This window comes from Heteronotia binoei, chromosome 1, assembly GCF_032191835.1.
Source record: "Heteronotia binoei isolate CCM8104 ecotype False Entrance Well chromosome 1, APGP_CSIRO_Hbin_v1, whole genome shotgun sequence".
Taxonomy (NCBI): domain Eukaryota; kingdom Metazoa; phylum Chordata; class Lepidosauria; order Squamata; family Gekkonidae; genus Heteronotia; species Heteronotia binoei.
In genome coordinates this window covers 187,601,408-187,673,496 of record NC_083223.1, presented here as the reverse complement: position 1 = coordinate 187,673,496, position 72,089 = coordinate 187,601,408, and the positions used below count along the sequence as shown (strand labels likewise).

At 42.4% G+C, this 72,089-nt stretch overlaps 1 protein-coding gene across 2 annotated transcripts; it reads right to left on the bottom strand.

The window, feature by feature from the left end:
- Positions 1-14,798: 14,798 nt before the first annotated feature.
- Positions 14,799-42,792, bottom strand: FOSL2 (FOS like 2, AP-1 transcription factor subunit). Of its 2 annotated transcripts, none has more exons than XM_060245246.1 (4): positions 42,600-42,792; positions 30,970-31,224; positions 22,487-22,594; positions 14,799-21,816 (listed from the first exon to the last, which is right to left on the bottom strand). In XM_060245246.1, the coding sequence occupies exons 1-4, from the start codon at positions 42,696-42,698 to the stop codon at positions 21,307-21,309; spliced, it is 972 nt and encodes a 323-aa protein (XP_060101229.1). In that variant the 5' UTR covers positions 42,699-42,792; the 3' UTR covers positions 14,799-21,306. The 2 variants fall into 2 exon arrangements, with proteins under 2 accessions (XP_060101229.1, XP_060101238.1); XM_060245255.1 differs by lacking the exon at positions 42,600-42,792 and adding an exon at positions 41,944-42,034.
- Positions 42,793-72,089: the final 29,297 nt, after the last annotated feature.

The following is a 72,089-nucleotide window of genomic DNA, read 5'->3' as shown; positions in this document are numbered from 1 at the left end:
AGGCAGCTAGCAACACTGTCTAAGCTCTTTGGTAACAATGTAGGGATGCACACTATACAGGGGCCACATGCAGTCCACCAAAATCTATGATGCGGTCTCCTACCACCAGTTTGCTGACTCAGCAGGCTTTGCTGGACTCCAAACCCCCAACTGGATGCGGCTCTAATCAGTGGCCAGCTCAGCAGTGCCAACATCCAGGTGAGACCTGGAAATTTCCCAAAATTGCAACAAATCTCTGAACACTGAGATCAGTCTCCTTGGAGAAAACAGCAGCTTTGGAGGGTAGACTCAATTGCATTATACCTTGTTGAGGTCTCTCCCATCTCCAAACTCTGCCCTCCCCATGTTCCATCCCCAAATCTCCAGGAGTTTCCAAACCCAGAGTTGGCAGCCTAGCAGCTATAAGCATGCAAAACTCTGAGAGTCATGGAGCACAATTTGATATCATGGGGTGGGGCCTAGTGATATCATACTTTTATAATGCATCCTACTTAGTTCCAGTTAAGGTATATTCTGGCCAATGCAATTGTTTAAGTTGTGCACCCCAATACTATGTGTGCATGTGCATGGGCAGGGATGCAGGCAATGTTATCCTTGTTTCTTCTAAAGGACAAGTATATGACTGCAAGCAGTGATGTGTTGGCTTTCTAATTTTTTAAAGCATTCAACAGCTAAACTAATAAACCTCAACCCATAATTGCAACACCAGCTGCTGTACCAGACTCATCTCTCCGGTATCACATAGACCAGCCAACGCGCAGTGGTTTCCCCCAAATTGCAACATTTCCTGCTGCTCTGGTACTGCTTTTGTTACATTTTCATCCCCAAGCTTTATCCCATGTATAACACCTAGCTGCCTATACTGTGCAACTTGCCTATATTTGAGATGGCCTTTTGCAACTGCACAGAGTATATGTCACGTTTAGCTGCAAGAGGCCTCCCATTAAATAATCACAAAGACAAGAGTTAAAAAGATGGTGCTTCTGCATGGGTTTTATGCACTAAAGGATTTTCTTATGGTCCTGCAGACTGTGCCCTTGGGCAAGTCCAAGAACTGAAGTAAACAGGCTGTTGAGAAAGATTTGGGGAAAATGTATTTCATTGTTTAATATCAAAAGCAGGGAAGCACATGATTAACACATGTTTAGACTGACAACACAGAATCCCCCTGTGAAATCCTGTGGCAATATCAACTTCTGCAAATAAATTTACAATAGTTCTTGAGGTCCTTTACCCTATGCAGAATCGCAACCGGTTATGGCTGCTTCCTATTTAACTTTTTAAAAATAGTATATAGCTCTGGTTTGAGATGGTTGACAACCATCGTTTGGGAAGTATAATACACAGGTTGTGCCAGGTTTCAGGCCCTGGACCTTAGAATAGTGGAGGGGAGAGTGCCTCTGAGGATATACAGATTACATTTCCTTAATCACTGAATAACCACAGCCTGCCTCCTACATATCTTGTGTTAAGAGGAAGGGCTTTCAGTTCAAAGGCTGTAAATTCCAGGCATGCCTGAGTCATCTCTCGTTTTGGGCATCTATTTCCTAAGGAAATTCATTTTCCTGTTCCTGAATGCTAGGAAATTCAGGACATTTTTTACACTTTCCTTTGGGGGAACAAACACTGGCAATGTACAGTTGTAATCTATCACATGTTGTTAGATCTCTAACCTGGGTAATAGAGGGTTTATTTGTTGAACATGCATTTATCTCAGATTTCTTCTAAAATAATCTGGAGAGGAATCCTAACCAGGTCTAAATTGGCATGCTACTCGAGCTCTTCAACTGGGCTTAGTCCCAGGAGCACAGTCAAAACTTAAAAGCCAGTGTAGTACAGTGGTTAGAACACTAGACTAGGTTCTGAGAGACCCAATCTGAACCCCCACTTTGCCATGGAAGCTTGTTGAGTGACATCAGGCTTAACCTACCTGAGGACTGCTGTGAGAATAAAACTAAGAAGTGCCCCTGGGGAGAAAGATGGGGTATAAATTAAGTGAGAAAATGATGGAAGACAGACAGACAGACAGACAGACTAGGCCAATGTAAGGAAAACTAAGCTTTGGTTCAAAATACGTAACCTCAATTTGCAATATACGGGTTGAGCAGGTATTTGAAGGGTTTGGTTGTAAGAACAGCCAGTGCTAGTTCCCAAGGAAATCCAACTTGTTCTCAGAACAGGAAAAGCCAAGCTCTTTCTCAAGCAGGTTTCTTGGCAATTCCGTTACCAATTCTCGGCCAGATCAGGCAACTGCTCTTATCCCCCACCCCTCCAGGATGGGTGTGCTCCTCCATGGACATTCCAGGACTTTGGGACTCAAAGGGTTTCCTGCTAATTGCTATTTCATCAGCTTTCATTGTCCTCATGGTTAGCAAGTTCCATCATGTCCCAGACAGAAGGAAATGTCTTAACTGCATGATAGATCCCTATTTATATATGTAGGGCACATAACTTGCATGTAAAATAGTCCAAAGGGCATTCAGGGTCTCTGGGAAAAAAACACACATGTTAGTTTTCCTGTGCTACATTTTCAAACATGTACACACAGCTACATTTTCTAAGGACATTTCTGTGTGACTGCTGCTTACTGCACACATGCACAGTCAGCAGTTTCTATTACCCGGATAAGTGCTTTAACACACAAGCATTTATGCTTCTGCTACCTGGATAAGTGCCACACATAACCATGCATGTTCAAAAATGAGTGATTATGGTGACTCCATAAATATTCAGTGTTCAAAGCAAACTGTGCCAAAAATGACCTGAATTTTCCACTATTCAGCATAAGGAAAATAAATATTATTTGGGAAATAAAGACGGGGGCTATGACTCAGACCTGCCTGGAACTTGTGCTCTCTGAATTGAAAGCTGTCCTTCTTAATAGAATAGTTAGTGGTGAGAGATATGCAACCTGCATATGTATGCTTAGAGGCATTCAATTTCTATGCTATAGGGCTGAGCCCTGGAACTGAAAAGCCTGGCTCAAATGAAGCTCTGGATTACTCCAGACTGAAAAGCCTGGTTCAAATGAAGCTCTGGATTACTCTTCCTATGTTCTGTTATGTCTCAAGACAAAACTCCACAATCCCCCCCCCCCCCCAAAATAGTTCAAGATCTTTATTCCAGCATCATAGGCAGATACAGGCGTTGTCGGAACTGGCTCTCCTGCCAGTTCCTTGCTCTTATAAACCCTTGCCCTGACCGCTATAATTCAAGCAAAGTGTGCCAAGTTAAAGCGGGGATTTTGCGCGGGTTCCCTATTATTCTCTCATCACCCCAGGTGCTTGTTATCACCCCTTCGGTTGTATCTCCTCCAGCTCCTTTGACCTTGGTTGCATAGTAACTAGCCAGTTCCCAGACATGCCACCCTCCCTCCACATAAGCAGTGAAAATGTTTCAAGTCAGCATAGCAAAGCACAGCATTGTATGGCTTATATACATATGGCAAGAGGAACAAAGATGGAGTGACAGTTATATTTTCAGATGTACACACTGTATTTTCTATTGATGTTTCTGCATGACTACTTTCTGCACTTTTCTTTCTACCACAACAGAAAGGAATGAAATGGCCACAAATGGGAGCATATACTTCTAACTTATTGTTAGTTTTGTGTATATCCTGGGGAAGTTTTTGGTCTGCATACGTGGTGTATTCTGAGAATAGCAATGTGGACTAAAATTTTGGGCCAATCTATACATACCAAAGAAATTATGTAGCACAAAGTTTCTGGAACTAGGGTTGTCAGATCTGAGTTGGAAAATACCTGGAGACTTTGGAGGTGGATCTGGGAGAGTGCAAAGTTTGCAGAAGGGAGGGGAGGGGAGGGGCCTCAGCATGGTACAATGCCATACAGTCCACCCTTCAAAGCAGCCATTTTCTCCGGGAGAGCTGATCTCTGCCAACTGGAGATTCTGTTGTAAAAGTGGGAGATCTGGGACTGTGCTTTGTCAGACTGCAGGTTTAGAATATGCATATCTGAATGCTCTCATATTTGAGAAGAAATTATACACCCTGCCTTTGCTCCTCTGTTGCTGGTTATCCATATATGGAGAGTTTTAAGACGTGTGTGCGGAAGCCAAACAAGGTTATCCCTCACTTGTATTTGAGTGGTATAGCCCAGCAACAGCAGAACCACAATCATGAAGTTCAACTAATAAAACTCTTAGAGTTAACATCAAGAAGAGTATGTATTGCCATTTGAAGGAAAGAAATAGAGCCTTTTGTGAGAGCACTGTAGGAATGGAATCTTCCTGAAAGAGGGAAATGCTACATCCACATGGTAATTATTCTCCACATTGTTTTTCTTGTTGCTTCATCTACATGCATCCCTCACCCATTCTTTTCTAGGTAATCTGGAAAAAAATCTTTCTGCACCTTTCTCCTTCTGTCTCCATAACAAATGACTGATATTGATTTCGGACAGATATTGTCTTGCCTAGGATGGGCTGGTCAAGAGTTAAGTGGATAATGCTTCTCTATGGGAGGGTTTAGATCTGACCTCTTTGAAATAAGCAGTGGTGAGACCCACCTCCCTGGACCCAAATATGCAGAAAACATCCAGCTCTATTTTCCCTTAACAGCTGGGTCCTAAACAAATTCCGGGAGATGGAAATGGGATGGGTGAGGGCCAATACACTGAAGCTAAATCCAGATAAGATTGTGGCCTAGTCTAAATTATGTACTTGCTACATTCCTAACTGGCGATGTGATGTCTGACAAGAATTCTTGCCATGAATGTTGATTGTTGCAAATGTTAATCTGCATTCCATGGTGCGAAGGACTAGGGATGGGCATGAACCAGGAAAATGTGGTTCAGTTTGTGGTTCATGGAACTCCTCACAACTAAACCATGGACCATCATGGACAAAAACCCATTCCTACCAGCACTCTGTATATGAACAGAGGAACAGTTGTTGAAGCACAGTTTTATCATTTCCCTTTTCCCCACTCAGCAGACAGCAGATCAAGCAAACAGAAAGCAAAGCAATGGAATCAGCTCTGCTATCTCCATGTCTCTTTCACTTCACTGGTCAACAAAAGAGAGGGAGGAGAGCTCACTCAACACATAGCCTTCTGAGGCCATACACCACAATGGGAACTCTGTTATTGGCAGGCAGCCAGCTTCGGAAGGCTGCTATTGGTGGTTCCAAGGCTGGAGAATTCTGCCTCCGCTGTTGCCTTGGGGTTTGGTAAACAGTTTAATTGATCAGTGCTAGTCTGTCTCTGCTCATGAGCCACCAAAACATATTTAAAATGTTGTAAAAATTTTTATAGTAGAACCTCCATGGACATTGCTTCATGGACCATAAACCAGCCAAAGTTTGTCCCAAATTTTAATTTGTGAGTTGGATTGTATCATACCTATAAAGGACTAAAAACCACCTTTTCCTATAGCTCCAGAGATTTCTTATTTCATAAATCATTGTAAGCTTCCTAAAGGAAGTTGTAGATGCTAGTATTTCAGGTAGTTTGGAATCTTAATTCTATTGCTACTAGCTAGGATTACCAGTCTCTTAAGTGGGGCCCCAAGATCCCCCAAAATTATGACTGATCACCAGACTACATAAATCAGTTCCCTTGTGGGAAATGGTTGCTTCAGAGGGTGGACTCTATGGAAGTAGAAATGCAAACCCTAGAGTAACGTTATATCACGAATGAGCTGTCTCCTTTTCTCAAGCTCTACCTGCCTAGGCACCACTCCTAAATCTCCAGGAATTTTCCAAGCTGGAGTTGGCAGCCTTACTAACACCAACTCACCATGCCAAATACTCATGATAAGTATTATAAACTAACAAACATGTAATGTGAAACAAATGTTCCTTGATGCCTGTTGGCTAGAGTCCATGGGTGCTTCTGACCAATCCAGGGCCAGATCTAGAGGGGGCAGAGGGGGGGCGCTTGCCCTGGGCGCTGACAGAGGGGGGGCACCAAATTGGGTATGGAGTCCATTGTATTCTATGGGACCATAACATAGAATGGCCCATAAGGGGGTGCCATTTTTTGATTTTGCCCTCCCTCAAAAAACATGTAGATCCGGTCCTGGACCAATCATAAAGTTTCTCAAGGTTTTTGGAGTTTGTATGTCCTGGAAGGAATTGTAGCTTGGAGTACTTCTCACGCTTAGCCTACAGTTGGCACAAAGCTCCTCTGTGGCATGAAGCTTTGGCTGATTTTTCCTTTATTCGGGCTTTTAATTGAAGTGCTCCAATCACTGCATCTTTAGATGCCTTACGGAAAACTTCATGAGAATCAGCAGCTTGGAATTCACCACTCCAGTTCTCTGTGTCCCCGAGGCATAGTCTTCCTCAAGGCCTTTAACCTACAAAAGAAAAAGTGACTGGTGGTGTTGTGGGATATATATCAGGTTAGAACGCAAACTGCTACTGCTACTGAAACCAACAGAGAACTGAATCAGGTTTCTAGAACTCATGTAATCTCCTCTCACGTGGAATACATGCAAACCTTCTTTCTCTGATTAGGTAGGGGAGCTAGGGAGTGTGAAACATGAAATAGGTGACCTCAGTCTCGTTCTCTGACAGTACAGCTTCTTTCTCATAGAGACTCCTTTCAGTTTAGTCTAACCTTCTACAAAACTGCCACCAGACAAGTTTCTTAGATCTTCAAGTTGGAATAAAAACAGGCGAGAGCAATAGGGCCATCTGTTTCAGGAAGTTACTGGTTGGAATTCTTGACCTAGGGACCTTCCAATCCAACTGTGAGGAACCATCTACAGGAATGCTATGGAGGTGTCCCCTGAGGTTTATGTATTCATTGATTCATTTATTCAGTGCTTCTAGATCATCCAAAGTACATGAATGTTGAATATATGGTGGCATGGACAGATTGTGCCTACTCTTTTTTACAGTAAGGGCCATCAAGCAAGTTGTTTTGCCTTTTGCAGTACCAAGGAAAGTGACACCATCAGAAATAACACTTTAAAGGTAGCATGGCCAACCTTTTTGTTCCTTAATGTCCAGTTTTAAAACTACTCTTTTCTCATTTGTGTAAATTCTTGTTTGTGGCAGATTTTGCAAACTCAAAGGATTTGGTGCCAGATTCCCATGTTCAGGGTTGGCTGAGAGACCAGCCAGCAAGCCCTATCATCTGATCTGTGTTTGGGGCCTTAATTTGACTGCAGCATATCTATCACTTCACAGGTCTTTCAGAGACAGAGCCCAAGAGTACTCACTGTTCTTCTGGGCCAAGGGTGGTGGCTTAATTCAGATCACTTATTTTAGGCAGCTTGATTGTAAAGAGCAAAGTGGTTTTTCCAGGTAAAACCCCTGTATCTGTTGAATGTCAACACAGAGTAAAAAGATAAATAAACCTGGCTAAGCAAGGAGACTGCCAGATGACATGACATGCTTACATTAATCTTCACTGACTGACATGTTATGACACGATTGCATGGGAGGAAGGGTGGCAATTACAGTCTTTCTGCATTGCCACTTAGAAGGAGGAGACTCAGGTACCTTCCAAAACAGGAAATTAGGCCAACTGGGCATGGCACCTTCTCTGGCTTTGGTGTCCTATTTCCAACTGTGAAAAAACACAATTCAGAAAAGGCCGTGTCTTCAGATTCTCCCTCCCTGCAATCATGCCATTTGTTTTTGACCCTAAGTTCCAAAATTTGCTATCTTCAAACAAATGCTCTACTGTCTGACCCAGCAACCATATTCATTGCCCCTTCAAAGCAGCGAGTGTTCCTTGTGATGTAATCAAAACTACTTCAAGCATTCAGTTCACTGGAAAGCAAATGGTATGATGGTGAGACATGCTGTGGAAGGAAACAAATGATAGGCCACACCAGCTCTATAGATTTAAACTGGCCATTCTCTGTTTAAGGTGTAATAGGGTTGCCAGCCTCCATGTGGGGCCTGGAGATCTCCCGCTTTTACAACTGATCTCCAGAGATCAGCTCCTTTGGAGAGAATGGCTGCGCTGCTTTGAAGGGTGGGCTCTATGGCATTGTACCCTGCTGAGGCCCCTCCCTTTCCCAAACCCCACCCTCTCCCAGATTCACCCCCCAAAGTCTCCAGGTGTTTTCCAGCCCAGACCTGGCAACCTTATGAGGGAATTCTGGCAACTGTAGTTCTGTTGGATTGGGAGTTAGAGATTTGTGACAGGTGAATTTCAGCATTTCACCAGGGTAGAATTCCCAGCCGTTGGGTTTTTTTTTTATTTTGAGTTTTGGGTACAAAACTACTATAGATTTTAAAATATAGATAGGGCCATCAAAACAATGCCAAACAGAGGAGCAAGATTTTATATTTGAGCCACAGTCTTTTGCATCCATGGAGCACCATAGTCCATTTCTTCTATCTTAAAATGTGTGATAAAGCCTCTTATAGCTTGTTTGCTTCCAGCAAAGGTATTTTTTAGCCATGATTTTACACTGTGCACAACGACAGTTTTTTTCTTTATGAGCCTCAGAAGGGTTCATAGAACACAATCCTATGCATGTTTAGTCAGAAACAAGTCTCACTGTGTTCAGTAAGGCTTACTCCTGGGCAAGCACATATAGGATTGCAGCCTGAATAGCTGGTCTTGGTGTCATAACACCACACTAATGTCTGATAGGAATACAGCTGACTGTATCTCTGGCCACATCACAAGGTCTGCTTGACCCATACAGCCACCCCTGGGTACTGCAGCCTTGCTCCAGATGGATCCTCCAAACTTCTAAGCATGATTAAGCTGGGTACCTGGACTGGTCAGAGCTCATGGGACAAGAAGGGTAGCTGATGGAAGTCAAAGGTTCTCCCACTACCACTGTGCAGCCTGGACTGCAGCAGCCCACTTGGATGCAGGTGACAATAACGGGTACTTCTTGTGTGTGCACAGACCCTGACGTGTGTGTGTTGCTACAAAAATAGCTCTGAGTGTATTTATTCACTGAACTGAGTAGGGTCAGCCATAGATGACAGACACCACTACTTTATCCCAGCCCTGTTGTGAGCTTGTGATGCCTGACCCTATTGCATTCTAAAGTCATGAGAAGACAAAGCTATTCATGCCTGTCAAGTTCCAAAACTGACATGCAGGTGGAGGCATCCATTGTGTTTACCCTTCAGTTATATCTGTGCTGGAACCCCTCTGATGTTGTTGTACAGTTGTTTTTAAGTGGCACGCTTTCATTGTTTCATGCTGATGTTTCTACTGTCAGAGGAAAGCATTGCTCCTTTATGCCACTGTGTAACCTAAGGCCTTTGCCTATGGCATGTCCCTAACCTAATTAAATCTGCACAGACTTCCTCCATCTCCAGGATAAAATTGGAAAATGTTGCGGAAAAGGAGAAGCAGGGCTTAATACTAAGCTCTTGTTCAGAAACATTAAATTATTAATTTTTAAAAAATTAACCTGCAGAAGAACTCTGCACACCTTTAAAAAGTTGCGTATTGCAGTGCAAATGGTGGTTAGTCTTAATAAAATGTATTTTAATTCCATCACAGGAAGCTCTCTACAGCAGACTTATCCTGCAATTCTGCTTGCAAACTTCCATACTGAACCAAAGTTTTTAAGTGCACCTCTCAAAGATCACTCTAGCTCAGGGGTGGACAAACTTGCTTAACATAAGAGCCAAGTAGAATGAACATCAGATGTTTGAGAGCCACAAGACATGAACTCAGATGTGTGAGAGGTGCAAGGAAGGAAAGAAGGAAGGAAAGCAAATAGATGGGAGGGAGGGAGGGAGGGAGAGGTGGAAAGAAAGCAACTTTAACTTTAAATTCATTTTAAGAACATAAGAGAAACCATGTTGGATCAGGTCAATGGCCCATCCAGTCCAACACTCTGTGTCACACAGTGGCCAAATACACACACAAACACACACACACACACATATATATGCATGCACTGTGGCTAATAGCCACTGATGGACCTCTGCTCCATATTTTTTCCCAGCCACCAGCTGTCTTGGCTTGGAAAAGTGATTTAAAGACAGAAAGGCTTTCTCCAAGCCAGCCAATGGGGGGTGGTCTTTGAGAGCCACACAATATGTGTGAAAGAGCCACATGTGGCTCCCGAGCCACAGTTTGGCTACCTCTGCTCTAGCTGCTTTTCTCCAACTCCCCAATTCACTTTATGAAAAACCTGCTGCAGGCTTTGATTTGTATAATATCGAATAAGCTTCCCAAGAGGAATTGTACAATGTATGGATCCTTAGAGGAAACATCCTCTACTGCTTATTGGAAATGCAAAGATGAGCAAGCAGCATGCATCCAAGGAGCAACACACACACACAGAAACAACTCAGCAAGAAAACACAGGAACTGGGGAAGGAAGGACGGAAGGAAGGAAAGAAGGAAGGAAGCCAACAAAGGTTAGCGCTTCTGTAGGAAGGAAAACTGTGGCTGACCATAGCTTCCCACAGAAAGGGGATTGAAATACTCCTGTGGTTAACGCTGCCATATAATTTCATCCTTCAGATCCAAATTACAGTAGCTATGTAGAGATTCCACAGTCTGTGGGCTGTTGAAGCTGAATGACAATCTAGCCAGGAATTGCTAAGCAAATGTTTACAGTCTTGAGAAAAAAGTAGCCTGACTCTTTTTGCAAAGCACACTGTGGATAAAAGGGTAGGGCTAAGTACAGCACATGGTGTGGGCTTAAAGGCAGAAAATAGTTGGTGGAAGTTTGGAGATACGGTGATGATAGAAACTATCACCTACAGTAGACTTTACTGATCAGAGGACTTGGACAAGAGAGACTGTGCAACTGTAGTTCAGCTTTTGTGCAATTTGGTGTCATGTCCAGCCCAATGTGTGCTGTCTGAAGTACATCAGTTGTCATCCTCACTAGCACAGGACAATATAATCTACAAACAAGGCCAAATCAAGCACTAACTGGAAAGGCTAAAGAACTATTGCTTTAGTGATGCCACCAGGGCTGGCCCTAGACTGCCTGGCACCCTAGGCAAAGCTAACTTCTTGCCCCCCCCCCCACATGGGGGTGCCCAGTTTGGTGCTCCTAGAAGGCTGGCACCCCAGGCAATTGCCTAGTTTGCCTAGTGGCAGGGTTGGCTCTGGATGCCACCACCTAAACACCAGGTGAATCCATGTTTTATCAGACTGAATGGGGCGGCTTTTAAACTGGGAGCAGGGCACTATTTATTTATTTATTTATTACTTTCCATTTATATCCCGCCCTCTCTGCAAGCGGACTCAGGGCGGCTAGATGTAAGCAGCAAATCGGAAGGCATGAAAACATCTTTCCTGCCTTCAGGAGTTTCCAGCAAACAGTGCCAAGTCTGCAGCTGCAAATGGGAAGAATCCAGGAAGACAGATGACTGAAGTTTTTCTCTTCCCTGTTACTAAATTCGCCTCTCCAAACAGATCAGAAATGTATCACAATCCAATGCACAAATGGCAGATGGGCACAATTTTAGGCAGAAATATAGTGCTTTCTGGCCACTTGAAAACACAAAAACTGCTTTATACTGATTCAGACCATTGGTCCATCAAGGTCAATATTGTTCCTGCAGACTTGCAGTTCTTTCTGGAGTCTTAGGCAGAAGTCTTTCACACCTTCTATTACCTGATCTTTTCAGGGGAATCCAGGAGCTCCTGCATGCAAAGCAGATGCTCTACCAATAAGCCACAACTCCTCTCCTTGCTTAACTTTCAGAAATATTTCCCTATGCTGTGCTTTATCATAGGGTGGGATCACACTGGGAATTTGGTGTGGCAGTATCCCAGCTTTGAAAGAGCCTTTGGAAGAGCCTCTTTGATGCATGCTCTAGCAATCACACAGCCCCCACCCTGCTGCCAGGAGAGGCATGAGCTACACACACACAAGAGCAGCATTCACACTGCTCCTGAGCATGCATTGCTCATCCTGGCCATTCAGACATCCAGGAAATACACCCTGAATGTGCTTTAGAGATTTGCTACTGGGAAGTTCCCAGCAGCTATTTAATCCAGTCCCAGCCTGTCCTAAGGATGGGTGAGACTTGGGGGCAGATGTGTGCATGTGATCACACACATTAAATCTAGAGGGAAGGTGTAGCTAGGTTGGGCCAAATTTCTCCTGCAATCGCACCCATAGTCTTTTTTTTTTGGAGATTTAGGTGGTTTAAAGCAGCATTCCCCAACCTTTTTGGCACCAAGGATTGGTTTTGTGGAAGACAATTTTTCCATGAACTGGCGGGGAGGTGTGGGTGATGGTTTTGGGATGATACAGTTGTGCCTTTATTTTGGTGTGGTGGTTAAGTGTGCAGACTCTTATCTGGAAGAACCAGGTTTGATTCCCCACTCCTCCACTTGCACCTGCTGGAATGGCCTTGGGTCAGCCATAGCTCTGGCAGAGGTTGTCCTTGAAAGGGCAGCTTCTGTCAGAGCTCTCTCAGCCCCACTTACCTTACAAGGTGTCTGTTGTGATGGAGGAAGATAAAGGAGATTGTAAGCCACTCTGAGATTTGGAGTGGAGGGCAGGATATAAATCCAATGTCATCTTATTATTGCTGTATTGTAATATATAATGAAATAATTATACAACTCATGGCCCGGTTGCTAACAGACAATGGACTGGTACCAGTCCACAGACTGGGGGTTGGGGACCCCTGGTTTAAAGTACAATCCTATGCAAAGTTTTAAAAGGTAAAGGTAGTCCCCTGTGCAAGCACCAGTCATTTGGGGTGACGTCATTTTCATGACATTTCATGGCAGACTTTTTATGGGGTGGTTTGCCATTGCCTTCCCCAGTCATTTACACTTTACTCCCAGCAAGCTGGGTACTCATTTTCCCAACCTTGGAATGATGGAAGACTAAGTCAACTTTGAGCCAGCTACCTAAACCCAGCTTCCACCGGGATCAAATGCAGGTCATGAGCAGAGCTTGGACTGCAGTACTGCAGCTTACCACTCTGCACCACAGGGCTCTTTCCTATGCAAAGTTACACTAGCCTAAATTGGAGCTCCATTGAAAAACTGCCAGCAGTTCCTGGTAGTGGGTGATGTGAAAGATTTTTGCCTGATGCTCTGGAGACCCACTGCCAGTCTGAGTGGACAAGACTGATTTTGGATGACCAACGGTTTTGAGTCCGTATAAGATTTATTCTTTTATCGAATTTATATCCCGCCCTCCCCTAACGGGCTCAATCTGTTAGCTTCATGGGTTCACTGTGACTCTAATAGCAGCGCCAGCAATTCCCACCCCAGACTGTAGATCTCTTTGAGGCTCAGCCATTTTAAATGTTCAGCAGACATGAACAAATATACAGCAGCAATGCTACCTGCTCTGTACCTCTGCCCTTCCACCTCCTTTATCTTGCCTTTTCAGAGGATGCAACTAGAGTCCTGCATTTTACAGCAGGCTAGAGAAAAGGGTAGACCAAGAGACCACTAGAGCAACAGTGGCACCAGCTTCTGCATGCTCTTTTGCAACAGGAAAATGCTAGGACGCGGCAATGCTACCAGCCCTGCTTATGTTTTACAAAGAGCAGTGGCTTTGTCCCTGGCTGGAAATGTTTGTTCTGATGCGAACGCAGTGGGTAGCCTTTGGAAAGCTGCTATCAGCCTCCATCTCCTTTTCTCCTCTGTATATTGGGAATGCATAGTGACCCCCTGCCTTGTGTGGTTGTCACCAGCAGTGATCAAGACAAAGACTGTAAGGTGCTTTTTACTCTAGGAAGTGCCACAGACAAATAAGCATTAGTCATTAGAGTGATGGTGATGATGCAATGCTGTGGCATTCATAAACCTATGCAAGCACATGAAAAGTGTTGGGCTAGCATAAACACACTATGTGCAGCATTTGTAAATCCATGAGCACCTATGGTTAAATATATACACCTGTATTTGCAAGGAGTTTATTTGTTTGCACCACTGACTTTTTCAAGGAGAGAGCAGCTGCCATTACTAGTCAGGCTTACTGGGTCTAGGGGCTGAAGAGGTTCCTGCATATTTAAGAGCTGTAGATGATTTGCCATGTGCAGCTTTCAGTGGTAAAACACTAGAGTGACTAGACACAAGATGTTTCTTTCTCATGATGAAATGGAAAAGATCCTGTACAAATTCTGCTCTGATGTATATGTATTCTGCTGTCATTGGTCTTCTTGGCCATCAGATGCACACCTCATTCTTTGGCAAAGGAGCTCTATCCTCTACGTTACCTGGCCAAACCCAAATGAGAGTCATTTCCCCAGTCTGAGGCTTAACAGTGGCCAGAACAGCCCCACTTGTTGATTAATGACTGTGTGGCTGAAAGACAAAAGCACAAGCCCGTCTGTCAAGCGAGGAACATAAGCTATATAAAGAGGCTTAGATACAGACCCAGGTGGGCAGCCATGTAGGTCTGAAGCCAGTGAACAAATTTTGAGTCCTTGAAGACCAGCAATGGTTTACTCAAGGTATGAACTTTAATTTGCCTGAATAAACTTTTGTTGGTCTTAGGAACCACTGGACTCAGGGCTTGGATACAATTTCAGTGCAACATGTTATCGCCTTCATAATAACAAATTTAGAACCTGCTTTATAATCTTAAAGGCTTGAAGTTCCTTCTGGAGGGAAGCAAGAGCAGCCTACCATTTACTGTACTTCCCTGTTTTCTTGTTACAAACTCCTCATTTAAATGAAGGCACAGAGCTTGTTGAAATGTTTACCCTTTGCAGCAGTTCCTTCATACAGCCTCTTCCAAAGCAGCCATGTCCCCACCCCAATTTCTCAGAAGCTATTTAAGCATAATCTCTTCTTAGGAAAAATGCCCCCTCCCCACTGCCACAGAAGCAAAAAACAAAACAAAACACCACCACTCTAGCTGTGTTATTAACATTTGTTTAGACCAAAGGAAAATGCAAGCTTTTACTTAGTCATAACAAAGAGAATCTTTTAATGACTTCAACCAAACAAAGAGAAGAACTCCAGTTAGCTCTCACTTTTCCAGGGGAAAAAGGTGTCTGCAGTGCCATTAAAGCAGGATTTACAATTGTTCTAACATGGGGAGGGGTGGGGGAAGAAAATGCATTCAGCCAGAAGAAAAGGAGCAGAGACAGAGCATGAAATGGAATGAGAGTGAAATGAAGGGTGAGACAAGGTAAATAATAACAATATATAGTTATAAAACCTTCATTCTTTTCAATCTAGATCAATTTTATTCTACAAAATGATAATACTCCATGAAAACTGTAAAAGCATGACCCATTTTTTTAGTATGTTCTTTCTTAGCAGCAAGCTTTCCCAAATCAGCTTCCATATAATTGTTTTAACAATTGCGGTTTTTAGTGCAAATACGGTAGGTCTGTATTACAAAGAAATGAACAAGTGACATTGTGGACAAGCTGCTCCACTGTAGGAAGAGCTACAAAAATTATCTATAAGGATTTCAATTTGGTCATTTTAAAGAACTTTTGACAGGAGCTGTCTCACCCTACTGTAAGGCGGTGGGGCTAAAACGTTTAAGGGGGAAAAAATAAAATGGCACATCTAAACATTTACTGATCTCTGTTGTTTTGCAGCACAAATTGGATTACTTAGGTCACTTCCTCTACCAAGGTTATCACCAGTGTAGTTACATACATCTAATGAGTGCATTTAGGATCACAGCCATGTAAACAGAATAAGATTCAGTCCCTTTTGTCTTTAGGGATCTTAATGCATTCATCCATTTACACCAGGAAAACTATTGTGCTAATGAAGATGCACCATCTCTCACCAAAGTTACTCAAGACTACACAGTAGAATTTATATATACAACACTGTATCTGCTCACTGAGCAAAGACAAATCTGCAGTCTATTTTCTACACATAATTCAATATTTTTCCACATCAGTCACCAACATGAAAGTGGACCAACTTTTTAATTGTACAGAGTGGGAGAGAATAAACCACTGAAAACATTAATTCATCTCTTGTATTCCAAGACAGTTCTTCCAGCTTCATATACTACTTGCAGAAGATTGATAACCATCTTTAGAAACAAGTATTTCTTTATACATTTTGTACAGGAAAAATCCTATAGATAAGGATGCTTTCAAATTTCTCTCTGAATTACCTCCCCATGCTCAGATTTAGTGGTTCTGATTTACCATATGATCACAGAGAAACAATGTTTTCCTTCTGCTGATCTTCTGGCTTGGCTTTCCACAATTTCAAAACACTATATTGCTCTTGCCATAGCTTTCCATTTCTGGAGCTTACATGAACCCCCTCTGCATAGGTAAAGTCATGCATAGGCACAGTCTTGAATATCAACATGCCAGGGATTATATTGTACTTTTAAAGCATGAAAAACATTTTTGTTAGTCAGTTATGTTAGAGTTTAGAAGATCACAGCACCATCCTAAGAAGTATATCCTTCAGAATCCACTGAGAGTGCAACTTTGCTTAGAATGGTACTGTTGATTAACTAACATGCCTTCAGTATAATGGCTTGGTATCTGTGCTCACAGAAAAAAAACACCCTGCATTTTTTGATTGTTCTGATAAAATTTGTAAGATTGTACCTTTAAGCAAATGGGCAACCATGTGTACTAGGACTGGCACTAATGTATATATTGTTATCTAAAATAAAGTGTTATCATGTGTACCATCACATGGTAGAATTTAAAAACAACAACAGTGCCCAGTATTTTAATGCACACCGTCACATGAATTCACATGAATGAAAAGAACAGAGGTCCATGACAAAAGCAAACTGCACACACCATTTTTCTGAAATTAATGTCCCTGTAAAAGCAGAAGTTAGACACAGCAGAAGAAATCCACAGAAGAATTGTGAACCGGAAGGCAGAGGAATCTCTCCACCCCTACCCTTAGATAATATATTTTATAAAGGAAAGGAAAATCAGTATTTTTAAAATAAATCAACAGGGGAAAGGTATAGATTTTTTTAATGCTCTTTTTAAAATCCAAGTCTGAGGCAGAAAAAACATTAATTATAGATATATAGATATATATAAATAAGAAAATAAAAACAAACACAGGATCATTCGCACCCTCTCAAAATATTCAACCCACCTGATGGAATTGAGAATAATTTTGGATTTTTTTATGTAGCTGAATTTCATTTTGGCATTAAAAATCAAGAACACAAGTTAAAGGAATGTTACATGAATAGTGGGCAGATTTGCTGGAACAGACACAAGAAGTGTTTGCCAGCCAATAAATAATGAGAAATGCGAGAGAGCATTTTTAGGATGAAGGCCAGGAGGTACAGGAAAAAAGCAGCATGCTGGTAGGTTCAAATAAAGGCAATAGATTAATTAAATAAAAATATTTTAAGGTGGGAGGGGGAAGCTATTGATATCAACATAATAGCCCAGACCCTGTTACACTATCACAAGCACATTGCCGGTTCCATGACAACAGTGGGACCAAACTACATTAGTAGGGCTAGGCTAAAGATTTTGAAATGAATAGAGATCATGCAGCAATAAGTGTGTGTGTGTTTGGACCATGCTATAAATCAAATAGTGTAGTCAAGTACAAAGTTGGAATGAATGGGAAGCAATGATTTAAGCAAAAATTAGTGTTGGGAGACAAAGAGATGTTTCCCTTCAAACAAAGTTACTAGGCTTTCTTGGAAATATTCCAAGGTATCCCAATGATGACATCCCCATTTATCAAGTTACTGGCATGTTGTTTTAACCTGTACGTGGGCAAATAATTGTTGGATCAGAGACCCAACTATTAGAGTACGAATCCCACAGAGCTTAAAAGAACTTCAGTGTTGCTTCACCTGCAAAGTTTCCTTAGTCCCTGCTCACAAAAGCAGTGTCATATTATCACTGGGGAGGGGGTTGTAAAATTGCAAGTGTCATGGAAAACTGTAGCTTTCATGGGGCTCCTAGCTCCCTAGCTAAATTTATCCTTCCAGGAAGCCACTTGCTGGGTGTCATACCAGATCCTAAATCCAGATCTATCCCTTCATTCTGCTACAGCAAGAGCAAGTAGGAGCATTCAACAAGGTTGCATCAGGCCAAAGCTCCCATCACACACACACACTTAGCCAGAGCTCCATATTTGTGGCACAAGATGCAACATACTTCTTCCCACATACAAGTTTACATATTAATACAAAGAAAAGCAGAATCTGGAGTTCAAGGTAGATTCACACAGTGGAATATTGGCCTGAATACAAATACATCCCAAAGCCATTATAAGACTGAGCTGATTAGCTCCAACAAGCCAGCTTGTGGAGGAGAGATATGGCTTGGTTGGTTGTGTGAATCCATCTGAAGCAAAGAAGAAAACAGGTCCCAGTGAAATCCAGCACCCCACCCCCACCCCAGCAAAGGCAAGCCACTGCTGCTAGGCCCAGGAGAATATGCAAATCTACCTGTACACACACACACAAAGCTGAGAGATCACCTGAAAAGATATCTGGCAATATAAAAGACTGCAGAATCTGGACATTCATCCGAGTCTTCCTTTTCTTTTTATTAAGAGGGAGCTCTTTTATGAAGGTGGCCTCTCATTCATCCTAATTGCAACAAGGCAACCATGTTCTAAACATTGCCCTTTTCACAACAGTTTTGTACTTCTGGAAGCAGTTGCTAAGTAACTGCCACCCATTAAATGTCACCCAGTTCTTTCTTGTACAAGGTCTCTGACCAGCTTGGGCTCCTTGACCTCAGCGATCTGTAGCCAGAACATGGGCAGCCCTGCATGTTGCCATCTGTCGAACACCATCACACACATACTTGGAGACCATGGAACATTTCAAAGAACATATTCCCCTTCTGCCAATAATTCTTTTATTTACAAGCCTGGCACAGCAGGTGCCTCAGTTGTATTTAGCCTCCAGTTTTCCAAGAATCACTAAGAAGAACAGGCAATCCAGTCCAAATTGGCCCAGTATACAGTTGCATGGGCTGAGAACGTGGCATGGTGATTTTTTTTTTTAAAAAAATTCTGTTCTCCTAGGCAGTGAAAAGCTTTTTTCTAAGCATACCAATGACTTCTGTTCAAAAGGTTCTGAAGTTATTTTTAAAATGGTTGCAAGTCCAGGTGTAGGTTCTCTGCCCATCCTATTTAGAGCAGAATCCTCCCTGAGCCAGTAAATAGATGCTTAGAACTGGGTCTCTAATGCCAGCACAGTGTAGAGCAGGAATGGAAAGTAAAGGAACACATGAAGATGTTTTGCTGGGGAGGGGGGCAGGGAGAGGTATTGCGTGTCAAAAAAAGAATTACAGTCAGAACTGTGTTGATTTCAGGCTCTAAGTGATCCTGCTACTAAATACAGAATTTTGTACTGGATATAATTTCAGGATCTGGAAACCTGGTTCTCTCTCACTTTTACTTTTTGAAAGCTACTGGTTTTTATTGCTGTAAAAAAGAAACTTGAAAAGGCTTAGGTAATGCCTGATAAAGTTTCAGGGACCAGAGGGCTGCTAAGCAGGTAGGCCAGTGGCCAGAGATAGAGCTTCAGTGCTCTGCATAGCTCCTTTCTCCTCATGGCTACTATCAGCAGAATAAATGATGCAAAATAATGTATGCCCAAATTTGCATGATTTATTCAGGTCACAGATTTTGACTTTTCTTGATAGAAGAGTCTCAGCCATTTTCAAGACCATCCTAGCATACATACCCCCCCTCCCTTTGCACTAAAGCTGCTGACTGGAAAATATGGCTGTGATCCAGATCATTAAAATCAATGGGAATTTGGTCACCAACTTGGAGATACTCAAGAGAATTCTGTGGCTGTGAAACCAAAGCCCCAGTGCAGAGATGCTCGCCAATGAAGTTAAACTTGGCTTGAAGATGTTCTCTCAGCTCAGAAATCTGGTCCCCAAAACAGCACAAATGAGATTACAGATCCCTCAGCCATCTGGTACCCATGAAACAACAACGGAAACTTGTGCATAAATACACTTGTCATAGGGACCCTCTATGGTTTGGCTTAAATCAGATGTTCTATGTATAATAGAGTTAAAGCCAGACTCTGCTATATGGCACACCTCTCCAAGATTCATTGGTTTACCTCTCGACAAAACCAAGCAGCTGCACAGTCTAAATGCAATTGTCTTTGAAGGGATTTTTTGCCTTGGCATGGAGAGAGAGGAGTGGAGTGAAGCATGCTACTTATTTCAGTAGTGCACACAAGTTTTTCAAACAGCCAAGTCCACTTGGATGTGCAGGGACCAAGCCTAGGGGGACGCCAAGAGAAGGCATAAGAATCATTTTCTTCTGTTTGTTTAGAGAACCAGAAATGGAGGAGGGGAGAACAGTCAGGCCCAAAACAATCAGATTAGCAATACATCAGACTTTGGCCAGAAACTTATGTGTAGAATATAACAAAAAATTCTCCAAGGGAGTCCCCAACTCCTTTCCTGGACCACTCACAAGAGAAGAACAGCAGCACAACTGAAGTGCTATGGTGTGTCAGGGATTCAAGAAATGACACCAACATCTGAGTCAGGTGCATTGATGAGGAGCATACATCACACCCAAGGTGGCTGACAGCCAGAAGGAAAGGAAACACAGGGTCCAGCAACAGAGTTCACAAACACTAATTACAGAAGAAACCATGCCAGTGACAAAGGTTGAGTGGAAACCAACTCTGGCATCTCCTCGGTTCCCTTGGCACCACTCCTAGACCACTTACAAGGTGTGTCAAAGGCGTGACCCTTGCAGCACCCTGAGGAACAATGCCTCCCTCACTCCACACTCTGTCCTTCAAAGAGACCTTCTCCTTTTGTTAACAGGATATCCAATGTGTTGAATTTATTTTGATCCCACTCCACTAAGGTGTTGGGAATGTAACTTTTAAAGAATGATTTGGACCTGTTATTTATTTCTGTCATCTCCATCATCATCATCTACCTAAAACTACTTAATAAAAGCAAGAATTCGCCACAGGCAGACACCCCCCCACACACACACACCAGCAGCGATTTAACGACAATTGCAACAAGCCTTTAGAGTTTTCGAAATGTCATGGCATCCAATAAAAATAAAAGCTGAAGACCTACATGAGATCAACTAACTGGAATGTACTACTAAGCACAGAGCGTAACCTGGTCAGACCAGTTCATTCATCAGCATAACAGGAGAATGGCTAGTGATTTACTGAAGGTCACATCCATTCCTGGCCAAGAGCACTCTAAACCGGGGGTGAATTCCTCCCTGCTCACCATATAGTCCAAGAACTCAGGTTCCAGTACTGTGACATCTGTCCTAACCCCCCATCCCTATATGGCTTTCATTTGGTCTGGTTCCTCCTATCCCAGGAAGTACCTGGGGGAATACACTGTTTCCCCATGTTGTTTTTGTGCCCCTTGTGCTTGAAGGCCATTGTGCTGGTCTTTGATTTCAATGAGGGGCTTCCCCCCAGAGTAATGTGGTAGAGTGGTGGTGAAAGGAAGAGGTTACAGGGCCAGCAGAGTTGGAGAGTTCAAGGAATCTGAAGACTGGTCACCACTGCTGCTGCTCCTCCGGTGAGCTTTGGAGCAAGACTCCGAAGGGGAGAGTGGAGACTCCTGGTCCAGCACGCTGGGGTAGGTGAAGACCAAGTTAGACGTGCCAGGAGTGATGGCAGGTGTTGAGGTCACCACAATGGGAGTGTTGAGAGGCTCTTCTCCATAAAAGGCCCCTACAATGCTGATGGGTTTAATGACAGACCTCTGCCCTTTCTCCAGGTCGGAAGATGAGGAGGGAATCTCCTCCTCCACTGGCTCCTGCTTCACTACAATGGCACCACTCAATCCAGTCCGGACTGTCTGGAGGCTGTGAGGAGGTGGTGTTCGGCGCTCTTCAGGGCTGATCTTGCACATAGGACTGTGAGCCATCAGCATGAACTTCAGCTTCTCCTTCTCCTTCTCCAGTTCAGCAATCTCCTTCTGCAACAGAGATTTCTCCTCCTCCAGCTCCTCTGTTTCCTGGAGATTCAAAAGAAATAAGCAGTCGTCAACCTGCCAACAGTCTAAGCATTGCCTCTTGCAACCAGAAGTCAGACCAATAAGAAACCTAAAACCTCTATATATTTTTAAAGAACTGAAATATTTTTGATGTCTAAATATCTTTTTTGCAGTAGAGTGGTGATTTTGAACCAAATACAGGATGTTTGTTCAGTATCTTTGGAGACTGGTAGGCCTAAGTGCAAGGCACAGCATCTACTCTGAAGAGTGATTTAGTATCATCCATGTGCACATTCACTCTTGACAGACATTGTAGCAGTAAGAGTTAAGAATCAACATAAGGGAGAAGTTAACTGGCTCCCACCCCTTTCTCACATTGGGGCACACTAAGCCAGGAAAAAAGCAGGGCAGATCTACCCCACAATTCATATTCTTAACTGTTATGAAGTTCTTAAGGCAAAGAGAGCTTTGATTCTATAATGTTTGTACCCTGAAAATCTTGTTGGTCTCTAAAGAATCTAGTTTAAACACAACTATGATTCTCTGGATCACCTTCTCATACCCCACATCCTTCAGTAAGGCCACTGAAAGGCAGGCTTCTTTTTTCCAATGGTTACATATAAAAACTTTAAGAAGGTTAATTCTGAATTGCTCAAGGAAAAGAGGAAATATCTTCATGTGGAATACTTACCGCCTGGAGTTTCTCTGTCAGCTCTCGACGTCTGTTGCGGCATTTGGCAGCTGCTAGTTTGTTCCTCTCTCTTCTAATCCTTCTCTTCTCCTCTTCTTCAGGAGACAACTGTAACCATGTAAATGGAAGAAAACATCAAATGGGGTGGGGGAAGTCCCTTTTCTTTATACATTTAAACATCAAATTACAGTGAATGTATCCAATGAATGCCCAGCACCTTTGAACTCTCAGGAATAGTCACTTTTTCGCCAATTACAAAATGGTTCTCTAAAAAGACAACACCACCAGTTTTATGCCAGCCAAAGCACTTCTTCCACTCCCCAGTAAAATGTAGCTGCTATGCATTTCCCCACCACACATACACACACGTGCCACACTTGCATGCATGTCATCACTTTTAAGGAATTTTGTAAAAGAACTAAAATGTTAACTTGGCCTTTGGGCATAAATCCTGTAAAAAAACTCAATATTTATCTACATTGCAAAACTGTTAATCACATTTTTCTCTTGCCCTTCTAAGGAGCTGAAAATGCTCCATATAATCTTTTCAACTACCTTATGAGGTAAGCTGTTCGGAGGGAGACTAGCCCAAGGTCACCTTGTGAACTTCCCACTTTGAATGGAGACTTGAAAGCAGGTCTTCCCAGTCCCAATCTGACACACCAACTACTGCAACACACTAACCCTATTCACATGTTACAGTGAATACGCATACATCCTGCAGTCACATAATATATTTGTAAGAAGCAGCCAAAGTGTTCACTTTACAAACCAGGGGCCAGTACCTGGATAGATGAGAGGTTTAAAAACACACTTTCAGCTTTGTCGAATGTAACATGAACGTTACTCAACATACATATAAAGAAAAATCCAGTGTACATTGTGAGTGGATGGTACATGTGTTTACTGTAATATCTGAACAAGGCAATAATTGGCTGTCTTTTTTGTGTTTTAACCTGTTGCAAGGAATACAACAACAAAGGCTTTTATGTTACCCTAAAGAGTAACAAATGTATAGTGGCATAACCTTTTATGAGCCAGAGCTTAGTTTATCATATACATGAAATATTACCCATAGTTGGCAAATTTTATATATGTATAACAATCTGGAGAGGAGAAAATATTATGAGGCCAAAAAGCCCAGCAACACAAAAAGGAATGTCACATTAGAACCGGGGTGGCCAAACTTGCTTAATGTAAGAGCCACACAGATTAAATGCCAGATGCCTGAGCGCCACAAGACAGAGATGTCAGATGTTGGAGAGCCATGAGACAGGAAGGCAAATAGATCGGGGGAGAGAGAGGTGGAAATAAAGCAACTTTAACTTTAAATTCATTCTCCAAGCCTCCAGCTGACTTGGCGTGGAGAAGTGATTTTAAAGAGACAAATGCCTTCTCCAAGCTGGCTGACAGAGCAGTGGGTGCTTTGAGAGTCATACAATATGTGTGAAAGAGTCACATGTGGCTCCTGAGCCACAGTTTGGCCATCCCTGAACTAGAACTAAAAGATGGAAACACAACCCAAGCTTGGCTCACCCATGAAGGAGAATGAGGTGGAAAAGAATTGTCCACTACTCCAGATGACAGATATTAGAATGCTCCCCAGGTTGAAACTTCCCTGTAAAGAGAAAACCACCACAGCAAGCAAAGAAAGGGGAAGGAATCTTACTCCTTGCTATGTGGGCTTTCTATTGGCATGGAGTTTTGTTTCAAAACTGGAATCCATTGCTTCTAGTCTGAAGCATCTACCTGGTCATCTCAGGACTCCTCCTCATTTTCCTGTATGTGTGAATCAGGCCTAACTGACATAGCCAGAGTGGGTGTGGACCAGTCCCAACTGCAGGCAAACTGGCAAAACAAGTGTACTTCTAAAGAGACACAATTACTTTCTGTAGCAACTACAGCAGATTACTTTGAGGCAAAATGCTGTGGTTTCATTTCCACGTCCATAGGATCTGAAGTAAAAAACCCTTTCCTTTCTTGAGGCAAGATATTTGTCCCCAAAGGAAGGTACCTTGTCGACAGAAGCCTTAACCAGAGACTTAAGTTATTTCAACAATTAAATATACAAGTTAACAGACGTTTATTGTTCTAGAAGGATAGAATGAGTTAGCTTGTTTACTATCAGCAACAGAGTTACTTCTCTTCTCTTCTCCCCTCCACCACCACCACCCCCCGCCCCACCAGGAGTGTAAACCAGACAGGAAGAGAGTTGGCAAGGTGGTTGTGGGGGGGTGGGCACAGGGAGTGGAGAAACTGCAGGGAGATTGAGCAAGAGAACAGTGAATCTGCAATCAAGGCCAAACACACAGCAGATTCTCCCAGTTGTTTCACAACTTGGGTGGTTTATGAGGCAAAAGCATAGCAAGATGTTGCAAGGCTCTCTTTCTTGAAACAAAATATCTGTTTCTTCCCACATGAAAACATTTGTTAATTCAAAGGTCAGGAGCCAAGATCCTCAGAGGCTGCATCAGTTGGAATAGTCCTTGCCAAATCAAAGTAATGACAATGTTTAATTTAAGATCTACTTCCCATTGTGTTGCCCCATCCTCCCCCCGATGTTTTATGATAACATACTCTTCCCTTTATCAGGAGATAAATGTCATGAAGGAGCCCAAGAGTATCTGACTTGGAGTGAAGGAATAATCCAGAGAGGGCAAAACAATTAAAAATATATATGATGGGCAGGGTGGTGTTTAATGTTCTTGGCTGAAGTCAGATTCTGTTTTTGGTTTGCTTGATAATGCAAATACTTTTCATATGTCATTCATAAAATTTAAGATTTCATTTTTGAAATTTATGTGGTGTTCTTTACCATCTTGGATTTCTTTAAAGAGTATGCAGCTTCTATTTAATGAATGAGGATTTGGTTTCCCTGATCTTTGTGTACATCAGACATATTTGTTAAGTTGTACTAATTATTGTGATTGTTCTTTGACTATCCATCTTGGGCTATTTTGGAGGCTTTTTGTCTGGTACCCTCTCTAAGTGTAATGTATTAGGGCAGGGGTGTCAAACTCATTTGTTATGAGGGCCAGATCTGATATAAATGAGACCTTGTTGGGCCAGGCCATGTGTATACCTATTTAAGATTAGGTAGCAGAGATATAAACTTTATAAAGGACATAGACAAATACAAGTAAATACTTTTAAAAAAACCATTAAAACATGCTTAAAATGTTAGCACTTGTTGGTCTTAAAGGTGCTTTCTTTGTATCTCTCCCATGGGATCCAGGGAACTGGGCAAAGGAAGCTCTGGCTCTTTCATTCCTTCCTTCCTTCCCCAGGGGACCAGGAGGGTGAAGGAGGAGGCTTGACTCAGTAGCTCTGCTGTGCGACTGAGAGAGCCTGGAAAAACAAGTTCTGCCTCCCCCGCTTCCTCCCCAAGGGAGGAGCATCAGTCAATGGAGAAAATAGAGGCTTTGCTCAGTAACTCCTGTGCAATTAAGCAAGCCTGGCAAAGCAAGCTGTGATGCAGAAGGAAGCAAGAAAGAAGGAAGCAGATGACAGCTAGTTGCTCAGGGGCCTGATTTGGCCCTCGAGCCACGTTTGACACCCCTATATTAGGGTCTACTTATGCTAGTGTGGATCCCATTCCTCCTGCAGTTTCTGCAGCTAGAGAACTATGGCACATAATGTCACAACAATATCAATTTGATCCACTTTCATATTCTAGATTAACATTATGGACCAACCCTAACTACAAATTGGGAAGAAAATCTTTTTTAGAAAAGGCTTGGACTGATAGGAGGATTTTTACATTGGATTAATTGATAGACTGTGATTAGTTTTTTGTCATTTTCTCAGCTGAGTTCTTGATATGACTTGACAACTTCTGTTCAACGGCAATATATACAATTATAACATCTGTTGGTATTTAAATATGGCTGCACAGCATTAAGTGTCTGAGTCCCCTTTGATCCTGGAAATTCTAATTGAATTGATACAGAAAATGAAACCTACAATACTTGTTTATAAATATTTTATATTAAGTAATGAATGAGAGTCTTAGGACTAAATGGAATCTAAGGAGTTAGATTGCCCTGTTTGGCCAAATATATGGGATATAAGTTTATACCTGCTCTCTCTATGGATCTTATATTGCAACCCATTCAGCAAAATATTATATTTAGGATATACTGGACATTACATCAACTCATTAGTAAAGGATTGAGTAAAGTACCTAATTTTTGACACTGCCGCTCCCAGGACATGTCCCATAAACATATGTCCAGTCATTCAGTTTGTCTGGGAAGAAATTATTATTCATATCAACTTAGTATTAAGTTGTTGCATACACTGCCAAGGACAGGAATCAACCATATATGTTAACGTATAAAGACCCAGAGTGGTATGGTGATTAGTATATGCTGGACTAGGACCTGGAAAATTTACAGTCAAATCATTACTTGTTTTCAAATTCACTGGGTAACCTTGAGTCAGTAATTCTCTCTCAGCATAACCTAGATCACAGAGTTGCTGCAGGGATGAAACCTATTAGGGGCTTCTTGAAGGATGGGAGGGAAATACACTTTTAAAAATACGTGATCAAGAGATATTTTTAAAAAAAATCTGCAGAGTTTTTGACTGCATCTTTCTTCTACAACCACTTATTTCAGATTAGTCCCATGGATTGCTTAAGGCTGGCAAAAGTTGCCCTCAGCATCATTACTCTAGAATAATTGCTTTGAGGATCAGCACCATATGCTTCCACAGTATATATGAACATATCACATATCGTTGGATATTGTGCTACTGTAAACTAGATTTTTCAGTCTTGTAAGGAAAGGTTTAGAGATGAATTATTACAATAGCACAATTTCCAACCAACATCACAGGGCTCTTGTGAGGATAAAGTGTAGAACAATGTACACTGTCCTGATCTCTTCCAGGGAAAGCAGAACAAAAAGCACTATTAAATATATAAGGGTGGAACATAGACAACTGGTTAAAATCCAGACAGATAGAGATCTGATGAGTATTTTTAGCAATGTTAACAGCCTTGGAAGTATCTGTGAACTCAAAAGCTCAGGGACATCACCTCATGAGGGCTCCTGCAGGAACACTTATGTCCAAATCAGGTAAAGCTCTGAAAACAGGGTTCCAGCTTCAAGGGTTTGCTTACCTGCTATCAGTTCTCACGCAAATTACTTTTCATGCAAATACAGCCAAACAAGCTGGGAGTTAAAAGAGTTTAGCTAACAAGATCCTCATCTAAGATTACTACAAAGTACTCATGATGACGTGGGGCACTTTTAACACTCCCATTGCAACTCTAGCTTGAAGCCCCGTGGTGCAGATTGTTAAAGCTGCAGTACCACAGTCCTAAGCTCTGCTCATGACTTGAGTTCAATCCCTGGTGGAAGCTGGGTTTTCAGGTAGCTGGCTTGAGGTTGACTCAGCCTTCCATCCTTCCGAGGTCAGTAAAATGAGTACCCAGCTTGCTGGGGGGGAAGTGTAGATGACTGGGGAAGGCAATGGCAAACCACCCCGTAAAAAGTCTGCCATGAAAACGTTGTGAAAGCAACGTGACCCTATAGTCAGAAAGGACTGGTGCTTGCACAGCGGCACTTTCCTTTTCCTGCAACTTCTAACTAGTCTCCTAGAGCCCTGAAGTTTTTGTTTCAGAGGAGCCTTTGTTTTTTGTTGTTGTGTTCTGATAGGCATGCATTTTAAAACAAACTGATCTTACGCAGCAGAATTCTGGCTAATTTAACTGAATGGAACTGGAGAAAGATGAAGAGGACACACAGTTCATGGACGGGGGGAGGGTGAAACTAGACAGGCCAATACTTTCCCCCCTCTGGTTTGAGTTGGTTTATTTAGAATAAACAAATTCTTGCAGGATGGAATTACACATTAGGGTTAAAATACTGGGCTGCCACTAAAGTCAGATACTCTGTATCAGATTCCTACTGCCCCACATACATGTTAATTCTATCTATTCCATACCTTTCCATTGTTGAGCATTTCTACACCCTACTTCACAATATTACTGGCAGAGAAAGGGATAATGTACTATCATCGGGACATCAGGTAAGCTGATTGACCCACGTGTTACAAAGGCAGGAAACTGTAAAATGGAACTGCCATTTCCATTGACAGTATGTATATGTACTTTAACAGAGAACTGAGCAAAAATGCTCTTTGGCACATAATAACAGTCACAATCTGAGCTTAAAGGCCAATTCTCACAATCAAATTTGTGTGGTGTGATGAAAATGAAAGTTGAACAATCCCAATATGTGCTAATTTCAAGTGTACATACAGTTGCTTCCTGGGAGCTATTGACCACAAAGCTGCCAAAACAGACTGGACTTTTGCTCTGGTACTGCATGTTCATGTAGCTCAAAACTTCAATCTGTTACTTTTGCCTAATTTCAGACTACCCACAAAGGAGAGCTCACAGCCTACAGTCTTGATAAAGCTTTAGTTTTATAAACATATTAACAGGACTACATTCTGCCTACACAGAATTTAATTCCAAAATATCCCTAACATTACTGGAAACCAAGGGCCAACTCAAAAATATCATCTCATGTTCCCTAAACTAATTAGGTAGCATAGGGAATTGTGCCAGAGAAACAAAACAAGTTCTAGGATGGTAGACTTGAGGAACAAGGAACTGTAATAATGAGACAACATGAAAAATTATAAAGTTTAATTCCAACTAGTGCATTTCAGAACAGCTCTTTGGTTCTCAGCCACATGTCCTCAGGACTGGCCAAGTAGGAATACTGGCAGAAGGAAAATGTCAGGGGGAGGGGGCTGTGGGAAGATGGCTACCAGATTTCAAGATCTAGAGTAAGTGTTTGTCTCTCTGCTTAAAGCCTGGGTGTGGCTGGAAGTGTAAGCTGAAGGGCTCTTGGCCCACGGCTTGCAGTCTATAGCCAGCCCATCCCAGGATGTTTGGTTTACTTTTTGTTTACTTTGTGTTTTGTTTGTTTTAATGTACTTAGTACTATTTTGTAAGCCGCTATGGATCCACAGGGGAGAAAAGCAGCATAAAAAGATGCTACCTAAATAAACGTAACTGTTTTAAAACCAGCTAAATTTTAGATAGCATTCTTCAATAAGGCAGCATGCAAGACTTTGACTTTAGGAATTAACAAGTGGGAGACCCACAAGAACTTGCAGGGAGGGGCATCCCCCACCTTTGCTTTCCCCTCCCCACCCCCGGGAGTCTATGCAGTTGGGCTGTTGCTAACTGTTGCTACAGGCCCAGGCTGAGCAGTGGCAACAGCAGCAGAGAAAGAGGTGGTGGCAGGGAGAGCTGGAGGACCACCGCTTCTTTGCCTCAGGTGCTGGGTGAGGGGATGGGGTACGCCCTGGCTTGGCTAAGATGCCTCCTTCCCTTCCTTCCTTCACCGGGCAAAGCAAGTGGTGGTTCCTGGGGCATCCTGTTGGCCAGGGGGGAGACTAGGGGTGGCAGCAGTTGAGGAGGGCCACTGAAAACAGGTAGGAATGTTGTCTGCACATGCACAGATAGCACAGCACTTTTTAGTTTGGGGGGAAATTTAACCCCCTCAATGTATTTTTAAGGGTTTTTTTTAAGTTTCCCTCTATGTGCCCCCAATCCATGGATATAGATACCTGCACAGAAGGGCCATGTTGGGAATCAGATATATAGATTCACCTCTAAGCCAAGAAGCCCAGAAACCACTGAAAAGCAACGCTGCTTGTTGGCCCTTTACTGTAAAATCACTTTGACGACATAGAAGCATTAGACACAGACTCCGAATGGTATATTCTGATCTTATTCAGTATCATTAGACCTGACTGCTAGCAAGTCTCTAGTTTTATAGATCCTCAGTCTCTCCCAGCTTCTAGTCAGAATTTCTTCAGTGAAATTGCCAGAGACCAAAGCAAGGCCTCATATGAGATGTGCCAGAGTGGCTTAGCAGTGAGGGTGCTAGATCTATGGATGTCAGTCTCCAGGAGGGACCTGGGAATACTCTGGAATTACAGCTTATCTCCAGACTACAGAGATCAGTTCCCCTGGAGAAAATGGAGGGTGGACTCTATGGTATTATATTCCATTGAGGTTCCTGCCCCCCCCCCCCCCAGGCTCATATCCCCATTCTGCTATGGAACCTACTGAGCAACTTTGGGCCAGTCACTCTCTCTGTCCAATCTAGCTCTCAGAGTTGTTTTGAGGATAAAATAAGGAAGGGGGAATCATGCCTGCCACTCTGAGCACTTGGAGGAAGAGTGGGATGAAAATGCATGAGATATAAAGAAACACAAGATGTGCCATACTGTTGAGCCATTGTTTGCATAACTTTCCTAATATAAATATCTCTGCAATCCGGCACCCTCCATATTAACTTAAAACACTGCATTACCGTGAAAAATACCAACCGCACAGCATAAGTCAACCCCAACTATACTAAGAGCATTAAGTTACTGTCCTGGAAGTGTGCTTCCAATTCCAGCAATTTCCATACCCCCCAGCTAGCAGTAGCTTAAACCAGTGTGATTACCTGTTCATCTCGTCTCCTTCTGCCTACTGTGGTCCCAATGGTTTTAATAACGCCAGGTCTCTGAAGGGCTGCATGACCAGAAACCGAAGACAGATTTGGCAGAGCATGGCTGTAGGGATGCGAGCGAGAGTAGGCACTTGGCATGGAGGTGATCACAGTGGGCTGGACCATCCACTGCAGGTCTTGGCTGGTGGTAATAGCGTTCAGAGTGGGGATAAAAGTGCTGCTCGATCCTGGCATATCTACCCGGAATTTCTAACAGGCACAACAGAGAAAAAGAGAAAGAGAAAAAAATCAGATGCTAGAGTACCAAACCACTGACATACAAACAATATGGAAGTCAAGAGAAGAACTGCTGCCTTTTACCAAGCAAGACTTACAGAACACCTGGCCCTATAGCATCCATTCTGAATGGTATCAATTCTACAGGTTCTTAAATTGATATATAAAAGAGACTGGGGGTGGGGAATCATGTGGACAGAGTCTGATCTGGGTGGATCATGGCTATGGCTGTCAGCATTTCCTTATACCACAGCAGGACATTTTCCAAAGAGAAACATCAACAGTGACAGGAGGTTCATAAAAATCTGAAGACTGAAGCTTGGGAACAGAGCAATAACTTGGAGCAGCCCACATTATTTATTTAAAATATCTATATGCCTGTCTTTGTCTTAGTATCCAATTAACTCCTTACTCCAATTTAGAAGTGGGCACATCTCTTTGCACCTCCTACTCTTTCCTGTAGTTATGTCCAGACCTTCCGCATGCTGTGGCATTTCACTAGATAGACTGTGGAATGTTTGGAAAGGAATAATTTATTGAATATACGTGGTGGTTGGGCCTATGTGTAATTTACTTATCTTTGAACTTGAAAGTTTCACTCAAAGAGAAGGAAGCAAGCAGGTTGAAGCCTGGCAAGTGGGATGACAAGGCAAAAGCCATCTAACCGATATATATCAGCCCTAGCAGAACTGCGTAAATATATTTCATAATTTAACTGGCAAATGAAATAGTCTGAAAAATCAAGAGGGAAAGTAAACACATTGTGTGTTCTTTCACCATCAGACTATGCCCCCCCCCCCAAAAAAAGAGAATTTATCTGTTTGGTTTGCTGAGAACAAACCCTTAAGTAACTTATGTCAATGAGTAGATGTAATTCTAGCACTGCTGAGGTACAACATCAGTAATAATTGAATGGTAGCTTTACCAAAATCCTTTCCCTCTACTGCAGCTTGTCTCATTTATTTGCATAGCAAGAATAAACCAGTTATGACAAAAGTGGAGTAATCAAACAACATTTAGTAGCTATGAAAGTTGGTCAAGATGTAATTTCACCTACCCACCAATCAGCCCCAAGTAGCACAGAACTGTACAAAACAGTGCTGTTTAACCCTACAGTTCTCTATTTGCAGAACAAGTCACTTTAGCATAGAACTATAGACATGCAAAGCTCTACACCACACACTTTTGATCCCCACTAGGGCTTTCCAAGAGCCCAGAATGTCAGCCTAGCAGCTTAATTATAGTGCTTGCCATGTATTTCTTCCCTCCTCATTGGTAGTAAATGTTGTGAAGCAACTTGAGACAATAAATTTCAGTCTAAAAATGCTACTTCAGCATATGCCATGAAAGTTCATTGACAATTAGCACACATTTGGATTTTGTTTGTTAAAACAACTTTTCATACTGAGTTCACTACATGCAGGGTATAAAACAAGAGTGATAGAATATTTTTAAAAACCTGACACCATACTTCCAATCTAAAATTGAACAACCCAGAATTCTGCTACCCCAGTTTACTATTTTTTTCTGTGTAATATGTAGAATGGATGACAAATAAATGATGGGGTGCCACACAATCTGTCTTTTCACATATTACATTGTATGCAAGTACATTTCCTGTTGTATCTGAATACCCTAATTTATGTACAACACGCTTCCATGATGTCTGAACAAGCATTCATCCTGATTTTATACTGAAGCACCAACACCCTGAAAAATCCAGGGTCTAGAGTGTGAAATTATGCACATGTGTTGAATAAATGCATTTGCCATTCCTATATAGAAACATCAACTTGTACATGTACAGTGAACACAAACTGATGCAAGAACACTAAACTGTGAAAGCTACATAAGGGGATGGATGCATAAGGTTCTTATTCCGACAACTTCCATTCATTGCCTGACAAAAATCTAAGGAGGTACCCAGGTGACACCCACCCACTTGTTCCCATTCCTAGAAGGCAACGTGACAAGTCAAGAGGAGGAACTGACTCATGAAATGGACAGAGCCATGCCACTCTTGAAAAGACACTGGCACGAGGCAAGAAGTAATTTGATAATTTCCCATAGATACCTGGAAGGCCAAGAAAGAGGTGAACCTAAAAGTTGGTATAGAGTGAGGAGTGTGCTTCTGTTCTCTTGTACTTTCATCATAACTGGTTGGGCACATATATCCCTCCTATGTGTATTTGCCTAGAACAATCTGTAAACTTTAGAAGAGTAACCGTGGTAGTAATCGTATGTACTGTGCTCAATGGCATGCATGCCTCTCATGCAAAAGAAAGATGGGTACAAGCTCTTTACTGGTGACTGCTTTACACAATTTTCTCCCTCAGGCTCCAGCCATAGGCACAGTCGTCCAAAAATGTCCATTTTGGGGCCATGTGTAAACAGAGCAGAATAGAAAGATGCCTCTAGCTGCATCAGTTTTGTGTGCATATATTTTAATAATACCCTATAAAATGTGTTTTGGGATTCAGATCAGAAAAATTCCCTGCAGCTCTCTGCTCTGTCTAGACAAAACAAAGCAGCAGCTTTTAAAAAGGCACTAGGTAATGATCTCCTGCAAAATAATAAAAAAAGAAAACTTGTATACCTTGTTTCCAGACTGAAGTACGTAAATCCATTTGGATGGTTTGTTGGCACTAAATTGCTTCGGGAAGGGGGGAGAAAACATGCATACAATAGACTGCCCCTGAAGGGGAAAGTACCATGAGAAGGAATGTTTTTGTCTAACAAGGGAGCCATTCAGGAGAGAGATTACAGGAGACACACATTAGTTTTATAGTCATATCATGTCTCAACAATGGGATTTTAAAAGCATTAATAAAAATGGTTTATAGCCCTCCAGAGGCAGCAAGTAGGCAGCAACTTTATCAGCCCTGATCTGGATGGCCCATGATACCCCAATCTCATTGGATCCTGGAAGCTAAGCAGGGCTGGCCCTGGTTAGTATTTGGATGGGAGATTACCAAAGAAGTCCAGAGGCACGCAATGGCAAGCCACTTCTGAACGTCTCTTGCTTTGAAAACCATACAGGGTTGCCCTAAATCAGCTCTGACTTGATGGCATTTTCCATCACCACGTAATTTTATTTAAAAAAACAGCAAAAGGAGGAGAAAAGCATGCCGCATTTGGATCAGGCTAAAGGTCTACCATGACTGTGTCTCCAGAAATGGTCAGCCATATGTCTTGGGAAAGTTACAAGCAAGGAATGACATAGGTAGTCAATCTTCATTTACCCCTTACACTTGGTAAAACGTAGGAGACATACATTTTCCTTGAACATGAAAATTATGTCTCCGGCTACCGCAGTTGATCCGGCTATTGATAGACAAATATATCCACCATGAGAAAATATGACAAACAATTTCTTATTGTTCTAAGGAATATAGATCAAACTTCTCATCTAATTTCTCTAACTATACAGGAATTCATAATTAACAAATCTGTGCTTAATTTTGCTTCCACTCTACAAGCTCAGTGATCCAAAGCCTAAATAAAATTACTTGACAGAATAGAACACGTTGATAGTTCTACAGCACAATGCAGGCACAAGTAATCTTTGCAGAATTTTTAATTATTAAAAAAAATTAATTAGGCCACCTGAATTTTTTAAAAAATTTAAAAATAAAAGATCCAGTTGATGTAATTTGTTAACTAGTATAGAAGCCATTTGCTTATTTGGCTCACTTAATATCCCACACCAAAACCACTATTTTCTTTACATGCATGAAGTAGACCAGTTTTGCCAAACATCGGAAATACAGACTTTTGGGGGCTCTATATAAAAGCTATGAATGCAAGGTTCATTATAATTACCCAATGTATGTTTCAGAAGACGAGCTAGGAATTGGGAGTGTACACAAGAGCCAAAGTACCTTCTCAGTGACGTCTGCTCTAATGTCTACTGACTAATAATCAGGGAGGAGTTCATATTTCACAAGTCACATAAATTATAATGACCTTCAAATAACCTAGAGTCAGAAGCAAATCTCTCCCAAACAACCAGGAGTTGAAGGTCAGGCATCTATAATCTTCATAAATGCCACTAAGGTTCACACTTGACCTAGGTTCCTTGGGTCCATGTTGTATCAACAAGGATGGATTCCTGATAAGAGCAGACCCCACAACTACACACAAAGACAAAATTACAGGAGAGGCTGCTGTGCCTTATACTGTTTCACACAATACATATTACTTGCATGCATGCAGGATGGAAAAGTGTACACCCATTTACTCAGTCGCAGCTGAAGTTCATGCTTCTTTTAAGCCACTTTGGGTCCCAACTGGGGAGAAAGGCAGGGTATAAATGAAATAAATATTCTCTTCAGTGGAGACCCAAAGAAACTTACAACATTCTCTCCATGCTGGATTTCAAAGTCAGTAGAGGAAATAAAGCTCCACAAATTCTATGAAACTACAGAACAAACAATGCCCTTTAAAATAATAAGGGATATTGCCAACTGATTAAAAAGTTACACAAACCAACAAACCATTGCATTTCATCCTCATTGAAAGAATGTTCATATATGTAATTTCTGCAGCATTTTCCAGCACAGTATTTTATCACTTTTATCTTCTTTGCCAACATGGCAACCCTGTGTGAAGCCAATTAGTCAGAGACAGAGCAATTTATCCAACATCTTCCCTCCCCCCCCCTTTGTTTTTAAATACCCTTTTAAAAATGTGATGTGCTTAAGAGAATAGGAACCAAGAGAAAATCCCTTCCCATCCCCCTTGCAGGAACTGTGCCTGGAGCAAATTCTACAAGTAATGAGGCTGCTGAAAAAGGCAAATGTTCAGTTTCTTTCACCAGATAGAAAACACAGATTTATAAAATAGTCCCACTTTACCTATGTTTATGAACCCACAATAATAACTATCTCCACATAATGACTATAATGGTATTTATCTACAAGGTCCTGACACCATGGTTAGAAAAATTTGGGGAGCAGCAGAAGTCTACAGAGTCTAATCCTTTCTAACTTAGATGTGCCTCCAGGTTTAACCCTGCAGGACATTTCTAGAGAAGTCATCTTTTCAAGCCTGGTTGAGATAAACTACGCCATATTTGATTTGTTATGTAATTTATACTGTACTACGAAAACTACAGTGTTTCCAGACATTTTTTAAAAATCCCAAACCTACAACCTTGTTCTTGAAGGGTAAAACAATAAAAAGGCTTCGATGCTTTTCCTCCAAAAGACAAGCTCCACTCTAACACACACATTGAATCTTGTTGAAAGAAGAGAAAAGCAATGATAAAAAGGAAGCTATATACTTAAGATATATTTTTCTCTGCTGATAGGATTCAGCTGACATCCATGGTAAGGAATTCATGAAACATGAAATCTTGAGATGAAGAAATCTGTGCAACATCTTAATCTACAACATCTCCAGGGATCAAGAGTAAGATAATGAAGGCACCTCAAGAGTAAGATAATGAAATCTTAGAAGAGAATGTGATCACTGATAGAGGCCCCTGCAAGACTGTATTCTGATTTATTTATTCTTTCCTGTTCCACCACATTTTTAAATGTGAAGGGTTAGCCCCAAAACACTTAATACAACAATAAAGGGAATGTTGTCTTCGCCAGGTTACCATGAGCACTGTGTACATTGAGGGCATAAATTCCAGGCAGGCTTGAATTTGGATCAGGGCTGCGGATCCTGTAACGCATCAAGTGAAGAGCGGCTGTTGGTGAGGACACGCAGGGCTAACTGGGATAGGTTGCCCTTACTACAGCATCTGCAAATGTGACTGAAAAATATAGGGATGGGAAATATCCTAACTAGAATATAACAGCATGGTTCAATGTGGGATTAAATATTAAGACTATGACAAAAAGAGAAATTTGTGCAGTTAAACAATAACCATGAATGGTGCAACACAATAAAACAGTCAGTTGATCATTGAATTGAATTACAGTGACTTGAGAGGTGAGATCCCACAAGCCAGAGCAAAGTTTTATGCTGGGTATAAGCTTTCGTGTACATGCACACTTCTTTGAAGAAAGCTTATACCCAGAATAAAACTTTGTTGGTCTTAGAGGTGCCATTGGATGGCACAGGAAAAAACTTAGAAGAAAAACTGAAAGTTGAAGGAAAACTTGCCAAATTGGAAAAATAAGGAAAACATTTAATAGCAGCCCCTTTAGAGTCCTGCGGATTTCATCAAGAGATACCAAACAATGCAAGTCTTTGAAAATCTCACTCTACCCACCCACAGCAAGATTTCCCAAGTTTCCTGTAAGTGAGCAAGTCATTCCTTTCCATTGTGTATAATCTCAGACAATCTTTCTATAGCCTACAGAGGGCACCAAAGAGATATTTTTGGTGAAGACTTAGACACCTCTGCGAGTCATTTCTGGTAAGAAAAGGTCTTTGATGTGTGAGAATGTCACAGACTGGCACCACTTGCAAAGCTTTATATAGGAAAGTGTTGTTGTTGTTGTTTTTTAAAAAAACCCTAAAAGTATTTCATATGAAAAAAAAGTTTTGTGTACCTTACTGGAACATTTTACACACTTTACACAAGCTGTAACAAGGCAGAGGGGGGAGCAAGGCCAGCTGATGTAAACAAGTTATGAAATATATGTTTGTGTAACTAATGAGGTTGTGCAATGTTGTCTCCAGAAGCCATGGGTTTTGCTTATGCTGGCAGATTAAGAGGACACCTCCAAAAAGACCTAAGAAAAATGCAGACTAAGGAGGAGGGAATCAAGTAGCCTCCTGGATTTCATATATTTCAGTTTCAACAGGAAATATTTCTCATTCTTCAAGTTCCGACATCCTTCAAGACTAGACGCTGACCATAACAGCTATCACAAAAATGTAGTCAAATCGCACAAGCCCTGTAAGAACTTGCATTTTGAAGGTCAAAACTAATCAACAATAAATACCAACAACCTCCCTTTAGTCAGCCAAGGAATGTCTGAATACCAAAGGAAAGCAACAGAATATCACTCCCTAGTTTTGTGTGAAGATGTAAGCCACTAGGGGGGGAAAAATACATTCCATCTTCTTGGACACACACTATTAAAAGTTCAATGTAAATGCCTACTTTAAAAAGATACTGTTTATGTCATCATGAAGATGTTCACAGCACTTAAACATCGCCATGGAGCAGATATCACTGTTTTTAAAAAAATACCTATAGCTGATGAAACACTAGTGAATTCAGAGTAGGAAAGAAAAACATTCAAGGTTAAAAAATGGGGGTGGGGTAAGGAGCAAGAGAGAGAAAACGAACATTCTTACAGATTGTTTCATCATAATTTTTTGGAAAACAGGAAACTGGCATTAACTTGAGTCGCTTTTTTTTTTAAGGGCATCCATAAACTAATGGCAGCCAGAAGCTAACATAGCACTATTTATGCTATCACTCATTACAAAACCCCTTTGTGTAGCAGCACCCTCAGAATTAATCAAGTGCTTAAGTGGTGCTCATTCAAAGGCTGTCTTTTAACCTATGTGTGGCTTTTAAACTCATTCTTGGACTTTTTGGAACATATTTTTAACACAGAAATATGTCATCTCCAAGCCAAGCCAAGAATAGCTATTGAAATATGGAAACCTGTTGTGGATAAGGATGAATGCATAGCTAGATTTTACAGAGAATACTGACAACAAAATAGCAAGTGTATCCTGAAAAATATAAAATTAGACAACCAGAACTATAGAAATCTGAACAGACCCATATATATCTTTATCTGGATTCTGAGCTACTAGTCCAAATAGCTATCTTATTTTATATTTTAAATATTGTTAGCCAGTTTGAGAACTTGGGTCAGATAAGATGAGAATCAGGCCAACATTCTCTGTAGTCCTAAACCCATTCCTTGGAAAGATGCCCCAATGATTTCAGTTAAATGTTCTTCCAGAGTAAGGCTTGTTTATTTATTTTGTAATCCAGAATCTTAGAGCTTCTTCATCTGCCTCTATTTTTTTTTTTAAATGCCAACATTTCTAAGCCATTGCGATTATTAAACAATTCTGGAAACATGCATGGTTTCTGCTAAAGATTTCTGCCAAACAAGCCTGAGTGTTTTGGGATATCACTGCAAAAAGATTTGACATAGGCCTAGCACAACATTGGTACAAGGGTGGGGGACAAATTGCTTAAAATGAGAACAAAAAAAGTAGTTGTCATTGCCTCCAGAAAACTGTATGGTCCATTACTTTAAAACTGCCATGCTTTTAAAGAAATTCTTCATCATTCAAATAAATCAAAAATATATTTGAGCAAAACATAACATGCAAAAGATTTAAAAGCATAGAACTAGGGCTGAAGATATGCTTCTCTGTGCCTTTGTGTGAGATGAACTTGAACCAAATGTCCACAAAGATTCTAGTGGCTTGCTCCATATATTTTTAGATTTTTCAGTGGTATGTGTCTTTTCTTCTTTAGGAAACCAACTTAGATGAGAGAGAGAGAGAGAGAGAGCCACCCAAGTGTTGCAAAGAAAAGTTAACAGATTAAGTAAATATATACAAAGATCTCCCAGCTGTGGCATTTGGACATAATCTGATGTACCCACACATTTGAGACACCCTCACCCCTTCCCCAGAATCCCATGTAATAAAAACAGACTACAGTTATTTGAATATGGCTTTATGAAACCATAGTAAGCAACGCTGTAAAAACAAGTACAACTCAGTCTACAAAACTGGTGTGGATCTAGTTCTCACTGTGTCAGTGGCCCAGAGCTGCTTTGGATTTTTAGTGCAGCCTAATCTTTTGAATGAGTCTTTAATTTCACATGTACAATCTTTCATCAAACATCAAAAATACCATTAAAATGTAAAAGCCCAATTTAGTTGGGTTAATAGGAGCCTGGCATCCAGAGAGCTCATTTCTGGGAATGCACATAAATGCATACCAGTCTGTGACCATGCCCAAAGAAGTCAGGATCGTGTTTACTTTCATCAGTCCATCTGCCATGTTTATATATTTGCATATCTCAAATAAGAAGATAAGGAATTAAGGAAGGAGAAACAACAGGAAGTTTGAAGGAGTAGTATTTTCAAGCCCATTTTTTAAAAAAAATTAAAACATTTTAAGAGAAAGCAAATCCACTCAGACAGGAACGTGAGGTACAAAAAGAATTCAGCTACTGTCTCCCTGGGCGATCCTTAGGTGACCTATGCATTCCACCTGTATCAATAAAGGCCAAGACAGTATAATTATGATGATGGAGCCCTTTTCCACTTGATTCTGATTCTACAAACACCATCACAAAGCATCTAAGTGGCATGTAAAAGGAATTCTGGTGTCCACCAGGCATGTGAAAAGGTGTGAGGCTATAATCATGGCAGAATCAGGGGGGAGAATCCCATTAATAATTGGGTACAGTCCACAAACAGTTGTCCCACATTAAAATTCCATGAAATCCAAATACACAATCTTCAGGAATTTAATTATAAAGTGATACCTGGTACAGAACAATAATAATAACTGTATGGCATTGGGTATAGTATAGGAAAATAATGATACTAACACCGAATTGTTTTAATCTGTTTTAATTGTTTGTTTAATCTGCTCAATGTTTTAACTGTTAAAGTTTAGAATTGTAAATGATTTTATTGTTGTGAGCCACTCTGAGCCTGCTTTGGCGGGGAGGGCAGGATATAAATTCAATAAATAAATAAATCAAAATAGCCATGAAATGCAAAGATTGACTGTCAGCCTTAGGTTCCAGCTCTTTTGTGGAGAGCTAGCTTTATTTTGGGAGGCTGAGAGAGCTCTGAAAGGCCAAGGCCAGCTGGCTTCATGAGGTAGGGAATCAAAACTGGTTCTCCAGATTAGAGACCATCACTCTCAACCACTACACCAAATTGGCTCCCTTGTACAAAACAAAGAATAAATCCAAGCAAGCTGTACGGTTGATTTGAACTGCACTTGACTACATAGTACCACAGTCCATGAACTCATCGCTCCTCTAGAATTGCGGCGCTGCACAGGGATAAACTGAGGACTGCAGGATAATTACTTCTGGGTTTACAGCTCAAACTTCTTCCCAACCCTTACAGCACCTCCACATCGGAATGCTTTCACTTTTCGACACGCAATGTTCTGAAAAGGAAGAACAGTATGGTTCCCCCCCACCACCCGGTATTGTTTCTAACCCCAGTGGAAATCTCAGCATTAAGTACTAAGGATCTACCGTTTCCTTTCAGAAACCATGCACGGCTCTCTCCCCAGCCGCCAACATTTCAGAGGGGGGCGAATGGCGTGCGTGTGAGAGAGAGAGGGGCTATTCTGCCCGCAGAGCCTGGCAAAGCGTGCAAGCCTGGCGCTCCTACTTCGGTTTGGGAGGACACGTGTAAGGGGGTTATGAATCCTGGAACCGCTCCCCTTGTCCCTTGAGGTGCAGGACTCCAGGGTGAAGTGCCTCAACTACCAACACCAGGGAACGACGAATCCTACTCTGGCAGTATTCGGCCACAAACAGCAGAACCAGCCCCGCGATTAAACGGGGTCTCCCCCCCCCTCCCGCTTCTCTCCGGCCCGGATGTCAATCCACCAGGGGCCAGCACAACCCGCAAAGACAACCGCCGCCTCCGAATGGTCACGCAGGCACCGAGGGTGGTTTTTACAAGCACGCCGCTCGCCCCAGTCCCTTCCAGGCCAGCTCTTATTTTTATAGACTCCGACCCTTCCCAAGAGGAGAATTCGGTCCCACTTACTTCGCTGCGGAGCCTGGGCGAGGGCTCCCAGGCCCTGGCTCGCCGCCTTTGCTCTGCTCCGGCAAACCCCGGCTGTCGCCTGAAGCTCGAACTTCACGCTCGCGTCCTCTTTGCGCTCACCCCAAACCGCCCAGACGCTCGCGAAGGCAACAGGCGCTTCCGCCTCCTTTTAAGGTGTAGCGGAGAAGGACGGCTGTTGGACTCCAGGCCAAAGGAGACGCGCCACCCTATCCTTCCCCCTAATCTGCCGAGCGAGGGAGAGGTTCGAGCGCACTCGCAGGAGGTGGACTGGGTGTGGTTAGTGAACTTTACTATTTGATCAAGGAGTGCTGCAAGGCAGGGAGCAGCAACGGGGGCAGGGAGGGACGGAAGGTTGCTGCCGGCTTCGTCTAATCGCAGGGACTTGAGCCATCGAGACCCCAGGCTGGGGGAGAACAAAAGGAGGCCAACGGCAGCCCCGTTCCTATAAACAGCACGATACCATCCCAAACCCAATAAAAACCGCCCAATAAAAACCCAGTCGCCCAAGCTGCAGTTCAAGGCAAACAACAACGACAACACACAGAGGATTCAAAAACCACAAGTGTTTGTAAAAAGGAAAACAAAAGCGACGCCACAATCTGGCTGGTGGCAGAAATGCCTGTGCTCGCCCCTACCTGTTGAGGTGTCACGCTGGAGTAAGTTTCCGGATGGCCAGGAGAGCCACTGCTGCCCCGAGAGGAGGTATCAAAGTTCCCTGAAAAGTCCTGGTACATGATCCGAGGTGGAAGCAGGAGGGAAATAAGCTTTAAAAAAAAAAACAAATCCAAGCGCACGCTCCCCTTTTCTCTGTCCCTCTCTGTCTTCCTCGCTTCCGATCTTTTATTTACTTTGCTGCCTTCGGAGTTTCCAAAGACACTCAGTAGCGTTTGGCGGGTTTTTTCCCCTCTCTCTGTTTCAAGCAATGGAAAACGCAGTCCCTTCCTGGACTTTTTCTCTCAGACACTGGATTGTGAGAATTAAAAATAATCCCCCCCCCCGAACCCTAGTATATAGGGGGGGGACACACTTCCTCTAGAGCCAAATCATTGAGCCTCGGATGAAAATTAAAACTTGATTTTGTTCATTAAATCGGCGATAGACTAATTTGGGGGAGGGGGGAAAACCCTGCCCTTTCCAAACGAGACCTTTTTTTTAAATCTAAAAGGGAGAAAGCCGCCAAGGTTGATGCGTCTGATCCCCTTCCTTCCAACTTCCTGTGGATCTCTGTTCTGCTTCCCAAGCCTCGGTGGCACGGTAGTTTTGAAGTCAGGAGGCTCTTCGCCTCCTGTGTAATTAAGCCCTTCAGAAAAGTGCCAGCTTCCTGCTCTAACTGGACTGGATGATTCAGCCCAGGATCTGAGGATCCTTGTTTTGTTTATTTGTTGCTGTTTAAAATGTGCCTCTTAATTAATGATCTTTTAACCCTTGATGCTGGACCTTCTCTGTCACGAAGGCGATCCCGTTTCCCCTCCTTGTTACACGCCCCCCTTCTCTTTTTCTTTCTGCTGAGCTCCTACGTATCCTGTTCTCCGAGCTCCTTTACTCTCCCTGTATGAGTCAGTGCAATGGCATTAGTTCAAATCCACGGTTCTTATTATTCCATCCGCCTCTTAAAAAAATCTCTGTGCCATGTGGATTCGCAAACGTCAAACCAGCTTGGCCACACCCCGCCTCGCACAGCGGAGCCTCCCACCTGGCAAACGAGGAGGAGGTGGCTGCAGCGGCAGCAGCGGCCAGTAAGCCCGGAGCAGCCAACCCCAAGCAGAAGACTGGCAGCTCTCTCACACCCATTCCCCTTTGCCACGGAAGGACTGGCCGGCCAGGGCGTCAGATGGGCTCGATTTCCGAGGTCGAAACCTCCTCCTTTCTTCACTCTCTCCCCCGCTCCAGCGTCTGGGTTTAGTCTGTTCCATTGTCGCAAGTCGCCTTTGCCAAAGATGGTCATTTGCGTTGTACTACGCGAGCGCGGGTTTCCTTGGTTAGGATGACGCGTTCAGAGAGGGATTCCCTGCTAGACCGCGAGAGATCGAGCGGATCGCTACAGAGGAAATCGGATCAGGAAGGAAGAAAGAGTGGTGGGCTGGAGACCTCGGTTGTTCGCAGAAGCTGCGTTCTCGTTTTCTATATGTCGAGTTTGTGTAGGAAATGGAAGATTGCGAGGTTGGAAGTCATGCAGCCCAAGAAGGGGGGGGGGAGGGGGAAGCGAGAGAAGTCTTTTTTTTTCCTCTGATGCATTGTTTTGGTCAAGAAAGTTCGCGGGTGAGCTGTAAGGAAATATTCAGAGAGAGAGAGAGGCGGTGGAACTTAGAGACATCCTTTGCAACGGTAATGAGAATGGTGCCCAGTTTTTTGTTTTTAGCACTACGTTCTAAGTTGATCCGTTGTTATCTTTCATGGGACAATAACAAAAGCCACAATATCCAGTGCCTTGGGGTGGGGGTAGTAATAATTCGGCCTCATGAATTTCCTGAGTTTGCTTAGATCCAGGTGGGCAGCCGTGTTGGTCTGAAGCAATAGAACAAAGTAGGAGTCCAGTAGCACCTCTAAGATCAACAAAGTTTTATTTAGAATGTAAGCTTTCACATGCATGCGTACTTCTTCAGATGAGGGAATGGGGTACAGTGAGCAGAGCTACATATAGCTGGTGGGCAGTGGTTAAGAATGCAAGGTAGTACAAAGTTAGAATCCAGTGGCAAAATAGTTTGCTTATGTGCTTTAAGTAAGATATGGAAAATGTATGAGGGATCTTCAAGGATCCTGTAGTTTTTTCAATAGAACTCCCCCAAATCCAGTATCACAGGGTTTCCCAAACTTTTCTTTCTTGTGGCCCAGTTATTTTTACACATCTCCATCGTGGCCCGCTTAAATTTGGGGGTGGAGCCAGGAAACTTTGGGGGTGGATCCGGGAGACAGGAATTATGTCATTTCCTATGATGTAAAGGACCAAGTGATGTCACTTCCAGGGCACACTGAACCAAAATTCCACCTTTTCCTGTGGTGTCACTTCCAGGGCACTCCCCCAAACCTGCCTCTTCTTCAGAAGTAAATTCATTTTCAGAAAAATCTCTGAAACTCATGCTGAGCCAAAATGGGGGTGGAAAGTGGGCAGTCCTCTCTTTCCACCCCCACACCTGCATGCACCTATCTGTTTGTGTATTCTTCTCCAGCTTGCAAGCACTCCTAATGCCCATGTTCAATTGCCTGCACCACCTACACATCCCTTCCTCAACAGCACTTGCCGGTGTATGCAGTTGGGAGTGCTGTTGCCATTGCCATCAGGAATGCCAGCAGTGTGTACCAGCCACACTGGGCCCTGACAGCTGCTCTACCTCAAAATATGCTGACACATTTAGTAGGCCCTTCCTTCAGCTGCTACTACTGGAACCCTGCCTCAAGCTACAACCAAGCTTGCTTGGTTTCAAGAAAATCTTTCGACAGCTATTTTTCATACTTTTCTTTGGTTGAAACACGGGGAAATTGCTGTGAAAGGTAGCAGAGAATTGTACTGCAATTAATGAATTAATTTCAAGTTATATGAAGTTCATACAAGCTTTTTTGCAGTTATCCCCAAAAGGATATTTATGAGGGGCTTGCTTTTACTGGCTGTGTTTCCCATGCCTTTAAAATCAACCTGTTGTGCAGATACTTAGCCAGTGAACTACTTGCATCCTTTTTAATACCTACAGGAGGAGTTTAATTTTGGTGTCAGACAGCTGTTAAAAGCAGGACCAGTAAAATGGTGCCAAGTTCATAGTACCGTCTCTTTCAGTGCTGTTGAGATATATCGCAGAAATCTCCAATAATGTCTTTCTGCCCCACACCTCTTACTCACTCACACAGAAATCTCATAGAAGGCCACCTGGCTACAACTGGGGATGCCAACTTTTAATTGGCAGAGCTCCTCTGTCTGCAACAACAGTATGATGAACAGAAAAATTTCATCCAGTAAAAATGGAAGGAAGGAAAGAAAGAAAGAAAGAAAGAAAGAAAGAAAGAAAGAAAGAAAGAAAGAAAGAAAGAAAGAAAGAAAGAAAGAAAGAAATGGAAGGAAAGGAAAGGAAAGGAAAAGAAAGACATGGAAAGAAAGAACATAAACATAAGAGGAGCCATGTTGATCAGGCCAGTGGACTATCCAGTCCAAAATTCCCTCATGCAATGCCCCAAAAGCACCAGAATGTCTACCAGTGGGGCCAGGGCACTAGAAGCCCTCTCACTGTTGCTTCCCCACCCCCCCGCCAGCACCAAGAATACAGACAGAGCATGACTTGCAGGGAAAGAAAGAGGGGGGGGCAAAGAAAAAAAAAGCCTTCCTCGCCATCAGATGACCCCAGCCAGCAAAAATTCTGCCCAGGGGTCATTTGGTAAAAAAAAAAAAAAAAAAAAGCTACTGGAATGCCCACTCCCTGCCCCTCCCGGCTGAAAAAAAACACACACCCTTCTTTGCCGCCCAGGCCTCCCAGGGAAATCTCCCCAAAAGAACATACTGCAAGGCACATGAAAGCTCATACCCTGAAGAACACTTAATGGGTCTAAAGTGCCAGTGGATACTAGCTTTTCTGTCAAACACTGGGAGCGGGGGAGAAGGAAGGAGAGGCAGCTTAGCTCCTCTCTGCACAACACAGAGATGGGGTGGGGCTAGCTTTGCTGGGGACAGGGCTAGCTTTGGCTTTTCTTGTGACCCAGTAGTGAGGCTTCCGTGGCCTGGTACCTGGTCACGACCCTGCAAATGGGAAACACTGCAGTATCAGATCATATGTCAAACCCAGAAACATGGAATAGGGTTGCCTGGTCTCCCCTAATCAGCAAAGGGGGATGGGAGGGGGTAGGGCTGCCAGATTCAGGTTGAGAAACTCTTGGAGATTTGGGGACAGAGCCTGGGGAGGACTGGGACCAGGTGCTATAGAGCCCACCCTCCAAAGCATACATTTTCTTCAGGGGAGCTGACTTCTGTAGTCTGTAGATGAGCTGAAATTCCAGAGAATCTCCAGATCCCACCTGGAGGCTGGCATCCCTGTTGGACTGGTTAATTTTTAAAAACTCCACAGATCCAATACATCTGTACTGCAATCGCACAAAATGTGGATCCAAGACATGGATCTTCAGGAATTCATATGACTGTTACATTGAAACAAAATAAACCCAACATCATACTGTAGAGCGTGTCCCAGTTTGTAGGCAGCATCACAAAATAATGCATCCACCACTTTGTGGCACTGCAGTGGTGCAGAAATGTGGTTCTAAAGGTCAGATCCTCATGAATGCTTCAGATTTTTGCATTGGGTCACCCCAAAGTCACCATCAAATGCCATGTCCATAGCCACATATTGTACAAGAAAAATCATGAATTGACTGCTTCACAGCACCGCCATGGTTCTGAAACATGGATCCACATGATTTTTGCACTGGGTCACCCCAAACTCACCATCAAATCACGTCATATCCATAGCCATAGACTGCACCCCAAAAATCATGGAGCCACTGCTTTATGGCACCATCATGGCACATGAAGGTGGATCCAAAGAATGAATACACAGGATTTTAAAGTTAGGACATCCAAAACTCACCATCAAATCACGTCATATCCATAGCCACAGACTGCACCCCAAAAATCATGGAGCCACTGCTTTATGGCACCATCATGGCACATGAAGGTGGATCCAAAGAATGAATACACAGGATTTTAAAGTTAGGACATCCAAAACTCACCATCAAATCAGTTATCATATCCATAGCCACGGAATGCACCACAGAAATTCACAGATTCATTGCTTCATGGCACAAAGACATGGACCTAAACCATGGATCCTCTGGATCTTTATGTGGGGTACCCCCAAACTCAGCATCAAATCACATATCACAGCCAGGTCTACAAACTGTATCACAAAGCACACTATTTCTTAGTACCACTGTGATACAAAATCATTATAAAACATGGATCCTCATGTAGCCCTTCAGTACACACACAGCCCCTGAACTGGATGAATTGTGCCCCTTGAGGCTGTTTTGTTTTTTTAAAAGGGCTCAGTGGGCAATCTGAAGTGAAACCCTTCATCCCTCTCCACTGTGGTACCAATCCAAATGGGTGCCCTGTTTTGCTTCTCTCCTAAAGGTGTCACAGCTGCTATCCTGGTACAAGTCCCTGTGGTGCACAAGGCTGTCCTGCCTTTAGAATTGATTGCACACTTGTGTCTTTTTGCACTTCTAGAACAGGGGTGGCCAACGGTAGCTCTCCAGATGTTTTTTGCCTACAACTCCCATCAGCCCCAGCCATTGGCCATGCTGGCTGGGGCTGATGGGAGTTGTAGGCAAAACACATCTGGAGAGCTACTGTTGGCCACCCCTGTTCTAGAATATAACTTTTCCACACTTGTCTTAAAGCCAGATTAAATGGTGATTGCACCTGCTTTTTAATTTAATGCTGTGTTCCTCATAAACATCTGATAATTCCCATTCCCACAGGCAACAAAATATATTTAATCAGCAGAAATCTCTTACATCAACAATCATTGTCCCTTTAATTCCTTCCCTGCCTGTTTTCTAAGATGCTTCTTTTTGCCTCCTATTAACTATTTCCCATGAACTTAGCTAGCCATACCAAAACAAAAAAAAAGGAATCTAAACTTTCACTTTTATTTTTCTGTCTATACTAACCAGCCTCCAAAACTTCACCATCTCACCTTAACTGTTTAAGGAATTAATTTACAATCTCTAGTTCCCTTTGGAGATGTTAGCTTTTGATTGTTTCCATATGGAAGTTTTGCTCTGCTTGGGTGGCTAAAATGGAGCAGATTGTTTCAGAGGATTCATGTGATTTCATCCTCCAATCATGGATCAATCATCCAACTCCCAGTGTCTTCCTGGGTTGTTCCATTGCTTTTTAAACCTGCATTGGTAGGATGTTTCCTGGGAGATTACAGTCAAAGTAGGTTTTTGTGCTACATGGATTGGAAGGTATGCACTGTCTTGCCCTGAAAGGTCATGCCATTTCCCCATCATAGTGCTGTTTTTCTGGTGGGGCCCACCATAAATGATGGTTTCCCCCATGAAACTTTTTGTTACTTTGCTGTAAAATGATATAAATATACACATTTTATTCATTGCAGTGTCACAGAGAGACAGTGAATAGAGGGTTATTGTTGTTATCTGTGAGACTCAGGTTTGAGTCTTCACACTGCCATGGCAGCTTGTTAGGTGACTTTGGTCCAGTTACACACATTCAGCCTAACCTACCTCATAGAGTTGTTTTGAGGATAACATCATACACTTGCACTTGGCGGACATCATACACTTGCATTTCCAAAGGGGTTTTTGATTAGGAACCTCATCAAAGACGGCTGAGTAATCTTACTAGTCATGGGATTACTGAATGAGTCCTCTTATGGATTGAAGTTGATGACAAGAAACAGGGAGCTGGAACAAAGCGACAATTCTCTCAGTGGAGGAAAATGAGCAATGGGGTCCCACAAGGATCAGGACCAGCAAGGCTTTTTTTGTAGAAAAAAACCAGGAATTCATTTGCTGGCACCAAGCCAGCCAGAACTGCATCCCTGTGCATTCCTGCTCAAAAAATTCCCTGAGGACTAGTATTAGTTTATGCATTCATCAGTGAATTGGAATTAGTAGTGAGTGCAGTTGAGTTTGAAAAAAAGTGCAGCTTTTGAGAACAAGTTTTCAAGTCCAAGTTATGTGCCATCTTGATCCCTTAATTAACCAGGTCTTTCTCCCCCCTCTCTTTCATGGACTTTAATGTAGTACATGTTATCAAAGTGAATTTTAATAGTTCAGGTATAAATCATGAGGATCCATGCATTTTGATAGTTTTCACACTACTGTGGTGCCATGAAATGCTAGAGCCGTGTTTTTTGTCAGTCACTTCATGGACAAATGATGAGATGTGTGATCTTACAATGTATTTTTATGGAGTCCATTGAACATTATAAGGATCCATGAGGATCCAAGTATTTAATGCAGTGTTTGTACCATGGCAGTGACACATACAATAGGGTCTATATTTTTTGTGGTTCATTGTGTGGTAATGTACATATGTGATTTCATTATCAGGTTTAGGTGAGCCCACATGAAACTCCATGAGAAACTGATGCTTTAGATCTGCGTTTTTGAGCCATGGCAGTGCCACAAAGTAGCCATGATTTCTGTGGTGGAAGTCGATGCTGAGTTTTAGGGTAATCCCACATAAAAATTCTGAAGATCCGTGTCTTTGTGCTATTGCAGTACCATGAAGCAACGGATCCATGAATTTTGTGCGGCATTCTGTGGCCATGGATGTGATAAGGTGGTGTGTTTTGCATGACCTATCTTTAAAATCTTGATGATCTTTTAGTATTCATGCTTTTGATCCACATTTATGAGCCATGGTGCTGCCACAAAGGGATGGATCCCTGGATTCTGTAGTGCAGTCTGTAGCCACAGGTATGAGTGGTTTGGTGGTGAGTTTGGAGTGACTGAATGTAATCCTGAGGATCCAAAGTTCAAGCATGCGTAATTTTGTAATGCGGCCTATAGACTAAGACATAATGTACAATGAGGCGTTGTTTTATTTTGTTTCAATGTAAATAGTATATGAGATGAATTCGTGAGGCTAATTTAAGATCATCTAGATCATCTGGTCATTACCTTTAAAGCCCTATATGGCCTGGGACCTGCCTACCTGAGGGACCGTCTCTCCCCACACGTTCCCCAGAGAGTACTGAGGTCTGGCACCCAAAATCTCCTTAATATCCCCGGGCCCAAGGAAGTACGTCTCAAGACAACTCGAGACAGGGCCTTTTCTACAATGGCCCCTATGTGGTGGAATCAGCTACCAGAAGAGGTGAGGGCCCTGCGGGATCTTACTCAGTTCCGCAGGGCCTGTAAGACGACCCTCTTCCGGTTAGCTTACGCCTGACTGGACTAATGTAGCTCTCTAGATATCTGTGATTACCATATAGTTAATACTAGTTTTAAGGTTTTTAGGTTTTTAAATGTTTGATTTAAATGTAACTATCTTATTCCGATTTTATTGTTTTATTGTTTGTTGTAAGCCGCCCTGAGCCACTCGTGGGAATAAATAAATAAATAAATAGAGCCAACTTTTACCTGTTCCCATAAAATACTAAATGCAGGATCTCCTGCATTTGATATTCCCTCAGTCATCATAAAACGCATTCCTGAAGAGGGGGGGGATCTAGGTCATCCAACAATCCCCATTCTTTTTATTATTGCCCCGATTTGGCTCGGATTGTATGCCTCTCCACGTACCAGATGCCCAAGTGCCTCTTTGCAACGGAACCGCGGGGTGGGGGTCCGTGGCCGCTTGTTTCCCAGTTTCAGTCCGCGGTAGGGACGCCTCTGCTAGCGCGAGAGAGCTTGATGGCCCGCAGGAGCAAAAGGCGGGTAGAAAGGGGAAAACGTTTGGATCATGTCTGGCCTGCCTGCTGATTGGGCGGTACTTTCTTCAGCCGGGCTCGGAGCAGCCAGCGAAGCTGTTCCCAAACGGTGTAATGCTTTGGAGACGGGCGTGGCAGGGCCTGGCGAAGGGCCAGCATTGCTACTCCGAGCCCAGCCAACCGCTTGCCCTAAAGTACACAAGAGCAAGGGAATGCGCAGCGCGTTTCATGGCGAACCGCCGCTAGGCCGTGCCAGCCCTGGCCGGAATGAGAGAGGCACACGCTGTTCCTTTCCCCTTCGGTTCAGCTGGCCCCGCCCCTTCCAGTAATACCGAACATGTGGGAGGAGCGACTGGCTGCTGATCGCTGCGCCTTCGCACGCACGGCTCGCATCGCTGACTCGCTCCGGGTGGCTTTCCAGTAAGTTACGTGGCTGCTGGCTAACCCCCGAGAGAGCGAGGAGTTTACTACGGAATCTGGAGCGTGTGGCGATGCAGTGAACTCGTTGCGTTAGCAAAGGATGAGCGCATGGGCGGGCGGGGGGGAGGGAGGCTGCAGGAAGGAAATGCTGCCCAAGGGGACTGTACTCAACTTCTGGTGGACGAAGGTGGGGAGAGGGAAATTCCCGTCAACAGTTACGTTCATCCGAATACTTTTTTTTTTAAATGGCTTCCCGGGAAGCGAAAATGTGCCTTGTGCACACAGCCCCGAATGTGGAAATTATGTTTATTGTTGGAAGCGCTCCAGATAAAATGTTTTTAGCAAACCTGCCCCACCACGACAATGCTGGAAACGGGATTTCGATATCAGGGATAGCTTTTATCTTCTGAAAATAGTAATATTTATATTTAGATTCGAATCCAGTAGCACTTTAGAGACCAACAAGAGTTTCAGGGTATAAACTTTCGAGTCTCATACTCTTAAAGCTTATTTATACCCTGAAGCTGCTGTTGGTTTCAAGATGCTACTGGATTCAAATCGAACTGTCTTAGTACAGACCTATCCTGCAACTCATATTATATTGTTTTTTAAAAAACGGAAGACTTCTGGGGATTTAATAATAATGTTAAATTGTTGTGTCTTTTAAGACTATGCCCAGTTCCTTGACCAATCCGGACCTCTTGCAATTACAGTGCAGGAAATGTCGGGAACAAAGATCATTCCTCCAGGACTCCACCCTTCAGGGTTTCTAACTCCATATATGGTATTACTTGTTTGATTTCTCCAAGGGACAGATTGTTCCATATCAGTTCTTTTTTTTATGGTTCCCATTCTTCACTTACTGAGTCAATACATGCACTCAGGAAGTGACGTACAAAGTGGACTATTACCACATAAGAAAACAGCAATTATACTTGCCACAGCAACACTGGTATTACCACCCTAGCATTTGCTGTAATAAACATGTAAAAATGTAGTTGCAGGTAACCATATGGGGGGAAAACACAACCATGTAATACTGTTTATTAGAATCAACCAAAAGGGCATGTTGTTTTGAACACAAAGTAAAAAGTATTGTGACTTCTGTATATGTAAAAGCATGTAATGTCTGTGCTGGAATTAGGGTTGCAAAGTCCAATTCAAGAAATACCTGGGGACTTTGAGGGTGGAGCCAGGAGAAAGGTTGTGACAAACATAATTGCTCCAAAGGGAGTTCTGGCCATCACATTTAAAGGGACCATACACCTTTTAAATGTCTTCTCTCCATTGGAAATAATGGATAGAGGCACCTTCTTTGCGGGCCATTATACTGGACCCCCTGGTCCAATCATTTTGAAACTTGGAGGGTGTTTTGAGGAGAAGCACCGACATCTATGCAGCAAATTTGGTGCCTCTAACTCAAAAAACAGCACCCCCTGAGCCCCAGTTACCCGCAGATTAGTTCTTCATTATTCCCTATGGGAATCGGTCTCCATAGGGAATGAGTGCCCAGCAGACATTTCCCTCTCCCTCCCCCTGCTTTCTGATGACCCTGAAGTGGGGGGAGGGCCTTCAAACTGGGAGATCCCCTGCCCCCGCCTGGGGATTAGCAGCCCTAGCTGGAATTCACTATTTCCACACACATATTGATAGATCCCACACATAGTAGGCAGCCGTGTTCGTCTGAAGGAATAGAACAAAGCAGTAGACAAGTGCACCTTTAAGACCAACTAAGTTTTATTCAGAATGTAAGCTTTCGTATGCTCTTAAGCAGACTTCATCAGGCATATGGGAATGGATGCAGCAATTCTTAATATAAGTGGTATGTAGAATCATGGGAATGTTTTTAGCAGACACATGTTTTAGCACACACATAGTGGATATCCATCCAGCACAGCTGTTGATGGCACCCTGGTGTGCCTTGGGAGATTTACAATATTTCTTTCCAACTTCCTGCCTTTATGGAGATAGCCTCAGCAAACACAATTAACATAAAGTGAGAAGCATTGGCATCACTTCAGATTGTGAAACAATAGATCCCAGATTTAAAAGAGTTCACAGGCAACATTACTTATAAGCGGTTAACTTAACATTTCTAGATCTTCTATGTGAACTAGCTTCAAAAGTCCAGGGGTGGCCAAACTGCAACTCAGAAGCCACATGTGGCTCTTTAACACATATTGTGTGGCTCTCGAAGCCTCCACCATCCTGTCAGCCAGCTTGGAGAAGGCATTTCTCTCTTTGAACCAGTTCTCCGAATCAAGCCAGTCAGTGGTTTAGAGAATGCATTTAAAGTTCAAGTTGCTGTCTTTCTACCTCCCTCTCCCCCGTCTATTTCCTCCCTCCCTCCCTCACAGTTCTCAAACATCTGACATTTATTCTATGTGGTTCTTAAGCAAGTTTGGTTCCCCCTGGTCTATTCTAAAAACCTAAGTATGGAAAGTGTAGGCATAAAGGAAGATACAGGATCACACACTTACAAGTTATAATTTTACAGTGCCTCTTAATGTGCTTTATAAAAAGGTAAAGGTAGTCCCCTGTGCAAGCACTAGTCATTTCCAACTCTGGAGTGATGTTGCATCATAACATTTTCACGGCAGATTTTTTATGGGGTGGTTTGCCATTTGGCCTTCCCCAGTCATCTACACTTTCCCCCCAGCAAGCTGGGTACTCATTTTACTGACCTCGGAAGGATGGAAGGCTGAGTCAACCTTGAGCGGGCTACCTGAACCCAGCTTCTGCTGAGATCGAACTCAGGTCGTGAGCAGAGAGCTTGGACTGCAGTACTCTAGCTTACCACTCTGTTCCACGGGGCTCCTAATGTGCTTTATAATCATTTGTTAATAATCATAGCTACCCTGCAAAGCAGGTCGTTATCATCCCGTTTTACAGATGTGGAACTGAGGATGAGAGAAAGTGGATTGTCCAGGATTCTTGAGTTTGTGAATACAGGCCTCTTCTGGCTTTGCGAAACAATTACAGTTTAATGCTTACCAAGTCTATTACTTTGGATTGAATTTACTGGGGTTGTCCTCATTAACTGAACTTACTGGGGTTGTCCTCATTAACTGTTTCCTCATTGTGGAAGATTGTGGGTCAAAGACAACTACTGGATTGCAGTCTGTGTGTAGCCATCAGGGTCGGGAAACTCCTGGAGCTTTTGGGGGTGGCAACTGGGGAGGGCAGGATTTGAGGAAGAAAGGGAACAGAGCACAGTGGGGTATGACGCCACAGAGTCCACTCTCCAAAGCAGTCATTTTCTCCAGGGGAACAGATCGCTGTCATCTGGAGATCTGTTCTAATTCAGGAAGACCATCAGACCCCACCTGTAGATTGGCAGCCTTGGGACATCATGTGATGTGGCTTGGGGCATACAACCATTTGAGAATTTTTGCTTCCCTGTATTCTATGTCTTTCCTCCATAGCATTGCCAGTAATTATTTAGGAGACAATTGTCCGTGGCATTGAAAATGGCAAGACTTCTTCTGCCCTCAAGAAAAAAAGGAGATCTGCAGTCTTTTTAGCAATGCTCAGTTTTTGAGGTATGGCTCAACTTTTCTTTAGGTTGTTAAACTTTGCTACTGGGTGGTAATCTTCTGACGAATGCTTTCCAAGCTAGTGACAGATAGTACATGGCAGATATACATGCAGGTCACCTAGAATCACTCCCCCCACCCAAAGATATACTATGTAAGTGTGTACAGTAGCATTTCAGCCTTACTTACCTTCTGTATTTGGCCTCTGTGTTTCAAATTGCAACAGAGAGAGTGCATAAAATATGACCAGCAACTGAAAGCCTTGGAGAAAATCCATTCCATGTACTTGCTTCTCTTATTACCAAACAAAGCTGGAGGGGGGAAAAGGTGCAGAAATTGGGGTTACCAGAGGTTGCTTTGAAGGATGGGAATTGGATGGCTTCTTGAATCAAACGTCCAGTAGAACTAATAAAATTAGGGAGGGGCACAGAATGTTGTCCTTCATAGGTGCGTCTCTGTGATAGAATTGTTTCCTCCCCGGAAATTTGCTAGAGCCCAAAATAGAACCTTTTTTTGTCTGCTTCAAGGTAAAATGTTTTTAATCTGGGTGGGTATTAATGACCGGGAGTAGGTAAGGGTGTCGGTATGCTTCATTTTTTAAAAGATATTGTGAACTGCCTAGGCCTACTGGATTAATTCAGAATAGGTCGCAATTTACCATGTGGTTGGAGCAGAGAGGTGGAAACTGAAAGCTTCAGAAAGCTTCTTGTCTTTCTTTGGGCAAGCTGCGCAGTCTTCTATGCCTGGGGTTAGCTTTCCGTAAGCTTCATGTATTTGTACCACCACACAGAGGTGGAGTGCCACTTAATTAATTTTTTTCAAAGTGTTCTGAGCAAAAGGATTTATTAGAATGCAAAGCTGTATTAATTACACATTTCTGATTTTAAGTATTTTAATGAACTCTCTTTTGCAGCAACAATTATAGCACTCCCCTAGGCAGATCAACAGACAGCAACTATTTGTCAGTGTCGGCAAGTACAGGTCAGTTTAGCACACGGTGTATCTGAATAGGAACTTGAAAATCAGCATTTCCCTTCATGGCTTGGATAGTAAATATAGAAACACTTGTGACCCTATTATCTTTAGATGTGACTAAAAACCACAGTTTCCTGCATGTGACATAGTGCATTTAGTACATGGGTTTGTGCATTGCAGAAATGTTCCTAAAAGGTTCTAAAGAACTAGCTGCTGTTAGAGCGTTTAGAATGTGACTGTCTAAAAACTGGTGATAGGGAGAAGTAATAATGGTTGAATTTTTAGATGCAGACCTTTGAACATTTTAATATGAATTCAGGTTAGTTATCTGTTAATTTAATATGAGTGAGTTTAGAGTGGGCTACACATTTTTGGTTGCCATGAGAATCAACATCCCAGTTGCAAATCCTTTATCTTTCTACTCCAGCTATATCCCAGTGGCAACAATGTAGAACATGTAGCCTAAACTAAAGACATTAATCCCCAAAGTAGTGCCTGAGAGCACCATGGTACCAACCAATGGGTTTCATCCTGGCACCCATTTGCTTCTTCAACAAAGCATCTCTTCCACAAGGCAGGGAGCCAATCCTGGCTTTTGTCCGCCGCACTGAAACAGAAGAGGCTTCAGAAAAAAATGAGAAGCATTGCCTTTTTTCTGCTGGAAACCCCCTTCAAGAACAGCATCCTCTATCACAGGAGGATGCCCTGGCTTGCAATGGATCAATATTGTTCTTGTTGGACCCAGCACCCATGGCTCCTGCTTTGCAACTGCCCACTTCGGCAGATATTTTGTAGCAGCACCCACACTCCATTCTCAAAATTCTCAAAGTGCCCGCAGGCTCAAAAAGATTAAGAACCCCTGACCTAAGTTCTCTTAATCACTTTATAGTACTCATAGTCTTCAATTAAAGTGATGAAATGGTGGCATCTTCCTACCTTCTAATGATGGTTGAAGTTGATATTCAGATCTGTGTTAGTGATTGGAAGTATGGAATCGGGGAAATAATGCAAATAAATGAAAAGCATCTTTTTGAAGTTCTTGTGTATATGATTACAGATACCTTTTGCCTCCTTTGATTTATCTAGTCTGTGGTAATTTAATTTACTTTTCTTCTAAAATAATCCAGTAGGATAAGAACATAAGAAGAGCACTGGTGAATCAGACAAATGGCCATCTAGACCAACATCAGATGCCCTGGACAATCAGATACCCTGCAAGGCCCATAAGCAGGGGCACATCTTTCTTCCTTCTCCCGCTACCTAGCAGCTGATGTTTAGAGGTATGTGAAGGTTCCATTTAGCCATCATGACTGATAGCCATTGTTAAGACATCTCCTTGAATTTATTAGTTCCCTTCTAAAGCAATCTGTTTGTGGCCATCAATGTATCCTGCAGCAAAGAGATTCACAAGATAATAATCAGCATGAAGAAATATCTCCTTTGGTGTATCACAAATCTGCTATTCAAAACTTTACTGGATGCCCAGATACTCTGGAATTCAGGGAGAAGGAGAAATGTTATATTCCTCTCTCAGTCTCTTTCTCAACTCTCTTGGCACCATGGCATAATTTTAAAAGCCTTTATCATGTCTTACCTTGGTTATCTTTTTTTCTAAACTAAGTAGCATAGTGATAGCAAATTCTGCTTATGAACAGGTCACCAAAAATTGTTGGGGGATTTCTATTGTATCCCCAACAACACAAACCCAAAACCAACCTCCAGGAACCAAAACAACCTGCAGTTATCAGAAGGCTAATACATACTAATAAGTTTTAAGACCTCATAGATAAACTTTATTAGACTCCAAGTTTCTCAAAGCAAAACAGTTTATTAGACTCCAAGTTTCTTTTAGACAGAAGGCTTAAAATATAGTTACAGCAGCGAGCACTTCGTCGTCGGTGGGGTCTGCAGCACTTGTCTCCAGCAGTCCCCCCAAATCGGGCGGTTGGAGGGGTGCCACAGTTGTGGTACCCCCAGGGGGATCTAGGCAAGGATTCCATGACATCAAGGAGCTTGACAGGAGCCGGGGAGAATGGCGGCAGCTGGCCCCTGAGTCCCCTGTCGCTCTGATCCTCCACCGCAACGATTGCCATGACGGCAACAAGAGGTGAATGCTGATCTTTTCTTTGTTCTAGCAACTTTTTTAAGCATCTTCGTTTCTACTGCAATCACTGAAATTCTACCATGCAAGTAAATCTACTTTACAACCTAACCGACTAATGAAATTCCTATAGTAAAACCAAATGGGACAGTTCAAAAGGAGGGGGGAGGAGGGTGATTTTCCCCTTCCCCACAACAGAGGCTTCCAAAAGGAGAAGAACAAATTATTGAAAATTGGTATCCTTTTTTCTGGCTTTTTTAATTGGACTGACTGTAGATATTCAAATTGATTTGGTTTATAATTAAATAAGCTACAATTGGAACACTAACATACTATAATACAGTCTGAATAGAAGCTGAATATTTTCTTAAGAGGAGTTTATCTGATGGGGGAGCAGAACTGATGCGGTTTGAACTGGAATGTAAGGAAAAAGCTCATGACAGGAGTAGAGCTGGAGGATAAATTAACTGGGACTCTGAGCTATTTATTGGCTTTTGCTTTTGGACTGAGTAATTCCGTGGAAAGATGACTGAAGCGGATGAGAAAGATTTTTTTGCTACTATATCTTCTATAAAGTACGGGATTGGTCTATTAGCGGAATTAATAGAAAAACAGGTAGAAAACTTCCTCCTGAAGTATAACAAAATTGAAAATCTACATGAGCAGGAATGCAAAGAGATCCCAGAGTTGTTGAAAGAGTTGGAGAAAGCGAATAAACAACCTGGAAATGTGCAGGAGGAAATCCAGATGGAGAAGACACATGCAGTTATAAAGGAGGACCAGAAATTATGACTTATTAAAGCTGTTGTAAGAGGAAGTGACAGTGTGTGGACCTTTTGTTCCCAGCAGAACAGATGAGTGTGTCGATGGGAGAAGCCATACATTGCATTCAAAAAATCAAAACTTGGAAAACTTTTAAAAAGAAGGGATTATAAAGTTTGGTGTAGTGGTTAAGTGTGTGGGCTGTTAGAACTGGGTTTGATTCCCCACTCCTCCACTTGCACCTGCTGGAATGGCCTTGGGTTATTCATAGCTATCAAGGACTTGTCCTTGAAAAGGCAGCTGCTGTGAGAGCCCTCTCAGCCCCACCCACCTCACAGGGTGTCTGTTGTGTGAGGAGGAGATGTAGGAGATTGTAAGCCGCTCTGAGTCTCTGATTCAGGGAGAAGGGCGGAGTATAAATCTGCCATTCTTCTTCTTCTTAAACTGTTTTTTCATATTTGGTCACCAACGGTACAACATAATGGAACTGATATGTCATTTCAAAGTGGAAGCTGGAATTTTATAATTTGGAGGTTTCATACTTTATAATCCAAGCAGGGTAGAGATTGTATTGTAGAGATTGTATCATTCTCTTCTTAGGCAAAAATAAATATGTATGGGGGATAAGGTCGTTATGTTTACCAAGCCTCTTCTTCTTAAAGTAATATAATAGTTGGAAATAGTGTCTTCAAAAGCTTCTAAATAATTCCTGAATAGTTAACTAATAATTAACTTACACAAATAGTTGGTTATGTTCAACTCATATTAATGAAGAGAATATAGATGTTATATGATATTAAAGATATGCTCCTGATCTCTAACTTTGGAATTTGTTTATATTGACATAGACAAAGTAATGTGCTTTTATTTCCAGCTTTGGTTGGAAACAAATAAGTTAGCTTTATAGATAAAGAATGTATATTCATCTTATTTGTTTTGGCTTACTTTTAATACATTTAAAACTATTCAGTTAGTTTTGTTTTGTTTGTCTCTTTGTTATTCTCTTTTTGATAAGTGATTTGATCCTTGTTGCATCAAAGATAAATAGCTTAAATTTATACCATAAATAGTAGAATTGTATCAGAGAGAGAAAAAAATTACAAAAGGACTGTAGAATCTGATGGTTATATTTTGTTATAACTCAAAGTCTTGCAGGTAGAAGAAATTTGGTATGTTTATTTTTTCTTTCTTGTTGTAGAAATGTAACTGAAATATTTAGTATTTTTTCTTTTCTATTTTTATGTTGTACCCCTCCCTCTTTTTTCTCTTCTGTATTTCCTTATTATTTCTTTTCTTATATTTAAAACTAATAAAAAATTTGAAAATCATAAAATATAGTTAGAAAGGCAAAACAAGAGATTACATTAGTGCAGTTGCTCATACAGTTCCTTTAGACAGAAGGCTTCAAATGGATAGAAAACAAAGCAGTTAGATAAACTTAGTACATTTCAGTTTCTATATTAGATAGAAGGCTTAAAATATATGGTGTAACGTACTCGAAGCGGAGACGAGAGTAGGGCAACATAGTTTATTAGGAGCACGTTGCAAGAGTGGCAGCACGCGGGCCGGGTCCCGCTTATGTACATTACCCGGTTCAGCCTCCTGTACAGGTCAGGCCAATCCTGGCCTGTTAAACTTCCCGCCGTGGATGTAGTAGGCGGGGATTCCGCGCCCCGCGCTAGAGATGCCTGGGAGACCCAGCCGCCTCTGCGCGTGGGCGCGTATTTCAGCCAATACATTACATATGGATAGAAAACAGAACAGAAAACAGCTACACAGTTAGAATTCAATCAAGCAATAAAGCATAAAATACAATAAAGCAGAGAGCATATTGAAAACTATAAGTCCCAAAAGCAACATGTACTTTAACCTATTGGTCTACATTTTCCCATTTAGAATCTAAGTCCCAAGTCCCATTTTAGCAGAGCTATGCTCTATATTCAATGACTGAGCATTTTCTCTATGTTTGAGATCTCAAACAGAAGATGATTTAAAATCCGCAAAGGCTGTTTCTCCTCTTTGGTTGTCCAGCAGAGAAACTGTCTCTGCAGAGGAACCCAAGAGTCTAAGTTCCAGTTAGCTTGGCATGATCTGACACAAAGGTGATGCACTCTGCTGCAGATCAGCTGCTTGGGCTCAAAAATTCACAGCTTATAAAAGCTCCAGCGATCTCATATCAGATCTACTGGGTCGCTTACTGTAAATAATTTTACAGCCAAATGTAAACAATTAGAGCCCAGCTTGTCCCAGCTCACTTTGGCCTTTCACCCAGTTAGCAGGTTTCCTCCATCTTGCTTCCTGCCCTACCATATAAGGACCCAACCATATAGGGAGATTCCTGTCCTTAAAAGACTCTCAACTTTTTTTCTATTCTGCTGCCCTGTTCACAATATGAATGCATGATGGTGCTGAATTGATTAGAATTCTGGTGGCCAAGTTCATAACTGCAGCCAAAATCATAGAGAGATATAGAGGCTTCTAAGGTGTTTGAAGAGCTTAGTGCTCATTTCATAAGAGCATGGCTACTTTCAGAACGAGTTCTTGTAGCCAATTTCATAAAGAGTATGTTTAAGATCATAAAGAGGGCCAACTCATAGAGCTTGAAGAGCTTAGTGCCCATTTCATAAGAGACCCAACCCCAAATTCTGTGACACATAATACAGTACAGAGGGGCCCACTGCTGAACTACATTCTGGACCTTATTGGATCATATGGTGCCATCTTTCCTTCCTACAGTCATACCAGTGTAGTTATATAAATGGAGTGTGGCACTTTCCCATACCTAAGTAGGGATGGGTATGAACAAGGAAAATGTGGTTTGGTTCATGGTTAGTGGCATGCCTGGTTCGGAAACCACAACAGACACAAAGTTTTAGGGGCCAAACAAACCGTTGAGTTGTGCTTTGCTTGGATGGCCTCCAGTGTACAAGAGACACCAAACTCATGGGATATCCAGCTGACTCTCCTCAGGTTCAGGAGTATACAGAATGGGTCTTGAGCAAGCTAGAGACATCAAAGTTGCAGGGGACTTCCCTGGACGCTCCTCTACATGACCTCTAAGTTAAGTTGCTTTGAACATTTAGATTGAGCAGAGACTGTCTGTCTGAAAATGTATCCATTCAGGGACCGGCACAAACCTCCACAAACAGCTTGAAAGTTCATGGAAAATTTGTGCCAGTTGACCTGCCACAAACTTCACTTTGCAAACCACAAACTGCCCAAAATTCATCACAAACTTTAGTTTGGGTTCCAGTTCATGCCCATCCCTAGCCTTAAGTTATTCTCTACTACTACCTTTTTAGCCCAAGTACTCCCCAATCATTTTGCTGTGACATTTTTAGTATTCTAGCAAACAAAAGGAAAAGAGGGAATGGGGTTAGATTTGACCAGATACACTAGGAGCAGGGGGGGGCTTACCTTAGACACAGCTAAGGGCTTCATGGGTCTGCAAGATTATGATGGGCATAAGCCACATATATCACTCTTATGTGCCAAGCAGAACAGCCTAACGTGCCTCTATTTTGTAGACATGCTGAGGGCTGCCTATCCTTGGTCTAATAATTTACCTGGCATCTGTTATAGTTGTAGCAATTGTCTTCCTTGTGCTGTGCAGTCTACCACATTTTCTCAGTTTCAGAAACATCAAAACATCTTTGTAGTCAGTGATTTTCAAAGAAACTAGAATGGGGCACAAGCCACATTGTTATTCTTGTTAAATTTGTTTTATTTTAGGTCATCTATGGTCTGCTTTATCCCAAGGAGGGTTCAGGGCGGATAATATTATAAAACAATATAAAATATCAATTAAACGTGAATAAAATAAAAGACAATTTAATCATAGATAGTTTTTGATGGCAGCTCAGTTGGCACATGTTGTACAGCCTAAGAATTAGTTGGCACATGTTGTATAGACTAAACATCAGTTCTACATTCTAAGAATCAGACACAGCAAAGGTAATTTAATATTATGACAGAGGTGGTACTACAGCATAGGGCAGGCCAATGGAGCAGAATGCCTGATAGTGTAGGGCGTCCGCTGCCTCAACTAAAGACCTGGTGGAATAGCTCTGTTTTACAGGCCCTACGAAAAGGTAATAGTTTAATAAGGGCCCAGATCTCAAGGGGGAGCTGATTCCACCAGGCTGGGGCCAAGGCAGAAGCCCTGGCCCTAGTTGAGGTGAGACAGACGTCCTTTGGGCCAGGGACAGTCAGCAGGTGTTGTGTGACCGGAATGGTCTCCAGGGCATATATGGGGAGATGCGGTCCCATAGATATGTCGGTCCTAGGCGTGTAAGGCTTTAAAAGTCAATACTAAAACCTTGAAACAGATCTGGCACTCAATTGGCAACCAGTGCAGTTGCTGCAGTGCTGGCTGGATGTGTGCCCAGCTATAATGTTCAGATTGTACTCCCAGGAATCCTGGAGCTCCATGAAAGCTTATTGTGCAATTATAAGGAAAATTGATTACATTCTAGAGATATATAGGGGCTGTTCAGACGCACAGTATAATCAGTTGTCACTGCTGTTTCATACCGGATTAAAAGTGGCTGATCAGACAGCAACATCTGCCTCCTGGTATTAATTCATAGCAGGCCCCCCCCTCCCCAATCCTTCTCGGAACTGGAGTATTTTGTTACGTGCTCCTTTGTGGTGTTTTTTGAGTTTCCAGTTTCACCTTGTAGTTTCCCCGTCTGGATAGTTCTCGACAAACTTCCGGATGTCTGAAGGCTGTCCTGGAGCAAAAGGAGTCTCAGACACCCGATTTATGGTTGCCATTTTTTTTTTTACTACTTAGCGATATGCACATAACTGCATAACCACATAATGTTTTAACCTGTGCGCTTGTGCGCATATGCGCATAATGCATGCATGCGCATAAAAGTGGAGAAAAAAAGAACTGCATGGTGCCATTGTATGGACAGCAGAAGACGGTTTCATCGCGGAGTGATTCGAATTGCAGTATGGCAGTCTGATCGATAATATCCGGAACAAAGATATTCGGAACAGAACCGGGTCAGTTTAACACAGACTCAACACTCTGTGTGAACAGGGCCAAAGTCTAACAAAATTTATTTTTGCATAAGCTTTCCGAAGTCACGTTTCACTTGATTAGATGAATGGATTATATATTCATAGCAATTTATACTTACAAGCAGCAGACAGGTGGGTGTGGGAAGACGTTAGAGAGAGAGGCCACATTGAAGTAAACTGATCTAAGATAAATCAGCCTTTTCCCCATGAGGCAGTGGCACAACTGGAAGTTCTGAGCATCATCTATTTAGGCTGATTGTTGCATTTTTATTGTATTCTTATTGTTTCAATTATGTATTTATTATATTCTACTGCTGTATTCTGCCCTGAGCCCTATTGTTACAGGGGAGAGTGGTTTAAACTCCAATTTAATAATAAATAGGTTGTGAATGAGGCTGCCTGTCATGTAGGGGCTGCCCCCATTTTTGTACACCCCCCCACCCCCAAAATTTCTCTCACCTGAGGCCTGAGTAAAATAATCCATCTAAAACTAGCAGGCCTCTGAACTCCCTCTGGACATGTGAGTGTAGGCCACTGCTGGAATGCACCAGAGCACATTGATTGATCACCTATTCTCAGCCCCCAGGAGACCCTTCCCACCTGGGACTGATTGACTTAAGTTTTCTGGCTAACAAGCTGAGGATTGAGAACTCTCCTCCTCATCCATCCTAACCTGGTGATTCTATCCTAAACACAAGGAAATAACATCAAGTTGCTATTCACCCTTTGTCAAGGTAGCCTGAGCCAGTCCCCAGTCCCTCTAATTTAAATCATCCCATCTAAAAACCCTCTTCCCCACCGTCATATGCAGGGGGCCAGGGAGGGCCTTCTGCTGGCTGCCACCATTCTGGTAAGGGTCTGTCTGGGAGGGCCCAGAGCACCCACTCAAACCCTGTCTTCCTTCTCAAAAAGCACCTTTTATCTGTGACCAAAAAGGCATGCAGACCTGGGCAGTATAACAATGAATTTCTTTTAAGTGCTCAAAAACAAACAGATGGGTTGTAACTTTTAGTGCAATAGTGAACATGGAAAACTGGTAAAGGTGATACAAAAAAAATAATAAAATCCCTGATACAACTCATTAAACCTTCCCTTTCTCTAACTCCAACTGCCTCACCACTCTTTAGATGAGGGATCTCTCAAGACTGCAGTGTCTCTCCACTCAGCCCTTCCAGAGAGAACACTCTCCCTCTCTAGGCCTATTTATTCTTTCTTCCCGGGTCCTACCCATCTGGTCCCCACTAGGCTAGTTTTCCCTCCAAAATGTCTGCACACCCAATCAGAAGGACAGAATGGATCCTTGAAAATGTAGGCATGTAGCTACTTTATTATTATTATTAATCTGTGATGTACAACAAAAATACACATAAAATCAATAAAACCGATGAATTAAAAGCAGTTGCAACACAATGGACATTCTTTATAATGTGCCGTAATTCTGCTTTCTAGGCATTGGGAGCAGTCACCCCTTAAGTGGAGGGGGGAGAGGAGTGCCCTGGAGCCTGTAGGCTTCACTAGGCCTAGGATCATGACACCAACATCCCAAGTTTAGTTTCCTACATTCTTGAACCAATCTTGTTGTGAATCCCAGCCTTATCCTTTCCAAAGCCATTAAAAAGGTCATCTCAAGCCCTTCAAAATCTGTAGATGGTTTTGTACCCAAACTTGCTTCTCCAGTCTTGTGGTTGGCTTGCTTTCCATACCTTCACTCTTTTGCAGAATCACCAAATCACTAACCAAGTTCCCCAAATTCTTTTTTTTTTTTTTGATGGTTTCTGTTTGGATGTTTCCTTTATTCCAGACCAGCTTCCCTTCTCTTTTGCCCCAGATCAAAGCCCCAAGAACTCTCCTTTTTAGGAAAAGCAACATTTTTTTCTTTTCACCCTATATTTCCCCATAGATCTCCCAGTCGCCCCAATCAAGCAACTGTACTGCAACATTATTTCATGATTTTACTGTCCCTTGCATTTCTTCTTTCTAGTCTTTTATATTGTTAGAGAATAAAGATTATTTGTTTTTAAAATTCCCTCCTGTGTGTCTCATTGTTCTATCATAACTGGAATGTTATGCCAAACTGGCTCCTGGGTTTGCACCAGAATATTTAACCCCAAAATAATTGCCTTAGAGGCACACTCTGACTTTGCGCTTGTAATGGACTCTGCATGCATCAGTTTGGGTAACATTTGGGTGTGGGTGAGGACCATTCCTAACTGTAGAAGATGGGTGGAGTAGGATAATTCTAAAATGTAATCAAGGAAGGAGCAACATGAAATGTAAGTGGAATTAGAAGATATTGAAGAATAATTCTAAAATGTAATCAAGGAAGGAGCAACATGAAATGTAAGTGGAATTAATTAACATTTTAGCAGTGGCATACTGATCTGTTAACATTTAAAGCGAATGATAAAACCCAAGATTTTGTTTAAGCCTGAGGGAGAGATAGCTTCCACTTTGAAAATGTGCACATTAGAAAAATAAGAGATAGAAAAAGTACAGAATGGCTGCAATCACACACACTAAATAATGCACTTTCAATCCACTTTCAGTGTACTTTCCAACTGGATTTTGCCAGTTCACACAGTAAAATCCAGTTGGAAAGTGCATTGAGAGTGGATTGAAAGTGCATTCCTTAATGTGTGTGATCACAGCCAATGTGTTGTTACTAAAAAAACAACAATAAAATATTTGGGAATATATATAACAGGTCAAATTGTAATCTTTATAAAGATAATTACCAAAAAATTTGGACAAATATTATTTACAAAGATGGGAAAGATTAAAAATTTCATGGCCAGGAAGAATTTTTGTTGTTAAAATGAATTCATTACTGAAGTTGACTTTTTTTGTTTCATATGCTACCAATTTATATAGATGAGAAGATTTTTTGAGTGGGAAAAAAGCCAAGAATAAGATTTAAAACTATTACAGGATAGGGAAAAAAGAGGTTTAGCTGTACCAGATATCAGATCATATCACCAACCAGCCACACTTGTTTGGGTGCCAGACTGGATTGCAAATACAAATCAAGGGAATGTTAAATTGGGGGTAGTTGATATTAAAGAACAAATACAATTACCTATGGACTAAGAAATCACTAAAATCAATTCAAATACAAAATAGTAAATTCATCATGACAGATGTTTTAAGAATATCGTTTCAGTGCAGAAATAGAATAAGTCCACCAACCTTGCCATTGACATCCCCAAATGATGTTTATTGTGATAATGCTACAAGAAAGAAAATTGACTGTATAAGTTATGAGTATATGATGCATAAACAAGGAAAAATAAAATCCTGGCACTATAATGGGGTGTTACGTATCAGGTGACTTTATTTACCTCTATGCCATGAAAAACTTCAGCTGCCCTTTTCCACATAAGCTTTTTTTTCTTGCAGGCTGTTGGAAACTCTAGTTAGGGTTAGAATTTTACCCTTTAAAGAACTATCCTTCCCCCCCTCCCAAGAAAAAGGGCTCAAGGTGGTTTCCAAGAATCCAACAGTATAAAATTATAAAGTATAATAAAATATCAAATAGTATATCATTAGAACTGGAGCCAGGAAAAACACCTGATGTATGCATCATAAAAGCTCACTGAATTACCTGTTGTCTCATACCAAATACTCAAATAGAAAAACTGCTTTGAATGCCTTCCTGAAAATGACAAAGACAGTTTCTCAATAAAAAGGAGGCCATTGTGGGGGAAAGCCTGTAGCCAGTAAAAGGTGAGAACCCACCCCTTAACCTGAATGAAGAAACAAAAAGGGAACTATTGAAGATGTTTTAAAATAAATGTTACATTCTCAAATTGGCTAGTTCCAGTCAAAAGCCAAACAGCTCCATTTGTCTTCAATTGCAGTTCCAGAGCAGCCTCATAGAGTGCATTACAGTAAGCTATCTGTGGCTGCAATCAGACACATCAAATAATGCACTTTCAATCCACTTTCCAACTGGATTTTCCTGTGTGAACTGGCAAAATCCAGTTGGAAAGTGCATTGAAAGTGGATTGAAAGTACATTATTTAGTGTGTGTGATCCCAGCCTAGTATGTTTATATCCAGCCTTTCTTCCGAAGAGTTCAGGATAGTGGCATATATTGTTCTCCCTTCACTGTAAGTTAGGTCAGACTGAGAGGTTCTGATTGGTCCAAGATCCCCTAGTGACCCACATGGCAAAATGAGAGTTTGAATCCAGGTCTCCCAGATCTCAGTCCAACAGTCTAACCACTATATAACCCAATCTATTATAGGGTTGCCAGGTCCTACTTCCTCTCTGTGGGGTCTTTGGGAGGCATTTCTGGAGGGGGTGGGGATGTCCCCAATGTGATGATGTCACACTAGTGACATCATGTTGGGGACTAGCAGCCCTCACACCTGAACTCTAAACAGCAAAGTCACCACACCACACCTGAACTCCAAATGACAAATTCACCACTGGAGTTCAGCCCCCCCTGCTTCTTGCAGATGGTATTTAAAGGGACCCTTTAATGCTGTTTGGAAGAAGTGGGGACCATGCATGATTGAACTCCAAATGGCAAATTCACCACTGGAGTTCAGGTGTGCCCCCACCCCCACCCCAGCTTTTCACAAACATCATTTAAAGGGTTCCTGTTTGGAAGAAGTGGGGACTGTGCTCATCTGAACTCCACTGGATTTGCTGCTTGGAGTTGAGGCATATGGCTGGTGGCAGCCCCTCTCCATCTGTCCCTCTGCAAGATTTAAAGGGCCGCCTAGCTGATTGATGGGCCATGTGACTGAGATGACTGAGGAACTACGCCCATCAAGATGACACAGTGGTCGTGGAAATTTGGAGACAAATATATGAATCCCAGAACTGTCCTGAATTTTGATTTGATTTATTCAGTTTATAACCTTCCCTCTCCTGTGTCCAGGCTCAGAGTGGGTGACATCTTTTAGTAATAATTCTCCTGTCGCAGTGACAAATCTGACCATACTGATTGGTTGGGGCTTGGTAGGATTTTGTGGCCTTTGGCCTGACAAACCATCAATCAAGAGTACTTGCATGCCAATGGTTCAGTCTGCTCCTCTTTCCTGCTCAAGTGGCTGTTGCTAGCCAGCAGAGCTGATTCTTTCAGTGAAATGCGACCAACCTCAGTTCCAGCAGTTACTGGCTCTCACTACTCTTCTATTGGCTGAGCTGCCTGTCACACTGATTCATAGAGCAGAGAAAGAAACCCTAACCTAGATTGGCTGTGAGAGGGGAAGGAGGGAAACAGCCAGAGAGATGTTTTCCTTGATTGGCTGAGAACTCCTCCCTATCCTCCTCTGGAAGGGGAAAAGATGTTATCAGAAAGAGAATCGCTACAGGCCTCTGAGGGAGCACTCCATGGGGCCTGTTCTGACTGTGGCTGCCAGTTCCAGGCTGGTGGACATTCTGTGGTGGAGTTTTAGGAGGGCATAGGAGTCAGTGCTGCAGAGAGGGGCCTGACAGACACAGGTTCTTAATGTAGAAGCTGACTGGGTGATTTTGGACCACTCACAGACTTCCAGCCTAACCCACTGCACAGGTAGTGAGAGGAGACTGACGTGAGCTGCTTTGACCCCCCACACTGTGAAGAAAGACTATCCTTTTTCTATGTAGAGGCTGCAAGGAAGGGGAAAGCGACGATCAGCTGAAATCAGAGGGGAAGATAAATGGGAAGAGATAGGATTACTAACTCCAGGTTAGGAAAATCCTGCATATTTAAGGGGTGGAGCCTGGAGAGGGTGGGGCTTGAGGAAGAATGGGACCTCAGACAGGTATAATGCTATGGGGAACCATTGTTGCCAATTTCCAGGTGAGGGCTGGAGTTCACTCAGAATTACAACTACTCTCCAGATGGCAGAGGGGAAGATAAATGGGAAGAGATAGGATTACTAACTCCAGGTTAGGAAAATCCTGCATATTTAAGGGGTGGAGCCTGGAGAGGGTGGGGCTTGAGGAAGAATGGGACCTCAGACAGGTATAATGCTATGGGGAACCATTGTTGCCAATTTCCAGGTGAGGGCTGGAGTTCACTCAGAATTACAACTACTCTCCAGATGGCAGAGATCAGCTCCTCTGGAGAAAATATCAGAATAACAATAACACTTTTACACAATATAATGTATATGCAACCTACATTTATCAAAATACATGCATAGCCATAGTCATTAGTAATTTAAAACACTCCTGATACTAAATTCACAAATGCTCATAATACAAACGCAGCTGGAAAAAGAGTTCTTTTCACTCCCCCACACTGCTGTTTGAAGATAATGAGGTACAGTTCCTCAGAGGCAATTGCCTTTCTGCTGTTCTCTCTTATGTTCAGCAACTTGGGTGGAGTTCTCAAATCTCCAGCACAGCTTGTGTCCGAGAGAGTAAGGGACCGCAGCCCGGTATTCCTCACGGTTTCAGACCTTTGTCAGCCTTTATCGCTCAGTGTTTTATCCTGGAGCCTCAGTACAACATTCAACAACTTGGATCAATGCACGTTAATTGCTCTTTCTGTTTCCGGCTCTCCTGTTGAGAGCAGCTTCCCTCCTGCTTTGGTCTTCACTGTAGAGAAGGACTGTCCTTTTCCTATGTAGAGAGGGAGGAAGGGATGAAAAGCTGAGGTCAGATCAGTTCCCCTACAGAAAACAGACCTTGAGGTGCATACTCTTTGGTATACCATAACACAACCAAGCCACGCAAAAAAACCCCAGATCATGCCACAAGTTCACACTGATGCTAATCGCCACAAGGCTGAATATGACAGGAAACGGCCACAAAAATTCACTGCAAACAAAAGGAAAGCTGAGCTTCAGCGTCTGTGTGACTGTCATCATGCCCCCCATTCCCATAATTATTCTTCCTTATTTCCATTCCTGGTTTTTTTCAGGGCTTTGAGCCACCACAGACACAGGACACACACAGAGAGGGGTGGGGAAGCCAGCATCTATTTCCCCTGTGGGGTGAATGGGAAGATAGCAAAGGGGTGTGTGTAAATGAATGTCATGGCGGGTGTGTGGGGGGGGGGAGTGGGAAGACAGCAAGGGTGCAGGTGACTAAATATTATGGGTGGGAGGTAGTTGAGAGGAAGAGCTGGTTGGGGAGGGGTATTGGGACAAGGGGTGGTGGTGAAAGACACCGGGGGGGGACATTTGCCCAGATCCTCTTTCTAGAGCCCATTGTATTTTCCTTCACAATGGGCCTTATTCCTAGTGATTAATAAATATGAACAATCTAATATATTAATAATTATAAATACAGTAAATATAATAAAAACATATAATAAAATACAATCCAACAATATAGAAAAAAAGATGGTGTGAAATTGTGTGTGTGTGTTTGTGTGTGTGGTGATGATTTATAATCTGTTTGATATGAAGGAAAAAAGGGGGAAGGAGAGAGAGACGAGAATGAGGCCAATCAGAGCTGGAAACTTGTCACTGCTCTCAACCATAAGCCCAGCAGAACATCTCTATTTTGCAGGCACTGCAGAATTGCATTAAATCCTGCAGGGCTCGGATCTAACCTGGTTGGAGCCTGGACTGAAAAGTTTTTGGTTGAGGACAGCCAAAAACTCTTTGGGCCAGGGATATGTGGTCAAACTCTGAGCAATGTTTGGTTCTACTTGTCATTGAGTGGATCACTTTCATTGACTTTATCAAAATTTATGTCTATCTATCTGTCTGTCTGTCTGTCTGTCTGTCTGTCTGTCTGTCTGTCTGTCTGTCTGTCTGTCTGTCTGTCTGTCTGTCTGTCTATCTATCTGTCTGTCTGTCTGTCTGTCTATCTATCTATCTATCTATCTATCTATCTATCTATCTATCTATCTATCTATCTATCTATCTATCTATCTATCTATCTATCTATCTATCTATCTATCTATCTATCTATCTATCTATCTATCTAGACTTGTATCCTGCCCTTCCCACAAGTGGCTCAGGG

What these genes read in the sequence shown, in the direction of transcription:
- FOSL2 (XM_060245246.1), bottom strand. Translation starts at nt 42,698, where the DNA reads ATGTACCAGGACTTTTCAGGGAACTTTGATACCTCCTCTCGGGGCAGC. An exon ending in CCAGCGTGACACCTCAACAG is followed by an intron (nt 31,225 to 42,599) that starts GTAGGGGCGAGC and finishes TGTGCCTGTTAG; the next exon opens with AAATTCCGGGTAGATATGCC. An exon ending in TGACAGAGAAACTCCAGGCG is followed by an intron (nt 21,817 to 22,486) that starts GTAAGTATTCCA and finishes TTGAATCTCCAG; the next exon opens with GAAACAGAGGAGCTGGAGGA.